At 37.4% G+C, this 72,089-nt stretch overlaps 4 protein-coding genes and 1 long non-coding RNA gene across 16 annotated transcripts in view; 2 read left to right on the top strand and 3 right to left on the bottom strand.

The window, feature by feature from the left end:
* Positions 1-6,686: 6,686 nt before the first annotated feature.
* On the bottom strand, positions 6,687-17,318 carry LOC307006293. The gene is made up of 3 exons (XR_013799433.1): positions 17,263-17,318; positions 8,886-8,970; positions 6,687-6,818 (listed from the first exon to the last, which is right to left on the bottom strand). It is a non-coding gene; the product is annotated as an uncharacterized lncRNA (long non-coding RNA).
* Positions 17,319-17,446: 128 nt separating this feature from the next.
* Positions 17,447-24,159, top strand: LOC307005465 (m-AAA protease-interacting protein 1, mitochondrial). Its single transcript, XM_079625671.1, has 5 exons — positions 17,447-17,916; positions 18,907-18,978; positions 19,053-19,179; positions 20,671-20,815; positions 23,130-24,159. The coding sequence occupies exons 1-5, from the start codon at positions 17,557-17,559 to the stop codon at positions 23,206-23,208; spliced, it is 783 nt and encodes a 260-aa protein (XP_079481797.1). The 5' UTR covers positions 17,447-17,556; the 3' UTR covers positions 23,209-24,159.
* Positions 24,160-27,173: 3,014 nt separating this feature from the next.
* On the bottom strand, positions 27,174-54,615 carry efhb (EF-hand domain family, member B). Of its 2 annotated transcripts, none has more exons than XM_079625668.1 (14): positions 54,385-54,615; positions 37,795-37,865; positions 37,612-37,674; positions 36,686-36,829; positions 36,334-36,514; positions 34,476-34,586; positions 32,701-32,830; positions 32,241-32,324; positions 32,071-32,138; positions 30,793-30,947; positions 30,443-30,650; positions 28,978-29,196; positions 27,513-27,694; positions 27,174-27,411 (listed from the first exon to the last, which is right to left on the bottom strand). In XM_079625668.1, the coding sequence occupies exons 2-14, from the start codon at positions 37,861-37,863 to the stop codon at positions 27,265-27,267; spliced, it is 1,761 nt and encodes a 586-aa protein (XP_079481794.1). In that variant the 5' UTR covers positions 37,864-37,865; positions 54,385-54,615; the 3' UTR covers positions 27,174-27,264. The 2 variants fall into 2 exon arrangements, with proteins under 2 accessions (XP_079481794.1, XP_079481793.1); XM_079625667.1 differs by lacking the exon at positions 54,385-54,615 and adding an exon at positions 37,936-37,981.
* On the top strand, positions 38,244-50,851 carry rab5ab (RAB5A, member RAS oncogene family, b). Of its 2 annotated transcripts, none has more exons than XM_079625672.1 (6): positions 38,244-38,386; positions 40,908-41,136; positions 43,626-43,777; positions 44,160-44,282; positions 44,458-44,551; positions 48,257-50,851. In XM_079625672.1, the coding sequence occupies exons 2-6, from the start codon at positions 40,971-40,973 to the stop codon at positions 48,370-48,372; spliced, it is 651 nt and encodes a 216-aa protein (XP_079481798.1). In that variant the 5' UTR covers positions 38,244-38,386; positions 40,908-40,970; the 3' UTR covers positions 48,373-50,851. The 2 variants fall into 2 exon arrangements, with proteins under 2 accessions (XP_079481798.1, XP_079481799.1); XM_079625673.1 differs by having other exon boundaries at positions 38,334-38,429; positions 48,257-50,850.
* A 10,713-nt stretch (positions 54,616-65,328) lies between the features above and the next one.
* znf385d (zinc finger protein 385D) overlaps positions 65,329-72,089 on the bottom strand; it is a 221,756-nt gene continuing 214,995 nt past the window's right edge. For 7 of the 10 annotated variants that reach the window (XM_079626320.1, XM_079626319.1, XM_079626316.1 and 4 more), the window contains one exon: positions 65,329-67,856. In XM_079626320.1, the coding sequence (XP_079482446.1) occupies positions 67,656-67,856 (201 nt within the window). In that variant the 3' untranslated portion in view covers positions 65,329-67,655. The remainder of the gene's footprint in view (positions 67,857-72,089) is intronic. The other 3 variants (XM_079626323.1, XM_079626325.1, XM_079626317.1) reach the window with 3 other exon arrangements.

The raw sequence follows: 72,089 nt of genomic DNA, 5'->3' as shown, positions 1-72,089 counted from the left end.
GCCGTATTCATCCCCGGCTGCCTGCTCTTCTGCCTCAGTCCATCACAGATATGGCACCGATTCAGCCAGGAATGCAGGAGAGGTGCCATGGATTTCACACGCTCCCTAAATCAGCGGGACCCGAGACGCCGAGGTGTGGTGGTACTCCGGAAAACCACGCTTACGAGAACCGCGTTCACGCTCCCAATAATAATAATAATCCCTGGAATTCCCCAAACGCAGACTCATTCATTCACCTCTTCCTGGGAACGCGGCTCTCGTTTGCGTTCGCTGTTTAGAAACTCGCTTATTTATTGTAAATCGACAAGATCAGGCGAACGCGTGATGCAGACGCTCGATAACGCGAAGAATAGGCTTGAATGTTTCCTAACCCTGGATAAGGAAGGGTCGCTCGGGTTCGGGAAGAGGCTTATGCCGTCACAGACACATCGGGACCCTCGACGTGTTAAGCCCTTAATAATTCCTGCTGTTTGGTTCAAAAGGAGACACACAAAGACCAGACAAAGTGATGAATGCCGTGTCTGTGGTGCTGGTCGGCCCACGCGGACAATGAACAAGTCGAGCTCATAAAAGAGGCCTTGCCGGTGGGAGCGGCTATTAGGACACGTCATTCTTTCAACCAAATTCAGTCCGAAAATCCAGATTAGGTGCAAAACTCGAGTGCGTGCAGGGCCGTCACCGGCATAGACCGCCTTACAGGGATAACCTGAATTATTCATCTTAGGAATCTTTGTTTGGTATACAATATATATTTGTATTTAAACTAAACTCTATTAGTGCCGTCAAAATTAAATATTTAAAAAAATAAAATAATTTATTTTTTGGTTTTGCTTTTTTTCGTCATCCTTTGGCTATAGCGTTACAATATATGATCACGCTCTTATTCATGCAAATGCTTCAAGCACCATTCAAGCACGATAAGACACAAAAGGGAACACAGTGGTGAATCTTCTGCCTGTGTGACACACACACACACACACACACACACTCGTGCGCACAGAAAGACGCTTCACACAGCGCTTCAATGGACAAAAACACACACAATTATGCCAAAATGTCCGTTTTGTCGAGTATCATCGCAAGCACAGTCTTAAATGAGTTAAAGGTACAATATGTAAGATTTTTATAATAAAATATCCAAAAATCACTTGCACAGTGTGATATATTTCCTGCAGTTGTGTACTTACAATATCCCAAAAGTTCCCAAAGATTTTTAATTTCAGAGAAATTCACATTTTAAATAATAATGGCTCGTCTCTGTTCACTGTTGCCGGTCACTGACGTAATATCCGCGTTATCCCTGGTTTCCGCTCGTACTGCCATAGTAACCATGGCGACAGACGTGGACAACTGTGCTACGTCTAGCGGCACGCTCACGCTGTTGTTGTTTCGTTCAAACGTTATGGACCATGGCAAGCAGAATTTGGGACAAAAGGAGAAATAAAACGAGGATCAATATCAGCGTGGCGTTTTCGAGACGCCGAGAGCTAGCGTCCGCGACTAACTTCCACTCGCCGAGAGCTAGCGTCCACGACTAACTTCCACTCGCCGAGAGCTAGCGTCCACGACTAACTTCCACTCGCCGAGAGCTAGCGTCCGCGACTAACTTCCACTCGCCGAGAGCTAGCGTCCACGACTAACTTCCACTCGCCGAGAGCTAGCGTCCACGACTAACTTCCACTCGCCGAGAGCTAGTGTCCACGACTAACTTCCACTCGCCGAGAGCTAGCGTCCGCGACTAACTTCCACTCGCCGAGAGCTAGCGTCCACGACTAACTTCCACTCGCCGAGAGCTAGCGTCCACGACTAACTTCCACTCGCCGAGAGCTAGCGTCCACGACTAACTTCCACTCGCCGAGAGCTAGTGTCCACGACTAACTTCCACTCGCCGAGAGCTAGCGTCCACGACTAACTTCCACTCGCCGAGAGCTAGTGTCCACGACTAACTTCCACTCGCCGAGAGCTAGCGTCCACGACTAACTTCCACTCGCCGAGAGCTAGCGTCCGCGACTAACTTCCACTCGCCGAGAGCTAGCGTCCACGACTAACTTCCACTCGCCGAGAGCTAGTGTCCACGACTAACTTCCACTCGCCGAGAGCTAGTGTCCACGACTAACTTCCACTCGCCGAGAGCTAGTGTCCACGACTAACTTCCACTCGCCGAGAGCTAGTGTCCACGACTAACTTCCACTCGCCGAGAGCTAGTGTCCACGACTAACTTCCACTCGCCGAGAGCTAGCGTCCACGACTAACTTCCACTCGCCGAGAGCTAGCGTCCACGACTAACTTCCACTCGCCGAGAGCTAGTGTCCACGACTAACTTCCACTCGCCGAGAGCTAGCGTCCACGACTAACTTCCACTCGCCGAGAGCTAGCGTCCGCGACTAACTTCCACTCGCCGAGAGCTAGCGTCCGCGACTAACTTCCACTCGACAGAGACGCCGCTCGTACATGTACTTTATTAGACAGGTGAGCAAATGTACATAAAACTAATCAATGTTATGTAGCTCAACATGATAAAAAATGTTAGAATATGATCAGTATGTTATTCTAATGTTGATCTAGCGTACTGCTAGTCTCATACAGACAAACTAACACACAGATAATAACATTATAACTTTAGTGTGATAGTGTAGAGCGAGTGAGACAGCGCTGTTACCTCACAACTTTCATTCGTCTAATAAACTGTCCTGTGTGAGTGTTATTCAGCACTTGCGGGTAAGTTCGTTCGGTAGAATGAAATTTCCTTATTGCTTTATACCCGCGGGACTCGTCGCGTGTGGCGCTGATATCTGTCTCTCATTAGCACTCGCGTCTGCTTCACACCACAGCCATGATAAAAACATCAATGTATTCACTCATCCATAAACATAATTAAATCCTTCGGCATGACGACAAGTTCCATAATTCCACTTAATGCGTCATCAACCTACGCCTTTGCTATTGTAAGAGGTTAGCGCCCCCTAGCGGTGGAATAAATTACATATTGTAGCTTTAAATTAAGTCTTAAAGGGCACCTATTATGGAATTTTGAAATTTACCTTTCATGTAGTGTGTAACATAGATCTAAGTGAACAAAAACATCCTGCAAAGTTTGAAATATGAAAGTGCACCGTATATAAAGTTATTGTCTTTCAAAAGTGAGAGTCGACTCTGAGTCATTTTTATGAATCGTTAGAAGACCGAAGCTTTTTCTCTGACTAGATGACGTCAACTTGTCAAGTTATTTGAATACGACACGCCCACTTATTGCGCTCCAAAAGGCCAGCAGGGAAAACTTGAAAATATCATGGCGACGAGACGCTGTGTTCTGAAGTGCGGCTCAAAAGCAAACTTTTTTCATCTGCCCAAGGAGGAGCATTTGAAGACTAAGTGGCTACAATTCATATATACAACTATACCACAGAAGTGTAGTCCGAGCCTTGTGCTTTGTTCGCGTCATTTTGAAGACGATTGCTTTTTAAATGCAATCAAACTTGGATTCGCGAGCTGGCTGATATTGAAGGAAGGTTCAGTTCCAAGTGTATTTGCATCAGCTTCCTCCTCCGTATCACAACCTGTAAGTGTTATTAATAATTTTTGCTTTTATATTTTATGTAGCATGCTTAATAATTATTTTGTTTATTGTGTAAGCACCGTTTAGCTTCTAGGTCTTCAATGACAATTGTATTGAGATATGTGAAGTGTTTGTCGTTGTTTTCGGAGTTGTCTAAAGAATAGAGTAATAACTGTAACGTAACTGCATTTTTTTTTTTGTAAAAACGTTATGTTTATGCATCGGGCTAACGCAAACAAAGACTGATTGTGCTTTTACAATATGAACTCTGGGCTATGCTCGCTAACATAACATTAAATTCTTTATCTTATTTTTCGTTTTTTACTACAAACTACAAAGCAGTGGACTATAATCATTATTATAACACAATTTAATTGATAAAAGCATCATTGTACTCCGTGTTAAAAATAAGTATTATCTCTGTAAACACTGCTGGGTCATCTGACCAATCGCAGATTAGCGTCGCGCAAAGGAGGGGTTTGAAAAACGAGTCGTTAAACGAATCATTTGGGAGTCGGTGAGCAAATCAGGTAAAAATAAATGCATATTATACGAAAACAAAAGTGTTTTTTGTCATTGCATGCATGTAAAACTGTTGTTGGGGACTCCCTAAACAACATTAGGAACATTTTAAATGTCATAATAGGTGCCCTTTAAATGAATGTAAAGAGAAAATATGATGCATGTCAGATCTGTGTCATGTGCGTGAGGTTAAGAGACAGCAGCCTAATAAACCCACTGCGTAACTGATGGCTGAATAACTTTTGTATCTTTAATTTATATTCTAATTTATAATCTTAAAGCACTTTTTACAAGGTTACATGGGTCAAAAACAACTATAAACAATAACTTTTTGTTATTTTGTTAATAAGCATTTTGACAGGGCAAGTAAAAATCTGAACTGGTCTGACTGGCCAATATAATTTTTTTAGCCCTGATATATTGAAGCGCAGGCAAACGTGACATTTATTATAATAGGTTTATGTGAAGATTGTTATGTTCACTTAAATTAAAAGTTGTTATATTTTTTAAAGCCTAATAAATGTCAATGTTGATAGCTTTAAATTATACTAGAATGCTTAATGCCTATAATGAATGCCTAAAATTAAGACAAAATGTATGGTATTGTTATCAGTGATACTGGCCTTCTTTCATAAAAAGATGCCATTAACATTTAAAACATAAGCTACTGTATTTATGTTTCTACATTAATTTGGAGATTAAATGTGAAATTATTACAATATAAAAATATTTAAAAAATAACCTTTAATGTTAGGTTCGATTAATCGTGATTAATTAAATTTTTTAAGTCAATTTTTTTAATGATTGAGAGGACTATTATACATATTTTTGTCAGTGTCAGATTTTTAAACTTTCTAATTTTTTTGGAGCACCACATTTCCTTCATGTTATAAATGACAAAAAAAATTATAAAAAAAATCTACATCTTCACCTGCTCTGCATGTCATGTGATCATGTTTCACAGTTGTCTGATTTTATTCATTTGCACCTAAGCTCATAAATGTTAAAAAATACATTGGGAAAAACATATTGTTACCAGAAGGCTTTGTCACCAGTTATAACGTGCGGTTTGAACAAATTAACTTACAAAACACAAACAACACAAACGCGGAGCGAATCTACTTTTAAAGTGCAAACTTTTCAACTCTTCCTAATCAAATAAGGGTATTTGCACCCTGCGAGCGCTCTGGCTGTTTGCATGTGGGTTGCAGGTGTACAAAACATGTTGTTAGTAATCAAATTTGTGTACCCAGGCAAAAGCAATGCACTAACCTCTCAGAGTTGTGAAAGTGAAGTGTTGTTTGTGGGCGTTGTGCATTTTGTGGCGTGCATCCGTGAAGGGCTGCCGCTGCTAGCAGTCTTGTGCTGCTTTTTTAAAAACCACTGGTGCAGTATATTAACTATAATTTATATTTATCATCTCTTGTACCCCAGCTGACTTCAACAAACCGTTTAACACTTCAGTCTTGCATGTGGCCCCCTTAATAGCTATTATGCTTGAAGGAGCACTTTAAAGATTTCAAATCATTTCTTTGGGCAAACACTAATGAATTATGTCACCATAACTGCTATCCAAAAGGGCCAGCGAACCAGTGGTAATTACGGGCCGTCAGCAAGTCATTTGTGTATGTGCGTCGCGTGTGCACGTGTAGCGTCTCGCATTTAGCGCTCAGACCGTGATTTACGAGAATGATGGTTCCATGGAAAGCACTAGTTTCTTTTTCAATTCATTTTTGACCGGTATATATTGCTGACAACTGCCATACAAAATCCTGTCCCATTTCTCTGTATATATAATTTCATAAGCAAAATATTACATATGAATCAGCAACTTTATATTTCATATTACACAGAAGTAAAGCACCTACATATTAACCCAGCACTGTAGTAATTTTTAACCCATAATTGGATTAAAATGACAACCCAGCATGCTGGGTCAAACATTAAACCCAACTAGTTGGGTACCCAGCGCTGGGTACGTCCCTTTTTGACCCAACGTTGGGTTGCCAAAATAACCCAAATTGGGTTGTTTTTAACCCAGCATTTTTTAGAGTGGTGTAACAGTACATGTATTTGTCCCGAACCGTTCAGTGCACAATACATTCAGTCACAGGCGATTCACACTGCAATCCAGCAGGGGGCGCGCGGTAATGCAACACTGTTCGCTAACAGTAAAAAGCGCAGAAGAAGAGACGATCAATCGATATGTTTACATCTCTCAACCCATAGATATACATAATAAAGGCTAGATGTCTCGTCCGCGCTGCTGGCCAATGGAGGTCGACGTCCGCACCTGGCGGCCATCTTGTCACAGTCAGCTCGCTCACTCGTAACATTGTGTTTTAACTGTGCATGTACTTTTAAAATAACCATAACTTGCTAAATTTTCAACCGATTTTCAAACGTGTTGGTTTGTTATAAACGTCAGAGATGTAGTTATGACACTGCATACTTATGAATAATTATAATATTATATATTTTAACATGTTCAAGCATCCAGAATTATAGCCATGTTAATAACGCTTGTAAGAATCCAAACCGTTTGTAAATCCGTCTAGATTTCAGCGAGATAAGAGTATGTGTGTTCGTGCCGAATCCGATCACTCACCGTACATCAGGAACCACAGAGCCCGCCAGAAAGCTTGACTGTGACAAGATGGCCGCCGGGTGATGACGTTAGAGACTCCGCCATAAGACATCTAGCCTTTATTATGTATTTCTGTCTCAACCAGTGTTTCAACTGCGGAAAGATATCAATAAAACAGCTTGAGAATAATATAATTACATTTACATTTAGTGTCGACTGCAGGTTAGTTCACAAGAGAAATGAACTCTTTTGTATATGCACTATATTATATTATTATATTCACTTTGGATAAAAGTCTGCTAAATGATTAAATGTAAATGTTTGCCTATTCGTTATATTTACTTAACCTGTTAGTAATGTCTTGATTATGTAATGTATGTTTTTTTAAGTAATGTCTTGATTATGTAATGTATGTCAACAATGCTTTGTTGACATGAAAACAACTTATGACAGCCACTGTGTGAATGATTATTTTTCAAAAATGAATTGGAGTAGAAAATTAACTTTATAATTAGATTTAGAAGTAATGCAAAACCTGCCTTATGTGCAAATTTTTTTGAGTGTTGATTATTATATCTAAAAATAACGCAACTGAATTTAATAATTTGCGCTCTGTAGTTAATTCTAACCTTAAATATTATAGTAATGTGTAATTAAGGGCTCCCCATATACTTTACAGCATTAGCTCAGATTGATTTTTTTTTATCCTTTAGAAAATGTTATAATAATATAATTTATTTAAACACATATACATTTGTTTAAAAAAAACACAGTTCTTTTTTTTTTTTTTTAGAAAATATTTTGTATTTAGTTTTCTCCCCCTGCTGTACCGAACATTGCTTTAATACTGAGATATGAACCGAATCGTCAAAATGTTTGTGTAATGTAACGTTTAAAACACACCTAAGCCGGGTTAGGGATATAAATCCTGCAAAATAAGGATTTTTTAAATTTATTTTTTCACGTACAGATGCACAATGACTTACAGGCATTTGAACTATTAAACTGATTTTGTTGAAAAAAAAAATAATGAGTATTATATTTTGATAATAGGTCTCATTGGATAACATTAGTTAATGCATTAACTAATATAAACTAACAGTGATCAATCTGTACAGCATTTAATGTTAATAATAATGTTCATATTAGTTCACAGTGCATTAACTAATGTTAAACGATACAAACATTGAATTTTAATAATGTATTAGTAAATGTTAAAGTAGAAGTTTAGTTCATGATAATTTATATTAACAACTGAAACCTTGTTGTAAAGTGTAACCGATAATATGTTAAAAGAGCATCTTTAAGTCTTCAAAACATCTTCGGTTACATATAAAAAATAATGATGATAATGAGTAAAAACAGAACTGGAATTAGAGGTGAAGTCGATAAAAATATGATTTCACGAATATGCATCTTCATTCTAATAGGTCATTTTAGGCTAAATTTATACAGCTTTTATATTTCTATTGTCATTGTTAATTATAAGCATATATATCTGCATTGTTGAATTCCTTTCAAATATTTCTAAAAAGTAAACATATCACAAAATCTGTGTGTTAATCTGGATGTGAAGTGTTTGAGAAAGCACCAGGAAAACCCACTCAAAGGAGAGAGTCTGCCTCTGCCCTGCTAAACCATGTGAAGGTGGACTAAATTTAATTACAGCCTCTATAAAATCCATTTGGCAAATATTTCAAGGTACAGCACAAGCCCAGAAATCGCAAACAGGACTGGCAAGCGCACACAGCGGCTGATGGTGAGTGACAGTAATCCATGAAGAGAAGAACCAAATTACTGCGTTTATTCCCAACCCCGTTTCCTATTCCGTGATGGATTTTTTTCTCCTTTTCTTTAAAAAAAAAGAAAAGAGAAAACACATCTGCTGAGTAAATATTTCAAATAATGTCTGTTTCATGTTTGTGTACTTGCATAGAAGCGAAAAGCCGAGAAGCCGAGCCAGAAACACAACTGTCAGTCTTTGTGATTCACTTATTCGGGTGTTAATTCAAACCAACAATCAAAAAAAAAGAGGAAGAGAGAAGAACGAAAAAGATTGTTTTACTCTCTAGAGCGCTTTTTGTTGTTAATTGCCATTTAGCAGTCGCTTCTTCTCCAAAGTCGAACACTACACACAATTGAAATGTAGTGCTTTTGGGACACACTTTGTTATTGTTCAAGCGTTTGATCGGGAACAAAGTCTGAAAAGAAACACGTTACCGTCGGACGAGTCTCCATCCACTTCCACTCATATGGACACGGCTGCTGGGAAGGGAATGTCTTTTTCCTGCACACCGGCGGTGACCTGCGAATTCATATAGCAAAACATATATTGTAACATAGCATTAACGTGAGTTTAAAGCGTCAATACTGCGACGGCTGACTGTTTTCAAACAGGTTTCCCAAACTCACTCAATGCTTCAGCGTCAGGATGCTCAAATATTATCTTTGCATATTAAACTAAGATTAAAGGAACACTCTTCTTTTTCTCTTTTTTTTGGAAATACCCAGTAAACAATTACCGTCTTTCAACGTTGAAATATGGTTGAAAATATGTCGGTCCGCCTTGGACTGGTTTACGACGTGATTTCAACTAAGTAGTTTTGGCCGGACTGTTTGACTACGTGTTTTCAACTGATCATCTAAAATGTTTTCAACTGATAATCTAAGACAGCTAGGATAAGTCTGTTATACATGCTAAAACAACAGAGAAAACAAACTACCAAACCATGTTCATTATTATCTTAAATAAATTTAAAGAGTTTTACATATTCCGTCAAAGTTATAAAAAAAATTTAAACGTTGAAAAGTCGGACAAATTTGACGTCTTTTCAATTTTCATTTTCAACCTTCAGTGGACCGTAATTAGACCGTAAAAATTACGTCTATTCAACGTCTAATAGACGACTTTTTGCTGGCTGGGTAGGCTCATTTTCCAACTTCTCTAGAGTTAAACAGTTTTATCGTCTTCGAATCCATTCAGCCGATCTCCGGGTCTGGCGGTAGCACTCTTAGCTTAGCTTAGCATAGATCATTAGACTGTTAGCATCTCTCTCAAAAAAATGACCAAAGAGTTTACATATTTTTCCTATTTAAAACTTGACTCTTCTGTAGTTACCAGTGATGCGCGGGTTGGTCCAAAATGAGCGGTAACCCGCGGTTACGAGTCATCCAAAAATATTTGTAATGATATTCGGGTCGCGGTCGGTCGGGTCGTTTGAAATAAAGATGCCAATTAAACCTTTGTAAATTATATAGTACTAGACACAATTGTCTATGAAATACATAGGCCTACGCCTTATTGTCTGGATAACTGGCGCGAGGATGACGCACGAGCTCAGTCTGGAGATGATAGTGGGAAATCCTTATTTACCTTTTGAATGTTAAGCGTTATTAACTTTTGAATAAATGCTGACGCGGGACAAAATGCCCGATTTCCCAACACGTTGAACTGAGCAATGCCATTGTGCCATTTTAATAGGCTACTTTTAAACGCATATAGCTCAGTAATGTCAGTTTTATGTATTTTCTGAGGGGGGAGGGGGGGGGGGATTTTTGTTGGGAAAGTCGGGGGGAGACACACACACTACGATTAGACTGGATAAACACACGCAGCATCTTAATTGTTAAGAACGAAATAAATGAATAAATCAAGCCTTTATTACATAACACTAGGCGATATCATACAGCATTCAGAACAATGCTGCGCCCGCACCAGTTCCTACGTCTATGGCCCAATGACGCTACGATGAGCATTTACTCGCTACTTTTAAAAAATGCGGGTCGGGTACAATATTTTCTTCTTTTTTTTTTTGCGGTCCGAGTTGCGGGCGGGTTAGTTGAAAACGCCGGTCGGGTGCGGGTTGTTTATACATTGACCCGCGCATCACTGGTAGTTACATCATGTACTAAGACCGACGGAAAATGAAAAGTTGTGATTTTCTAGGCCAATATGACTAGGAACTATTCTCTCATTCCTGCGTAATAATCAAGGAACTGCTGCAGTACCAGCGCCTGAAAATAGTCCCCAGCTCGGTAACTTCCAACGTTGCCGGCACTAATGGCGCTTTTCCACTGCATGGTACGGTACGGTACGGTTCGGTACGGCACAGCACGCTTTGGCGCTTTTCCACTGCATGGTACGGTACGGCTCGGTTCGGTACGGCTCACTTATGGCGCATTTCCACTGCATGGTACGGTACGGTACGGCTCGCTTCGGCTCGCTTTAAATGGTACCACCACTGTTGAAGTTCCAAGCGTACCGTACCGATACTAAATGTGACGTGAAAACACTGCAGATCACTGATTGGTCAGACAGAATCGTCACTTCAGCGTCATTGTATTTGCGACACGAGACACTAAACCCGCTAGATTTAAATAGCCAGACAACAGCCAACACGGTAGCACCTGTTTTTAGAGTATTTACTTGACAAAAAAAAGTAAAAAACAAACAAACAAGAAATGGCTGAATCGTGGTCAGTGGACGAGGTGCAGACGTTCCTCTCGTTGGTTGCCGAGGAGCGGAAGTAGCACAGCTCTTAGCCGCACACGGCTACCACCGGACATACAACTTAACGATCAGTCCCACCCACTTTGAAGCGGTACTAACTGCAGTGGAAAAGCAACCGAGCTAAAGCGAACCGAACCGTGCCGTACCGAGTCAAGTCGTACCACGCAGTGGAAAAGCAAAGCGAGCCGAACCGTTCCGCGCTGAATCGAACCGTACCGAGCCGAACCGAGCCGTACCATGCAGTGGAAAAGCGCCATTAGTGTGTAATATCATTGCGCTGCTGGTACGGCAGCAGTTCCTTGATTATTACGCAGGATTTTACATAGTTCCTAGTCATATCGGTCTAGAAAATCGGCCTTAGTACACGATATAACTACAGAAGAGTCAAGTTTTAAAAAGGAAAAATATTGAAACTCTTTCGTAATTTTTTTGAGAGAGATGCTAACAGTCTAATCAGAATCAATGATCTATGCTAAGCTAAGCTAAAAGTGCTAACGCCAGACCCGAAGATCGGCTGAATGGATTCGAAGCCGGTCAAACTCAACTATTTAACTCTAGAGGAGCTGGAAAATGAGCCTATTTCCAAAAAAAAAGTGGATCTTATCTGAAATATAACTCGTTATGAGGCTCGTTAGCAAGCCACATTTTCCACATTATGCAACATAATTTCTGAAGGCACGTGCCGACTAGACACCGCGTATGCATTGCTCGTTCCCTGATATCACAGGTGAGGTTCCTTCACCCTGAAACACATCAGAGCGTGGCCTAGTTTCTGCAAGCCGTCGATGTAATCTTCACACGGGCTGCGTTCGACTGGCATTCTGCGAGTGCACCGAGAGAGAAAGACCACACAGACGACCCGGGCTGAACATTTACGCTTCCAACACGAGATTACATCGGCCTCACCCACGCTCCCCCACTGCGAACTCGCGTGCCCGAAGCCCGAGCCGAGGGACGCATTAAAAGCGCTTTGGCTGAGATTCAGGTAGCAGCATTATTCTGCATCTTGGAAGCTGGGGTGCTATTATTAAACTGCCACATGCAGGAAACACACCGTGCGTCGCCCTATATCACCGAACACAATGCTGATGCCACAAACCCAGTTCAAGTTCCTGCCGTGCATCTTTTGTTGCACCTTACCTCAATCCCCATATTTCTGACAAGCCATCTCTGAACACCTGACTTGAAAATGAGATCATCACTGCAGCTTTGTTTAGAGATGCTGGCCTACAAATGCATTTCGTTAGCAAAGGAAATCCAAGATGTGTAGAACGGAGGCGAGAAGGTCATCATCGGTAACTCATGAAAACACACATTTTCTAAAACCTCAAGCCAGAATAATACACTTAAATGCAAAGCATGATAAAAGAACATGTAGATATTACGCGCACACACGCACACACACGCGCACACACACACACACACACACACACACACACACACACACACACACACACACACACACACACACACACACACACACACACACACACACACACACACACGCGCACACACACACACACACACACACACACACACACACACACACACACACACACACACACACACACACACACACACACACACACACACACACACACACACACACACACACACACACACATTTCTGTAGAAAAGATCTAAAGAAACTACAATGAAACATTATGATGTTTTTTTTGTATTCTCCAAATAAACAGAGAGTTTTTTTAAAAAGCTGCTGGCCTGGGTTTGTTCTCGACCAACTAATATTTCCACTGGTCTCAAAAAATTATGCAAATTTATGGTTTTTAGTGACATATTCTATTCTATATGCTATGAAAGCTTGTTTCCGCCACCTCAAAATATAAAAAAAATAATTTTTTCTCACAATTCTGACTTTTTTTTCTGACTTGCAATTGCGAATTATATAAACAGAGATATAAAGTCAATCCTTAGAAATAAAGTTACAATTCTGATATTTTTTCTCAGAAATGCAAGCTGACTTTTTTCTCTCTCTTCGAATTGCGAGTTAATATTTCATAATTTGAACTTTATAACTCACAATTGTGAGAAAAGAAAGTCAGAAATATGAGATAAAAAAGTCACAATCAATTTTTTTTGTTCTGTGGTGGAAACAAGCTATAAGTTTCCATAATGAAATTTCCTTTACCGAAAAACAATTTCAGACGAAAATTCTCCAAAGATCCATATAGAGCTCAACAATAATGATTTTTGCAGCTGGCCTGGATTTGTACTTGCCCTGCCTTTTTTCCTCCACCAAACAACATTATGCTTTTTTTGCTACACACACACACATATATATATATATATATATATATGCATTATACTTTTTTGAACTAAAACATAAAGTAACAGCTTGAAACGAAAGCAATGGAAACATGGCATAAGGTGTAAATGTTCAATGCAACCTCATCTTTAACTAATTAGATCATGTCAACTTGATGAAATCAACAGAATACGCCTGATTTTTACACTTGCAATCACAATCAAGATGTAAAGCAGATGGGAAAGTTGCGGAGGGGATTGGGATTTTTTGGGAACTTTCCTCCTCTTGAGCACTCGCACCTTCACTTCTGAGTGAAGCATTATGTCTATACACACACTTTCCTCAATCAATCAATCACCTGCGGATGAGAACAGGCCCTCGAGGACGGGAGCGTTCAGTGGGCCGCCCGTGCCGTGTGCCATGCGCTAATGGGCCAAACCCAGAGCGGGACGCCTCTAATCAGCCGGGCTGGGAGGGATCAAGACTGATTTTTTGCCACAGGGCATTTAGCGTTCCTGAAGAGGCACGGATGGGCTGGTGGGAGGGGGGTATTGTCTGCCACGGCTGTGCGTTATAGGATTGAGCTCAAGTTTCCTTTGTGCGTGGATTTTTGTTGAGGGATTATGTTCTTTGAGAGAGTTGTGCGGGCAGGGGGACGGAGCGGAGGCGGAGGAGAAACCCGCGTCTTTGTTCGGAGCGCTGATCGGGAAGAGGAGAGGGAGAGAGGATATACAGGGAGAAAAGAAAGGCATAGCTCAATGAAGCGAGCATCTGTGTTATAATGTCATTGGGCTAGATGTCAAGCAAGTCATGTAACCAGCCATGTAACAATTCAAAATCAATTTACCTCCCAAGAAGGAGCTGATCTCGAAGGCACTCGAGAAGCGCAACGCTAATCGCCCTGGAAAGTTTCGGAATTATTTCTCTTTCTAGGCTTTGTCACTCGGACCTTGATGCTTCGTGAGATTTTAGGAGAATGTCTTGTCACTGCTTCATTTTAAAATGGTCCTTCGGGACTGTTTAGAAAGTCCAAATATCCCATGTAGGATCCCAAATTAATGTGAGGTCATAAAAGATGCATGCATAATTAAAATAATCTGCTGTTTAAAATAGCGTCAGCTGAAGAACAGCAGGACATGTCAACTTTCCAAAAGTATTTCATCTCCGCTACCCGTCTACATTAAAAGTGTTCCACAGATACCATGCATTAAATACTGGGTTAATGCAGTGTTTTTTTGGTGCAATCGCACATTGCCGTTCCCAACTTGTTAAAGCATCACATTTGCATCGGATAACCAACATATAGCGCATCATTTGCATGCCTGAAAGTACACTTGAGTAACCGTAATTACACGTGACACCAATTACTCTGTTACTTTGTATTACATTATAATGGAAAATTCCACTAGAGAATTGGAGCCTAATTGCATCTTAATTTGCATAATTTTGCATATTAATCACATCTCAGATGAATAATAAATTTCAGCAGATTTTTTTAATTTATGCATGGATGCAAAAACAAGAAAAAAATAATCCGTTGAGAGAAAAAAATCAGAAACTATTATTTTGACATTTGCACTGATTTTCTCATTATCCAGCGTCAAAGTTACAGTTCAGCTGTGTCACTCGTATACCATGGTAACATCTTCATGCATGCACTGCCAGCTTATATTCAACAAAAATAACAGCACGACAATACCTTATCTTGAGTTATAATGCAAAATTAACCATGCTGAGTGTTAAACTGATGCCAGCATTGTCATATAGTGTAAAATGTAGGATATGGATTTTTTCATTTATTATTTGTTCTTTGTTCACTGCCATCGACACATTATTTTTGTCTCACAAGTCCAAAATAAAATCCAGATAATAAGTGTGGCATGAACTCACAAAAATAGGAGAAAAAAAAGCATGCAAATGTTATGAGTGAATAAAACTTCATCTTTGTTATTTATGACTGGGGGCTCTCAGAGTTTCTTTCCGCTATAAAATCACGACCTAAAGTTTTTGTAATCACTCTGGCGAAGTAATTAATTGAAATCGGAACTGCTGCAAGATTTTTATTATTCTGTTCATTCAAGCCACAGATGTAAAAGCATTTCAGACTGACAGAGATAATTACTATAATACATCTTAGAAAGGTTTCCATATCTGAGCGCAAATTCAATAATGATGAGCTGCAATAGCAATTATTTATCAATAAAAATAGTCACGGATTTGGAGGGGCGGGTAATTCGTGCAGGTGTCTGTAGTCTTGGTTTTTATGCCTCAACCCTGAATGAATAATCATCATTTTCAAAAGAAAACACAGATAGCAGGCAAATACAAAAGCTTATGACCTGTAATCAGTGGAAACAGCAGGAATTTAATGATGTTTTGCTCTGCTGATCACATTTAAGCTTGTGAAACAATGATGTTGTGCACCTGTGAGGTGTGTTTGGGTGACGCCGCTAGCTTCCGAGAGCGTTTTAAAGCGGTTCGCCCACCTGTGTCACTCATTTGCATGATATGATTCAACAGGAACACTGCTCAAATCTCTCTTTATTCACTAATACATTCATCATATAGTTCTGTACATGCATTATATATGCATATGCATGTAGATTAAAAGTTTGCAAGGTTAAATGACCGGGGCAATGTCCAGTTATACAAATACTTGTTTCACAAGCAGACAGTCTAGGTCAAAAGTGTGAATCCATATTTTTGTAATAGCTTTTGTTAAAGGGATAGTTCACCCAAAAATGTATTTAGCCACAAGTTCAATAAAACCTGAATATGCATTTCTTCTGCTGGATGCAAAGGTATTTTGAAGAATGTCAGTAAACAAACTGTTTCTGGTCCCCATTGACTTCCATAGTATTTTTTCCAACATACTATGCAAGTCAAATGTCAAAATATCTTCCTGTGTTCAGTAACAGTTTAATTCAATTTATTGTCATTGATCAAAGTATGAATACAAAGCCAATGCAATGCAAAAAATACATATGCATAGACACGTATTCACGTATGCATACTCACACATGTTACAGAAGAAATAAATGTATACAGGTTTGGAACAACTTGAGGTTTAGTAAATTATGACAAAACTTTAATTTTGGGGTGAACTATCACTTTAATAAAATAAAACCACACCGGCAGACTGAACTGTTTTTTTTTTTTTAGCATGTTTGAAATGCTAGAAATTAATGCATTTAAAAAACTAAATAGTTGATAGTAGTTTTGTTTTACTATTTCAGTTTGAGTAAAAAGCCTATAATGGGTTGTTTAATTGTAGGTTGCATTGTGACAACTTACCCCATACTATTTGTGACAACATGCCCCATCATCAACATGTGTACTTTGCGATAACGGTAGAAATGTTCAGTCGTCGTTTTTTGCATTTATTAAGGATTTAAAGTAACATACTTTGTGTCTATGCAGAAAATAACGCGTAGTAGTAATATTAACTGTGTGACAATTAGCCCCGGTGTCGATGTTGCTTCTGAATGAACAGAAAAAGTGTTATTTTCTGGTTGTCGAATTTGAGGTAAACTGATTTCACACATGCACTAAAAACAGCAGCAGCAAAACGAGACAAACATGCAGGAAAAGTCAGTGAAGAAAACAGATAGTTGCGCACAAATATAGTCAAATGATCTAATGCAAGGACTTTTTAAACGTTAAAATAACGTTATATGCGTTAGATTGAGACGATTTAGGGGAATAAAAGTATGAGACATTTTGACCAACAAGTGTGGGAATTCACATTTAACGCATCCTAATAAAGAAACCTTGCAATGTATATTTATATTTACATCTTATCATAAAAAAATGGCACTTACATTGTGAGGAGTTTAAGAATGCCATCCATCATCATCATCATCATCATCAGATCATCACCATGCGCATGCAGCGTCTGTGCGTCACGTGTGACACATGGGAAACACGGGTCTGTGCCTCCATCTACTGGAGATATGACACAAGTGCTGAGAAACCAAAAGCATTATGGGTACACCGTGGGTTAGTTTCATAAGTGTGCCGGAAGAGACACTGAGGTGGACGGTGAGTCTGTCATTCACGAGCTCTACAATGAATACATTTGCATTGCGCAATTTCAAAAGAAATGCGCGTCGGTGATGCTACGATTCGCGGGTCTGGCTGCACGTCCCCTGGCCTGTTCCTGGAAGAGGAATCCTCTGTCTACTAAACAACACGAGACCCATTGCAAACCCTGGTGGCATCAGCGCGCGCGCCCCCATGCCAGCTGCGCAGTTTCTCCAGAGCGCGCATGGCATCACCTGCGCAGACCGTCTGCGCAACACAGACACTATAGTAAAGATGCAGACAGGGACCCTGAGGACAGAGAGCATCCTGGCATCACAGTGGTGGGGAGCCCGGATCCCATCACGTGGATCAGGAACAAGTGCATCTTGTTTTTAATTGAACTTTATTTTGGCTTGAAGTTCAGTGTGGAGTTTGAGAGCGGTGTCAAACAGGTTGGTCAAAAGTGAGGGAAAAATCCTTAAAATCTTACCCCTGGATTCACTGACTAATGTAAGATAGTCTCAGACTAAAATGCATGTGTGAGCTGTGAAAGCAACTTGCACTGATGTTATAATATGTCAGTGCCAGTGTTTTGTCTCAAGATTCACACAGTAATGTTTTTTTTTTCTAAGGCAAGTTTATAAAAGCTACTTAATTGTCCTAATTGAATTGAACTAAGGCATAATCCTGTCTTAATCTAAGTCCTGTCTGTGAAACCATGCCAAAAAGTCTAATGTCTAATGCAAGGTTATTATAGTTAAAGTTAACTAACTCTAAAAACGCACAAAAAAGTCACTTGACATAAAAAAAACATTAACTAAAATAAAATAAAAAATAGGCCTAGTTTAACTTAATGTACTAAAATAACTCAAACAAACATTTTTACAAAAATACAACAAAATTATTTAAACTTTAACTAAAATAAAAAAAATAGAAAAATAAAACTATTTTATTTCAGCTATTTGCCAAGGCAATATTTCTCATATTTATTTAGTTTAACTTTTAAAAACAATTTTAAATTAAATGTACACTTTATTTTACAGTGTCCTTGTTACATATATTACATGTAATTACCATAGTAATAACAGTAAATGATGCATAATTACATGCAACTAACCCTCAACCAAACCCTAATCCTACATGTAGTTCATTAATATTACTCAGTACTTAAATATATAATAACACTAACAAAGACACCTGAAAATAAAGTGTAACTCTTTATTTCAATGTGTCCATGTTACAGTGTAATTATACATGTACGTTCTGAGTAATTATAATCAACTACATGTACTTACTATAAGGTTATGGTTGAAGTTGCATGTAATTATGCATAATTTACAGTAACTAACTACATGTAACAATGACGCTGTAAAATGAAGTGTTGCGATATGATGCATGTGTTTATGAATAAGTCAGTATACAGTGATGACCGGTCTCCACAGGCGGTGGTCCACGTGTCTTCTCTGCTGTCCACTGGCCGGTTTGAGGAGCTGAGGAGTGTGATGTCCAGACAGGTTCGGTCATTACTCTCTGAATAAGAGTAAGTCATCACGTAAGGCCTATAAAAGCATGTGTGTCGTGTTTACAGGCTATTGAACGTGTCAGGAAGAAGTGTACAAGTCTGCCAGAAGCCCAAAAAAGACATCTTGCAATCTCCCTTGATGATATGATATTTCTGCTGCCTGAGGATGTTTCCATATTCTTCGACCAAACAGGCGAGTCTCACTCTCTTCTTTCTTCTCGTTAAAAATTATGAATATGCATGTGTTGTAACTTTCTATAAACGAGTCTAGCAGGCTTTCAGAAATATGCACTGGGTAAAGAAAATAATAGTAGTAGTAGTTTATTTTGAACATGTAAAAAAAAAAAACATGATTTTTATTGATACAAAAAAGAACATGTTTTTTTTTTACATGTTCAAAATAAACTATATATGTAAAATAAAAATATATATATACAGAAATGCATACATATACAAAATTAAAATAGCAGCACACTCTTCCAAAATTATTGTAAGTAATTCAAGAAAGTAGTTAAAGAAAATGAACAGGATGGAATTATAGATTTAAACTGAACCGTTTGAGAATATACAAGTTCACTTTTTTTATTATTATTATTTTGGTGCTTGAAGTATTTGATGCGATATTGATATATATATATATTTATTTATTTTTATTTATTTTTTTGTAATTCTGTGAGACAGGATGGAGTGACACAAACCAACTGATATAAATATAAAATCCATTGATAATACTGAAGTTTGTGCTGTTGCTTTCCCTCCAAAGTGATGTCACTTCCTGGAGGATGATGATGTCATTAAGAACTGGCTTTTGTTAAAGAGAGATTATAAAAAATGAACATGAGGGAAAGTGATATTGGGTAACAAATAAAAAAAGAATTGATCAGAGTCACAGATTAAAACAATATTCACAATAACACCTTTTGTTTGAAATATTTGATTAGAAAAAACTGATTGTGTTTTTTCACATTATTTTACTACTAACATCTAGTTAATTATGATACTGTGTTTCCCAATATATTAATATATATATATGGACATGAAACTGCAAAGCAAGGCTGTAACCATGTCTTGAGCATTGAGGAAAAATAATTTTTACAAATATAATAATATTTACAATAATATTATTTACAAATGGTGGTGGTTGAGGAGAGATCCCCTGATATGATCGTAAAGCACTTTAGGTGTACAGTATTCATATGAAGCGTTATATAAATGCCTCATTCATTCATATACAAATGATATTTTATTTAAAAATATGCACAAATTCACTCTTATTCGTATATCTAATATGTAATAAAGACAAAACGCTTCTCATCACATTCAGTTGTGAATTACATGAATCATGTAAATAAATGTCGTAAAACAGCGGTCAAATATTAAATGTTAAGCTTTCTTTCACTAGTACTCGCACTCGTCTTCTCTGAACAGCAAGCCCGCCTTGCTTTGCATTTTCATGTCCATATATACAGTATGCTAATTTCTTTGATCTGATTGGCCATCTCAGTCATTTTGACATTGACGAGCGCTGTCAGACCAGCCTATAATGTAAAGTTATAAAACTTTTTGTCCTCCTAACTTCAAAGTGCATTAAATATTGGGAGAGACTCCCGGTGAATGACGCTGACCCAGTCCTGATCCTGATGGACGAGCAGTGTGGAGTTGACCATCTCTGCTTCTCCTATAGGCAGTAAGTTTGTGTACATCACGATGAGGCTCTGGTACCTGTCCGGCGCCGACGTCCCCGAGGACCCCGAGAGCACACGGATCTTCAGGATGGATTTAACAGGAGAAGATGGCCCTCAAAAGAAGATCATCACAGCGGTGTACGAGTGAGTGTGCGTCTAAGAGCTGCATGTTGAGCATATTCAATTATATTTCATAAACATGTTTTTATCAAATATTCAATTATATAATATTGTTATATTACTAAAAATTATATATATTTTACTATTTATTTTTTATTTTATCATATATTTTACCATGTTGGTCTAATAAATAGGCTTTATTTTCCTTGTGATTAAAAAAAAAAAAAAATTTTTTTAAAAACTAATATTTAACTAAAATATTAACTAATATTTAACTAACTAACTAATATTTCTTTCTTTCTGATTTTGCGCTGAAATGTGACCTGGCCTTGTTTTTATAAGATTCACTCTATGTAGATTTCGGATGTCCTTATGTTTACTCTAGTAAAAAACAAAAACTATACCAAAATCTATTTAAAATACATTTATGTCATGCTAAGTATACTTCAAATCATTAACATTTCACTTAAGAATTATAATTAAACTTTATTTGGAGTGTTTCTTTATTGCACACGGCACACTTCTTAATATTGTCCCTAAAATGTGTTTTAATATCATCACTATTAATTAAGGATGTATGATCTCTGTATAATATCAGTCTTTAAATGCAAGATATTTAAAGTGTACGTTAATAGTTCCACTTTAGCACAATCAAATACACGCAAGTATATCTTTAGTTGAACTTAATGCACTTTAGTTATCCAGAAATAGTGCTGAAGTAAAAAAATTGTAGTTCCAGTTTAGCAGACTTTAAGTATACCAAAAGTACAATTGCAGGGTATTTTATTAAGCACATAAATATGTATTTGTGACCCTGGACTACAAAACCAGTCACATGGGTACATTTTTTAAATTGAGATGTATACATCATCTGAAAGCTGAATAAATACGCTTTCCATTGATGTGTGGTTTGTTAGGATAGGACAATATTTGGCCGAGACACAACTATTGAAAATCTGGAATCTGAGGAGCAAAAAAATCGAAACATTGAGAAAATCTCCTTTAAAGTTGTGCATTTATGTTCACGATTGTGCTGCATTCACTCACAAAAATACATGTTTTATATATTTACGGTAGGAAATTTACTAAATATCTTCAGGGAACATTATCTTAATATCCTCATGATTTTTGGCATAAAAGAAAAATGGATAATTTTGACCCATATAATGTATAGTTGGCTATCGCCACAGATATACCCGTGCGACTCCAGACTGGGTTTGTGCTCCAGGGTCACATATGTAGTATACTTAGCACAAATAAATGTACTTCAAATACATTTTAGTGTATATTTTTTTCACGGCATAATTGCCAGTTTTCAGTCCATATGCGCATATATGGAGCGGCTCTATGTTTGGCACTCTAGGGTAGATTTCATACACTAGTCTTTGAAAGAGTCACACTCAAAACATAATTAGAAGTCAAGCGCTCTTGTAAACTTGCACCTCGCGTGACAGATTCTCCCCACAGACACAGATTTGGCTGATCGTTGCCGTAAATGCACATAACCATAAGTCTGACTGATGAATGCCAGCACAGCTTCAAATGATCTTAAATGTACTTAATGGATTTCTCCCTCATGACAGACATTTGTTTTCCGCAGTGCTTTGATGGATATATAGATGCTAATAGGTTCGCTCTCAGCTGTTTGCACACTCCTCTTTTTCTCTCGTGTTTCTAAACATCTTTCCATCTGTCACATTAGCACGTTTTACTCGGCTGTCGCTCAGCGAGTGCGGTTTCTAAGTTAACTTTGTGAAAGTGTCATACTTCAGATCGCCCAAGTGTGGATCTGATGTGACACGTTTTTTTTTTTTTTTGCACCAAAGATGTTTCCCATTTGTGTGATTTTTCCTTTTTTTTTTATTTTTTTTTTTATGATATATCAAGTTTCTCACATTTTACAATGAATTAATGCAGGGATGCAATATCAAAATTATAAATCTATACTTGCCATTTTTCACCACATGATCTTATCAGGTGCAACAACATTTAGCATTTAAACAGCATTTATTAAATGTAGATCAACAAAATATCCGGTTTTTAGTCGCTTGTTATAATAGTAATGCACATTTCTATACAGAACATATATTTTTGTAGTTATGCTCTGCTTTAACATATTTCATATGCTAGATATTGCTTGTGTACTGTAAAATCTTCCCACATGCCATAGATAGAGAGGTCTGATTCGTAAGTGAATCATTCTTCGTGAGTCGTTTCAGTCAAAAGTGTTCAACAAAGATTCTGGTTCTTAATTTGAATGATTTTCAAATAATTTCAAAAGCATTAAAAAAAGTCTCTAAAGAAATGTTAACGGCTTATAATGACGTGTTTGTTGAAGGTTTCATCTGGAGTTGAATGCTGGAGCTGATCCAGATTGGACGGTGACGCGGATATGGCACTGGAAGCAACTGGAGTAAAAAAAGCGAGACATCATCATTGACTTCACCGGACTACAGCAAAGACCTTATTTACACCTTATGTTAACATCCATCTCAGTGTTCAGGTGAGACACATCAATGTTTACACCTGGAAGTAACATGTCTCAGATGATCTCTGATGAACACTTATGATTGGATTTTAAAAACCCCAGAGTTTAAACCCCTTAAAGGGATATTTCACCGCTGGAAAGATGAATGTGTATTTAAATTGGGTCATTTATGTAGTAGAAATGTGAAATTATTTTAGAAGTTGGTGCCTTCTAGACTGAGAAAAGCTAGAAAATTATTATTTTTTGGCTCATGTGGATGAAAGACAACAACTCCCAGAATGCACTTGCTTCGCTGCCCTACGAGGCCACGCCCAAGCCACGCCTACCGGTTACAGAGGCCAGTATCGGGAGAAATTATACAACTAGGCTACTAGTCGACTCGAAACTGAAAAGACGCCCCTATGGGTGTGTTGAAAACATGCGGCACGAGCTCCTACTACTGGCTGTAGTCTCGAGTCTCTGGACAGAAAAGCCTCCGATGTTGACACTAAATGACGATTTTTGCGTCATCTGAGGATTTTTTCCAGACAAAAAATACAGAAATCTCAGGGGGACATGAGGGAGGGAAGCACGGCCATTCGAAAATACTACCGGGTTTCTGATACAAAGCTTAATGCTAATTGGTGAAGTATCCCTTTAATGTAGTGCACTGATTGATTGACAGGTGAGTGAAATCACCGTTCAAATGTGACTCGGGTGATTGGATCGCAACCTGTCCTTATGTACTGTAGCACTGACCACTTGCGACCGAATCATCTGAGACTGATCTTAACACCAGGTGTAAATAAGGTCAAAGAATCACTCAACATGTCCGACAGGAGAAGACTTGTTCTCATGTAGCATCAGTATATTCAATAAAAGAACCCATTATAACCTTTTATTCTGCCGTATTTTTTTTTTTTTTATGGGATTTGTTTGGTTTGAAAAAGTCACTGAAATTAGAACGGCATTGAAATTGTATTGCATAGCATAGATAATGAAACCTATAAAGATGTTCTGCATTTTCTTAACAAATAAGCAAGTTTCACAACCAAATTGACTGTAATGTGGACAGCATCGAGTTATCACTGGAATGCAATGATAATGATCTGTCTGGATGCAATGATTCTACTTCTCAATTAAAAATCAGCGTAAATTAAACTCGTACAGTGGGAATGAGAGGAGATGTGCTTTATTGTCATAAATGACACAATTCAAAACAGGCTTAATGTACTTAATGCAAAACATATTTTTCCTTTTGATTGTGATAGCATGCATTTGCAAGTTTCCATGAGATTCACCTGCATAACATGTTATTTACAATTCAATTATACAATTTAAAATCCAGAAAGAAAAAAATCAAGCAACTGTTTTGAATGATTTTTAGCCGATATTGTGAGCTTAATTAGGGACAAAGTTTGTTACAGTGAGTTTATAAACTATTTCTGTCTCAAATCTTGGTCTAATGTACTTGCATTATAAGCAGAGATTATAAAACAGTGTGAAAAGTCACTTTCAGATCAAGCACAGACAGACAGACAGACAGACAGACAGACAGATAGACAGATAGACAGATAGATAGATAGATAGATAGATAGATAGACAGATAGACAGATAGATAGATAGATAGATAGATAGATAGATAGATAGATATCCACCGTAGATGCTTACATAACACAAACACACATAACATGTTAAATGATCAACATATCATAATATGATCAAAAATAGTTGCTGACATCACAAAAAAATAAATAAACATGACATAATGATATAATGGCCGATTATAGGCATTTAGAGCTCGTATAGATATAGGATCAAAACTCTTACTATACCTGGCCTTTCTACACATCCGTAACCTAAGCATGCCACAAATGAAGATTTCCGACAAGATAAACAGCCCCAATTAATTATGATATTTGATATGTTCAGATCACACAGAACCACAGATGGTTGTTGAGACTAATTATCACCTAATTTAGATATTAAAATAAATCCTTTGTTAAACTGACAGAAAGATGTTCTCACCCATGCGTGGATGTCATCCTATTTCTCTTTTATGGCATGTCATTGTTTATGCATTCATGGCTTTACAGGGAGTCATCGAATTATCATTGACTGAAATTCATTAAATCATTTAGAAATATGGCTTTGGGATTATTATAATTTTTGTAGGCAGAAATGGATTGTTCTGTTCAACTTGCGTGGGTGTTTTGTCACATGTGTGCAAACAAGTCATAATATGATTAACAGTGGATATCATACCTCCTGTTTCAATTGAAATAAATATGTTAATACCATATTAGGCAATTAATCACGCTGGCTTCAACTACAAGTGAACTGAACAAAAGAAAATAAAAGCATTAATGTGCTTTACAAAGCTATTTTGCACTCCTCTAGGCTTTTATCATGGATTAGGGACTCTGTGCTGGTATTATTAATCAGTTTGTTGTACTGAACATTAACTCATATTTCTGATGCATGTGTTATATTGATGTTGCCAAATAAGGCTGATGAATTCATCTCTCTACTGTACATTTGCTTGTGCAATTAAAGTCGACATTTAACGCATTTTGCTTCTGCAATCTGATGCATTTCCATGTGATATTCAACATGTCCGGACCTGATTTTACAGAATGCATTGGATCGTGTAAAGGAGCAGGACATGTATTAATTAGTAAAGAGCTTCCAGTTGACTCTAACATTGAGATTGAGATTTACTAGTCCAAGAGATGAAGAGGTGAATACTGATATGTAGGTGGAAAATAACCATCATTATTCATAACAGATAACAACACATTATCCAAACCCCCCGTTATCAGCTGTGTGTGTGATGAAGTCCTTTAGGAGAAAATGCTAATTGACAGCAATCTAAATGCAGCGTATGTCCTCTAAGTAAACTCAATGTTATCCTGGGAGGCAAAAATTCATTACTAAGCGGAGCTATTATTACGCCACATCGAGAGCACTTCTTATTGCAGTCAGGCCCGTTGCAGCACTTTGCTTCATTTGACAAGAGACTAAATTAAACAAATAACATGGCTGAAATTACCGCTGACCCAATAATGGATCTGAACTAATAAAACACTGCAGTTGTGGAAGTCACGAGGGTCTGAACCCACTTCAAATTAAACACTGGAGTAGTAATTATTACTAGTTTAGTGTGTCCACACTGATTAATGTTCAAACTTTTCCTGTTGCAGTTTCTGCATTCATCACAATACTGAATGATCTCTTGAAAGGCACCTGAAGCTTTCTGCTTTTACTTGTCATTTTTTCAATGCTACTTTCTCCTAAATGGTCTGAACAAAGGCACATTTTGGATAATAGTGTCACAAAGCCTTGCTCATTTGTTTAACGCAATTCATTTGCACTGTGAAATTGAACCAAGTTAAAGAGGCCATATGCCTTTTTACAAAGTCTTGCTTTTCTGTTTGGTCTCTACTAGAAACGTTTTCATGCTTGAATGTTGATTATTTGTCTCATATTCTCCATTGTTGCGGCTCCTCTCTTCCCAGTCTGTCAGTAACGCTCTGTTTACTTCCTGTCTCTATGAAGCCCCGCCTTCTGAAAAGCACACTGTGCTCTGATTGGTCGGCTGGATCAGTGTGTTGTGATTGGTCGAGCGCTTCGAGTGTGTTTGGGAAATGTCCTGCCCCTTACCATAACCGCCAGTTTAACACACTACTAACTAACTTAATCAACCAGGCCCCGCCCCTTTATTCTGCGTATGAATTATTATAATGAGGAATATTGTGACGTGTTCGTTCCCGGAAGAAACTCAAGACTACAATGGAGGCGTTTCAGGAGTTCAGAAACACTGATATAGAGATTAACTCAGAGCTTTTTCATGCTCAGACAGCAACATTACACACTGAAGAGAGCTGAACATGTAAAAAAGCCTAATAGGTGCTCTTTAAGGATAATTTATTTGAATGCAAGTCTTTATTGAACAGTGCATTATAAATAAATAAACAAACCCCTGCTCAAGGACACTTGACGTACTTTAATTAGCCTGCAGTTCACTGAGAACATTTCGAAAGCTCTCCACACAAACGTCACCGACAGGATCTCTCATGGACGCCAACCTCCAGGCTTCCTCAAATGTCTCCTCAGCAACGTTGAGACCAACTTTTTGGAAAATCTGTGCGATCTATATGATATGCAATGAATGTGTTGATTGTAACCTGTTTGTAATCATTGTTTGGCACCCCTTTAAATCATAAGTTAACATGACAGTGGTCTAAAACTCACCTCGTCTTTAGTGCGCGGGCTTAAAAACTCTTCCTCATGGACTCCGTGGAGGGAATGCAGTGGGGGGTGCAGCAGATCTCGTGCTGTCGATTCGTCTCCGTAGTTCGTCCGGTCACCGATGCGTTTGATGCGAGGAGCGGGTAGATCGGTCCGTACTGATGGTACTCCGTATATGTGATAATCTATTCATGAGAAGCAATCAGAAGAAAACTAGTACAAGACTACGCTAACTTTCCTTTTATAGTTGTGCCATTTTAACCCTGTAAAGCCCGACATATCAAATAATAGCCAGAAACACCTCATTTTAATTTAAATCGAAGAGTTAATTGAGCCTTTAGGCAAAATATGTTTTTAAATTTAATTTTGAGCATCATATTTGATACATCAGGCTTTTATGGTTATGATATAATGAGAATATGGAGCTCATACTCGAGGAGGAACAAAAAGATGTAATTTGGTGCAGATGCTGATATTTATATGGCCAAAAATAAGATGAATCAATGAGATCTTTTTAACAGATCTTTAATAGCAGACTACTGACATAAAATGCATATAAATATCAGTCACTCTATATCTGCCAATAATATTTCTTAGTAAGATTATATTTAAATGCTTAGTTAGTTTTATGACCAAAGTCTTTAGTTTTAAAACATATATACAATGCAATACAATGATAATTGAGAGATAAAGAAATAAACGCTCATCAAAAGCCTGATGGATCATTTTTGATGAATATGATTTGATGTATAGTCAAGTAAACCTTAGTTGCTTCAGTCCAGTGTGTTCATCTTTAAATATTACTAACAACATAAAACTTATTCTTGGATTTCACTGCAAACTGACACGAAGATGGATGTTTTTACAATTATACTAAAAGTGATCATTTAGGGCCTTAGAAATGTAGGCTTTGTGGGATTAACTAAAATAATCTTGATTATGCTCTGAAAAAAAAAGCCTGGAGGTTATATGTGACCCTGGATCACAAACCCAGTCTGGAGCCGCACGGGTTTATCTGTGGCAATAGCCAACTATACATTGTATGGGTCAAAATTATCCTTTTTTTTTTTTTAATGCCAAAAATCATTAGGATATTAAGTAAAGATCATGTTCCATGAAGATATTTAGTAAATTTCCTACCGTAAATATATAAAACATGTATTTTTGTGAGTGAATGCAGCACAATCGTGAACATAAATGCACAACTTTAAAGGAGATTTTCTCAATGTTTAGATTTTTTTGCATCCTCAGATTCCAGATTTTCAATAGTTGTATCTCGACCAAATATTGTCCTATCCTAACACACCACACATCAATGGAAAGATGATTTATTCAGCTTTCAGATGATGTATACATTAAAAAATGGACCCGTGTGTCTGATTTTGAGATCCAGGGTCACATATAGTCTTTGTGTAGTTTGAATACTTGAGCAGTTTAAAGACATTGGAAGGTTTAGTGTGAGACTTACTGGCAGGGGAAGAACCGCCTACGACAGCATTGATGAGAGAGGACGAGGTGATGAAGCTGTCCTGCACACTTCTGGGTCTGGACAGGGTTTTTGGAGTCTTCCTGGTGTTTCCCAGCTCCACAGCTTCCAGATCCTCAGGTCTGATCAAAGGCTTGATGGCGCTGGCGTTCTGGAGGTCGGCTCGCTGCATGTTGGCCGGGGCTGACCAGGTCAAGCGCTCTGAAATATACAAGCCTTAAATTAATATCTGACGCATGCTTTTTTAAATCAGTTTTACACGGAACAAGTTTGTCCATTCCTACGTTTCCATTTTTTTTTCAATGTAAACAGACGGACGTCTTGCTTTTGCGTCTCGCACATGACATGGGATTATAAAAACATGACACTCAAGTTAAAACAAGTTCCTTTTTTTTATTTTTTTTATGCATCTCTACACCATTTTTAACAGCAAAAACGTGTTGTGTGTGTGTGAACCAGCCCTCAGTTTCAACAGTTTCGTTGTCTCCTTTAAATATTTAAACAAATTACCTCAGAGATGAATCACATCACAACATTATAAACAAGCAAATCATAAAAACACACAAAAAAAATGCAAGATTGTGTACTTGAAGTGGAGGGCAAGTTACTCTAAAAAGAGTTTGCATCTATTACATCTTCAATTGTGTAATTAGATTATACTGTATACTCTCTTTAAAAGGTATCGCATTACTTATTACTTTCTAAATTCCATATCAACATCTACCAGTTAAACAATACAAGGATAAACATGAAACTGCTCTCTTAATTCTTTCAATGAAATAATATAAAACTAAATAAATTATTCTTGAGTTGACCAAAGTATTAAGGTTACATTAAAAAACATAAATCTTAAAGCTCCCCCTGTGGTGAAAATCCAGCTTTTAATGTTGTTTATGTGTCTATGTGGTGTTTTTAATATGCTTTAAGACAAACCATGTGTAAATTCATAAGTCGACAGTATTTTCTGCTTAAAACTGCAGTGAACCAAAGACACGGTTTGAAATCGCTGGTGTTTCTGACGTCACAAACTACCTTGTAACCAATCAGATCAACGTGTGATCGTCAACCAGTGGATCTCTGAGTGAGTGGAGGCGGGGTTCATTTGCATATTCATAAAACTGCGTATACTAAACGAGGCAAGGGTGTCGAGTTACATTCAAGATTTTTTAAGGAATGAATAATTTTTTTTCAATGGAAAAAAAAGTTTAAATATGTGATCAAAGATGAGTTTTAATACAAATTGACTACAGGGGGATTTTAACGTTAGATGGTAAATTTTGATGTTAAATCCACTATTGTTTTATACTGAATTGTTCTCTAGTCTAGTCAATAGAGTATTTAGTGCAATTACATCAGAAGTAACTGTCCTTTACCTTGTAATTACTTAGTAATCATGCATTATTACGCCTTAACACTGGTCATGATGAGCAAGAGCGCTTAAATTCACCTCCTGTGAGAATTTTCTGCTCCACCCTGTTGATCGGCATTTTGTCTTTCCAGTTTAGAAAATTGGAGAACTCCATGAAATCGATCAGTCCGTCTTTATCAGCATCACAGTAATCCATGAGCTCATCGAGCACCGGGTCACTGATGATCATGTTAAACTGCAGGCAAACATCCTTCAGATCCTCCTTATCGATCTTCCCTTGACCCTTCTGCAGCACGAGACAAAGAAAACTGCTAACATGAATACCTTTATAATGCATTATACACAGAGGCTTCAAGTGATGTGCTTTTCAACACGCTTTTCTTAAGAAATGAATGGTTAATAACTGCATCAATACAGCAGCTTCTGACCTTGTCGTAGTATCTGAATGCTTTAAGTAATGAGCTGAAGTTCTGGTAGTTGGACTTCTTGAGATGCTGGCGTACAGCGCTGACCAGCGTTCGCTGTCGGTCTTTACCTTTCAAGAACTTTCCAGGTGGAGTTTGATGCAGAAGGTCACCTACACCTGAGGACACACCAGAAGAACACCTGTATAGATGGAGGAATCTCTCGAAACTGGTCAAGGACCAAAAATTATTCAGACACCAGATATTATTTTTGATATTTTTTTACTAGTGTGTACAGGACACTATAGTTAATTTAAGTGAGGATATCAAAATAAAGTAAATTGTGACATATTATACCCAAAGTCTTCATAGTGACTACCAGTAAAATGTATACAAAATTAATTCAGACACCTTCAACATTTCTCACATTATCACAGTTTATTCGCTATAGTTTAGAAAATGGTAATAAAATATGACAAGAACTCAGTTGATATTTCACAGGTTTTGTCCGTCCTTCTGTTAGACTGTCTCACACATGAATTATGTTGAATATCTGTCAGCTGGTAAATTTAACTACACAATTAGATAATACCAGTTTAGCTCAACCAGTGACCAAGCAATGCTTCATTGTGTTCAGTGTGTGTGTAAAAAGAGCATTACCAATTAAAGAAAAAACACAGGATTGGTTCAAAGTGTCTACCAGTAAAATGTATAAAAAATTGGGACCAAAAATTATTAAGACACTTTGATCTGATCATGTGTTTTTTCTTTAATTGCTAATGCTCTTTTTACACACAGACTGAACAAAATGAAGCATTGCTTGGTCACTGGTTGAGCTAAACTGGTATTATCTTTAACTAATTGTGTAGTTAAATTTAACAGCTGACAGATATTCATCATAATTCATGTGTGAGACAGTCTAACAGAAGGATGGACAAAACCAGTCAAATATCAACTTGTCATATTTTATTACCATTTTCTAAACTATAGCGAATAAACTGTGATAATGTGAGAAATGTTGAAGGTGTCTGAATACATTTTGGTTCGACTGACTGTACCCGGATCATGTGTAAGCCTCTCAAATGTCCTAAATATAGGCTTCATCTTCTTTACATAAAACACCATGAATGTTTTTGAGAGATTCATAAAGCGCTCTCTGTTTCGTACCGATTACAGGAATGTCCAAGTTGAAATTCCACAATGATGTATTTCACACACCAAGAAAGAATAAATCATAAATTCTCCACAATACTGGCTTGCTAATTTATTTCTGACATAAATGTGACAGACGATTCAAATTACCAAAGCTGTCAGGTTTCATCAAGACTCCGAATGTGTGATCACTGGGAACGTTTAATGTCTCCGCAATTCTATAAATTAATGCACAGACAGAAAAGATGATTTACACAGTGGCAGAAACTGTGAAAATGTCATTAGTATATTTAACAAAAATGCTCTTAATCATGACTTACGGATCATGAACTTTGCCTGTTTGTGGCTGAGTCTTCTCTCTGAAGTCGTCGCAGCGTTTCGAAGCTAATTTTGCGCTGTTGTGCCTTAAGACATGAAGATTAATTAATTGTTCATTTCTGATAATGTTGTCATATTAGTTTGTCATTTAGAAAATTTCAAATGAAATATGAATTGCCATTATAATCTGAATATTCATTCATTCATAATAGCTGTCACAATAGTAAAACTGTCAACCCTGTTACCTTTCTGAAGGCATAGTTATATCCCAAAATACAGTAGTCAACATTTAAAGTCCTTTCATCAAAGTTATACATGAATTTTGAACAATACCCGTTCTTGTCTTAGGACAACTTTGATGAAATTCAAATGTTGATATTGATTTAGCTAATGGAAATGATTTTCTTTACTTCGATCTCTCTGTTTATGTGCATGTGTATGTACAGTACAATATAAGTTTACATTAGCGAGTCACTGGGCCAGTGCAGAGATTTGGAGATGTTTCTCCCATCATTGTGATGAGGCGTCGGGACACCAAACCTACTTTCTGTCCCATAGCGACTCCAATTGTACTTTCTGTCCAAACGCTCACCTGCAAAAAAATTCAATCTATCATCGTTTTCTGAAGCAATGGGAAAATGAGCTCAAGACTTCATCTTGAAACCAACTAAAAATGTTCATTTATAGACCTTAGTCAGGGAGGGTATAGCACCATATTTAATTTGTGAAGGCTGAAGTACAGGGTGGTCAATGGTTTGGACTGTTTTATAACAACATACACTGTTCAGTTGCCGAGACATCAACTTTCCGTAGACAAAAACAGTGGTGAGTTGTAAAAATGACATGATCTAGGACCTTTATATACAGTGTGTGCCACTGTAAGTCTATTACTAGACGTTTTCATCCGCGTTAGGTTACACTTTATTTTGATGGTTCCCTAAAAAAATTCTGTTGACTATAAGTTACTTTGCACCTACATGTCAACTAGTGCTCAGTAGAGTATTAGTAGACTGTAGGTTCAGGTTAGAATAAGTTGACATGTAGTTGTAAAGTCACCGTGATTTTGCCAAGTAAGACCAAATGTTGATCCTGGAATAACATTCCTGTCCCAAAATGTAGTCATTACCCTATCCCTACCCCTAAACTAACCCTACCCATAACTTTCCCCTAAAATGAGAGGCGAATAACACTGATGTAGAAGCACCTCACCCTGATTCTAAGCCTAAACTTGACAAACTGTAAACTTGTCCCTCAAATCTGATTGGTTGATTGGAAAGATGTTGATCCAGGAACATGTGGTACTTGGTGAAATCACGTTCATCTAAGTGACTGATAGTCAGAAAATCTGTTGAGGAGCATCAAAATAAAGTCTTAAGCAGACTCTATACTAATACTCTAATGACTGATAGTTGGCATGGAGTTCCTTATATTCAACAGAATGTCTAAAGGGGACCATCAAAATAATGTGTTACGGTCCTTGCACACCGAGTCTGAACTTTTCTTATGTGTTTTTCGTATTCTTGATTCGGTGGCTCTGAATTGTCACAACACCATTCAAAATGCTTGCTAGGATGCGAAAAACGCAGAAAATCGAACCAGATCCGAATTTTTTTATGACGGATGAAAGTTTCGGAAGCGTGATTGACATAACGTGAGGTCATATTTATTTTTTAACGTGTGAAAATTTCGGACTCAGTGTGCAAGAGCCTTTAAACTGCATTAAATTAAATACGGCGTCTAACCTGTGTAATGGAAAAAAAAAAATTTTCATTGATCTTTAGATATTACAAAGAAGTGTGAGTCACAGGTTTCTATTGTTCATGTTGTGTGTGAACGGGAAAATATATGCATGTTTGGGGAACCTGGGGAAGTGGCTGAGTGTGACACTTTAGGAGCATATGGGACAGGACCTTTGACCCTATATTGACTTTTGGTGGTCTTAAGTGACAACTAGTGATAAACAGGGACTTATATAACAATGGGTCTCTAATAGAGGGCATGGAGAAAGACCTTGAATATGGTATAAAGGCCTATCTAATGTCTCACTCACCCTGCAGCGTAACAACGGTGTGGCGACTGAACCTTCTTGCAAGAATAAATACTTCTCTTTTTATAAATTTGACTCCGAGTGTCTCTTACGCAGGGAGTTTTTTTTTTTTGCCACAAGCCCACAACACCTGAATAAGGTCCATAAACAAAAAGACTGAGACCCCTAAATGGGGTGCAATGTAACTGACCTGCTAAGTATGAGCCGTGTGATCGAACGTAGAGCCGACGTCCCTCATCCGCTTCCTTCTCCACCTGCGCTGCGGATTTAGGTGGATTGATGACCTCACCACCATTACAAACTGCATTTAAAAGAATTCACACATTTTCTTACAGGGGGGGTTGAGTATGATTGCAATTTTCTAACTGTAGTTAGTGTGTAATGTTGCGGTTTGATCATAAACAACATCTGCAAAGTTACAACGCTCAAAGTTCAGAGCAAAGGGAGATATTTGCTTTTAAAGAAATCGCTTTTTAAGGACTACAACAAGCGGCTGGTAGGAACTACACGACATTCCTCCCGGGTTAGTGACATCACCAACCCTAAAATTTACATAAACCCCGCCCCCGGAACACGCAGTCCATGTTGAGAAGAGGAAGAGTTGTTGTAGTCACATTTGTGAGTCTGTTCAATCCGTCTTCTCACATGCAATACAGTACGCAACACAAATGTAATATCATGTAACTCTGTAGGCATCTTACAACAGTTCCCACACAAGCGATTTATAGATTAGCATGACAGAATATGCTAATTGAAGATAGTTAACTCCACATCAGCAACATAAATTAATCAACAAACCATTCAGAATCGTCCTGTTGCTTCTACATATTGTCACTTCTTCTTGAGTCTCTCCATCATTGTCCGACTCCAGTTTTAACATTATAGGCAGAACGGTTTCTGATATTTTAGTGCTTGTCTGCGTGAGGTAATCGGAGCTGCTAACACACATGGTGATGTAGCTCCGCCCCCTGTGCCGGGAGCAGCAGCTCATTTGCATTTAAAGAGACACACGAAACTACACGTTTTTACTGACCCTCAAAAAGGGACAATTTTAACATGCTATATAAAAATATCTGTGGGTTATTTTGAGCTAAAACTTCACATACACACACACTCTGGGGACATCAGCGACGAATTATACATATTGTAAAAAGGGGCATTATACCACCCCTTTAAAAAATATTTATATATTATTGAAGTTTCACTATAGTTGTGTCCCAAATCGTCATTTGGGACACAACTATAGTGAAACTTCAGTAGCATGCTTATGAATTTATACACTTATACACTCAACTGTGCAGTGTATGAATTTTATAAGGTTATTTTGTCATTCATCGTTATACGTAATTAAAGCATGGACAGCTGAGTGCATGAAGTGTCCAACGTTCCAGACTTTTCGTTTGCTTGATTGACAGGTGATCTGACCAATCATACTTCGCCATCCGCCATTTTGTCTGACAAAGCAGTCAGGAGAGTTAGTAGATTAACATGGAGGATTTGAGCTTCAGAAGCGGAGTGTACTGACGTCTTTCCGCGGTTAAAACAACATTCCTTCTGATGTTCATTCATGTTTATTTGATGCTATAAATGAACTAGAAGGAAGAGATGATCGGTTCACGAGCGGCTTTAACTGAGGTGACACAGCGATCTGTCACGACACATTAAAGAGCCACAAAACACTATTTATTGTTTAAATTTCTTTTTAAAAAAATTACCAAATTTGAAAGGTGAGACTTTGTTTAATATATTTAATATCAAAAGTAACCTGGTCTGTGTCTGTCAGTGTGTTGTCAGTGTCCTCTCTGCTCCGCGATGTGTTTTTCTCTACGTGAGAACATGGTGTGTGTGAGAGCGGCGTGGCTTGTCGGACATAGCGACAGTAACTAAGGGGGGCGGGTCTTTGCGAACGGTCAATTAAGTGCATCATCCCGTTATTTAAAGTGTTCTAATTCTATTTGGAGTTTTCAGTGAACACAGTACTTGCACTATTTATACTACACAGAACGGTACATAAGTATGCGCATTGGGACGCACAGTATTAGTCTTACACTGGAGCGTTGTGACACCAAAAGCCGTTTTCTCGGGGTCAAGCCAGCTTGGTAAACCAGGGCCTTGAACTTGTGACCTTCCAAGAGGAGCTTTCTGATTGGTGGCATACGCGATTTCTTGAAACTGACGCAGCCTCTCCTGGAAGCGTGTTTTTGGTGCGGGGTTAATCACTGATCCGGCCTAAAAATACAAAACACAAAGAATCTGTTACACCTGCAATAAAGACTGAAATTGTTGATGCAAAAAAAAAATGCTTTGCATTTCTCTAAACGTAGAGAAATAGAGAGTTTAAACATCAAGCAATAAGAACAAATACAGTCACTAGAATATTTTTTATTTGAGATGTCTTACATTAATGGATGATTTGGTGTTCACACCGTGGACGAGAGCGCTGGCGATGTCAGGGTCATCGGCTTTTCCATGGAAGACCCGAACTGTGCCGACGGGTGGCCGAGCAGAACTGGCAAACTTCCTCACCACAGGTGGAGTTACAGGCTATATAAAAATACAGTTTTGTTATGTATATATACACACATAAATATACATACACACACACACACACATATATATATATATAATATATATATATATATATATATATATATATATATATATATATAAAAATATAAACACACATACATACATACATACATACATACACACGTATACACACACATATATACAGACACACACATCCACAAACATATATATATATATATATATATGTATATAAACATGCATACATACATACACACACACACGTATATACACACAAATACACATACAGACACACACACCCACAAACATATATACACACACATATTTATATATATTTATATATATATATATATATATATATATATATATATATATATATATATATATATATATATGTATATGTATATATATATAAACACGCATACATACATACACACACACACATATATATATATATATATATATATATACAGACACACACACCCACAAACATATATACACACATATTTATATATATATATAAACACACATACACACGTATACACACACACACACACACACACACAAATATATATACAGACACACACACCCACAAACATATACATTTTATTTATATACATACATACATACATAATATACATATAAAGACACACAAACATGTATACATTTTATTTATTTATATACATACATACATACATACATACATAACAAAGACACACACACACACACACACAACATACTGTATATGTTTCACTTTTAATCTTATATGAATGACCCACCCTTGGTGTAATTTCCTGCAGACAATACTTAGTTCTGTCTCCTACTGGAATGAGCTTCCCTGCCTTTAAATGGAAATGAGCATTTCGAAATATGTGTAGTAACAGTTAGCATAATAATAATAACACAGTAGTAAATGTAAAAGATCAAAACTTATTCTGAGAAACAGTTAACGTTAGTCATACCGCGCGGATGGTGGGAAACGTGTCTCTGCGTCTCCGGGTGGACATATTCCGCTCGACGAGACTCATCATGCCTACAAACTCACAGCTTTATTTACAACCAATTAACCATTCAAACAAAAAACAACAGCAGTGTTTGTTTACCTTCCGTTACCTGACGACGCGGGAGGAAATTCAACGTCAACCTGACAATGACGGGCACCTCTCTCTAAATTAAGCTTTTTTCTTTGCTATTTTTAAATTAGCCTGTATCTTTCATATACTTACAACACATACTAAAGTTGCCAGTGCGCTTTTAATCAGAATAAGCTCCTGAATAAATAAAGTATTGTTTTGAAGTAAGTTAAATTATAAAGTTTAAAGTAACAAGTATTTAAAAACTAATAATAATAATAACAAAAACAAATAATTTTTTTTTACTTTTATATTTATAAATTAGAACCCATTGTGTTACGGGAATAACATTTTTTGTCAGAAGCGCTGTTGTGATTGGCCGAATTCTCTCCGATGCGACTGACGTCAGATCCAGTCATCCGATCCGTCACCAACATCAGTTTTGATGCGAAAGGGGAAGTTGGGAGGAACCGAGAGGAAGGTACGAGTCTTTGGGCTTTAAACATTTGTACTGTTATAATAATGTAAGTCTTTTGAGCTTTGTATTTGACGTAAACGATACAGTTGTTCCGGTCTGTCTGCTTTTTAACGGTTTATTTGTGAGAGGTCTCGCTCAGCGTTGTGTATATACGCGCAGAGCGCTCGGCCTGTTTTTCTCTTAGCATTAGCACCATTAGCTTTCGGGAACCATTTGAACCGGGGCGTCTAAGAAACTGACAGACCCGATAAAGTACGGCTGAGACGGTCGGAACACGGTTGTCAGTGAGCTTAGTGGCTGTTTACATGTGTGTAATACAGAGAAAGAGAGAGATACAATATAATTAGCATAGTTAGCATCACAAGCTAACAGGCAGCTCGAGCTTCATATTATGACACTAAATACATTTTCCATTTGAATAATTCAGTTATTTTATTTGATCATTCCTCTGAAATTTAAGTTACTTACTGACTTGTACAGTAAACTCAATATTTGCTGATCAAAGCTTGCTGCGTTTGTTTTGATGAGCCAGATTTTGCTACACGTCAAACAAGTCAATATTATCATCAAATGTTTTCTTTTGAATATCAAATATAACGTTCAATGGCTATAACTGGCTATTTATCATCGTTTTTTAAGTTAAAAGTGTTTAGAAGCAATTTCAAGTGCTGTCTGATCATGATAGACCTGTGTTTTGCAATGTCACTGTCTCATGCTTTCTATAATATATTACATAATATACAAACAAAGTTATAAGTATATATATATAGCCTAGAATATTAAGAGTTAGTTAAACAGAGAGGCAAAGGGACGTGGGTTGTGTTTGAATAGCATATTATCATACTTTCCATACAGTTTCTGCAGTATACATGCACATTATGGACGTCTTCTGTATGCACAGAATACCTGAATTTACTATTTTTCGTACTTTATTATGGAAAACACCTGAAAAGTATGCCGCAAAAAAGAATGAAAAAAAAAACATGCTTTGCTGAATCACAAATATTAGATTTTAAGAAATCATAACTATGAGATAAAACGTCTAAAGTATGGCATAATTATGTATTTTTATCTCAATGCATGATTTTTGTTTTCTAATGTGGTGGAATGGGCTTCCATACCATATTCAATAATGTAGTAAGCTTGTATTTCATTCCCAGCGTGACGTTGGTTTTGTTTGGGGAATGTTTAAAGGACACACAAGGCTGGGTTTTGGGGTCAAAGCACAATGGATATTTAAGGCTTAACAAGAGTGGCAGTTCCTGAACAATGTCTGTCATCCATCGTTTACTCATCATGTGACCGCATTGGAATGGATGTAATTAATGGCATGACAAACTATACAATAGATGTTCTTTCTATATCAGTGTTAACCAGGCAGTCTCATATATTAGGAGGGGCTCAGTCCTGCTCCTGAAGATCTGGGTCTCAACTTAGCTTTTTTTGAGCAATCCCAATTAAAGTCCTAAACAGATTTTAGCTTGTTCGTACAAGGTACTTGAAGTACTTAAGTTTTTGAAATTGAAGTCCTGCAAAAACCCTTGAAAACAGACATATTTACGAAAAGGTACTTGAAAAGTGCTTGACTTATTTAAATACCACTCATTACCAATTCATAAAAATAAAAAAAACACACAAATACAATCTTTTTGATTGTCGTTTGATGGTCAGACCTTTTCTCGATACCAAGTACACCAACATTATAATATAAAATATTATTTATTGAACAATAATAGCCATTATAAACTGGGGCTGTAAACGATTAATCGAATCCAAAATAAAAGTTTGTGTTTACATAATATGTGTGTGTACTGTGTATAATTATTTTGTATATATAAATACACACACATGCATGTATATATTTGAGAAATATTTGCATTTATATACTGCATATATTTGTATATGGTTTATATTATATATAAATAGAACTGTTTTATATATAAATAACATTTTTCTTAAATATATACATGCATGTGTGTGTATTTATATATACAAAATAATTATACACAATACGTGGGATTCGATTAATCGCGATTAATCATTTACAGCCCTATTATAAACCTTGTATTTAATATGTATATTAAATATAGATATTAATAAATGCGTTGTAAGTTGTATTTTGGATACCTTATATCTGTAATTTGAGTTTAATAAATCCTTTAAAAATCCTAAAGATATTGTTTGATTAGTGCGATCTCGGATTGTGGTCCTTGAAAACCAAAAAAGTAGTGCTTGAAAAGTTCTGGAATTTCTTTTTACAGTGTCTGACTCTGTACGAACCCTAATCAGAATAAGGAAAATGTTAAAGTTACTTATCGTCCACCAATGCACCTCTTGTTATCCTCGGGATGTATTTGGTGAACCAAGTAACCCACGTTTGAAAAGCACGAGCCGACTTTACTGTACGCCCCAGCCCTGCATCTCCACGAGCAGGAATAGAGACACCTCTGATTGATATACTGCATTACTTAATGGTGTTGTGAATTGAGAAGTGATACTAGATTATTAATGTTTGTTTCCGCAGATCTGGGAGTGAGCGTTTGAGAAGCACCTCTTGACTTCAGTACAGGAGATTGGGCTTAGGGTCATGGCAGGAAGAGGAGGAGCAACGAGACCTAATGGGCCGAACGGCGGCAACAAAATCTGTCAATTCAAACTAGTGCTTTTGGGAGAATCTGCTGTGGGGAAGTCGAGTCTAGTCCTTCGCTTTGTAAAAGGACAGTTTCACGAGTTTCAGGAAAGCACAATAGGAGGTAAGACTTCCATTTCGGTGTATAATAATAACCCATGTCGGAAGTGATGCTAATCAGTGTTAATTCTGTCAGCTATTCTTACATTTAGTGTTAGTCTTACACCCGTGTCCTAGCTACAACGCTGGAACAACAAACACAAAGTGTGGCAATGATAATCTCAGGCGCTGTTTATGTGCTTTATTTAATGTTAAAAGCGTGTCATGTGACTTTGAATCTCATTAGTGCTCCAGCTTTGGAGCTGTAAAAGCCACACTGGATAATTCCCCTCAGATCTTGAAATGAAACAAATGGAAACAAGAACGTTCAAACTGTGAAGAAACAAGTGTATTCTTTGACAAAGACTGTTTTAGTAACTCAGTCGCCTATGTATTTTAATAATGTTTAAATGGTGTAATATTTGTGAATTTGATTATGTAGCTACTTATTAATTTTCTTGCGAGTGCCGTCAAGATTACACATGCCGTGCACTCGCCGTGAGACTCCGCCCCCACACGCTGTTCTGATTAGCTGTGCGCTCGCCGCGAGACTCCGCCCACACGCTGTTCTGATTGGCTGTGCACTTGCCGCGAGACTCCGCCCCCACACGCTGTTCTGATTAGCTGTGCGCTCGCCGCGAGACTCCGCCCACACGCTGTTCTGATTGGCTGTGCACTTGCCGCGAGACTCCGCCCACACGCTGTTCTGATTGGCTGTGCACTTGCCGCGAGACTCCGCCCACACGCTGTTCTGATTGGCTGTGCACTCGCTGTTTTTCTTATAGGCTATTTAACACTAAGTTAACATTTTCTACATTATGAAAACATGACATTTCTCAAATGAAGGCGGTAAAATTCCTCAGAGTAATTCCAATAATTACATGTTTTTCTGTTAAAAAAACAGCAAAAATTACTATTTATCATCACACAGAGCTGCGCAAGTGCGTTTATTCATATAGTTGAGAGATTCATGTTTGGTTTGATCACAGATAGTCACAGAAACCAGCGCAAGCAGCTCGTGAAGGAACACAGACTGGCTGAGTGACACTTTCATTGAAACAGAATATCTCAATTGGAGATCGCTGAACTCTGGCTTACTTGTTTGTCGGGGTTTCCAAATCAGCGGCGGCGCCTCCCCAGTGAAGAGACAACACATGGTTGCCAGATTGCAAATATTAAGTAAAACACAGATCAAAAAGTATCCTTTTAAAAGAAAAGCTTTGATTGGGGGATTTAAAATCTTGACATCTGGCAACCGCAAGCATGAAAGCTTGTTGAGACTTGTCAAAAACAGTCCAATATTTGATCTCCTCCCTGCAGGTGAAACTGGTGCAAAAGTTCAACTTAAAAGGTGAAACTATTAATAACTAATATATTATATAGACTCATTACATGCAAAGTGAGATATTTCAAGCCTTTATTTGTTATAATTTTGATGATTATGGCTTACAGCTTATGAAAGAATAGAATATTGTGAAAAGGTTTTCATAAGCTGTAAGCCATAATCATATCAAAATTATAACAAATAAAGGCTTGAAATATCTCACTTTGCATGTAATGAGTCTATATAATATATTAGTTTCACCTTTTAAGTTGAATTACTGAAATAAATGAACTTTTGCACCATATTAAAATGTTCCGAGTTTCACCGGTATGGTCTCATTTTAGTCAGAGAAAAAGGTTGTCAACAAACATTTTTCTTCATAGATTTCGTCAACAAAGTTAACACTAATGTTAATGCACTTACGGATGTGCAGTATGATTAAAATCTTATATTACGGTATACACACACACACCCATGGTATAGCAAAATGCCACCCAGCCCTAATTACAATCAGTCACTAGATGGCAAGATGGAGAGATAGTTGAGAGAGTAGAGCATTTCATATCTTGGCATTATTTTGGATCAAAACCTCGATTTCAACCAGCACACTTTAGGGGTTTACAAACGCTGTCAACAAAGACTGATAGCTATTCGTAAATTTAGGCATTTGTCTGTTCAGCCACGTCGTCTTCTGTATCGCAGTATTATTGAGCCAGTCCTTACTTATGGTGCCATTTGTTTTTTTTCATATGCTTAGTTACCAACAAGAACAAATTCTTAAAGACAACTCATTTAGCAAGTAAAATTATTGGTATCCCTACCCCCAATTTATCGGATAGTGTCTCGACATTTACGTTGCGAAAGGCACAAAACATCTTAAAAGACTCAGAACACACACTTTACAAGTATTTTATCCTTCTGCCTTCTGGCCGTAGGTATAGGTTGCCGATGTGTAGAAAGGCCAAGTTTAGTACGAGTTTTGTTCCTTCGAGCTCTAAATACATAGGAAATCGGCCATTGATACGTCAGGTATGCTCTCTTGTTTTTTTGTATATGTTTATATAGTCATGTTCTTAATATGCTATGTGTGTTTGTATTATGTACGCATCTATGGTGGAAACAAATTTCCTCTCGAGGACAAATAAAAATCTATCGATCTATCTGACACGTCTCTGTCCTCTCTCCACTAGCTGCCTTCTTGACTCAGACGGTATGTTTGGATGACACAACAGTGAAGTTTGAGATCTGGGATACAGCTGGCCAGGAGCGCTACCACAGTCTGGCCCCGATGTATTACAGAGGAGCACAGGCGGCCATAGTGGTGTATGACATTACGAACGAGGTGAGTCCTAACATCCTCGGTTTACTCTGCAGTTTAAACAAGGGCCTCTTGAGATCGTACTAGATCTCAACACTTCCTCCCATGTCCAAAAAGAGCATTTATTGAAACCAAGCTGCCAAAAGCCAGCATGTGAATGCAGTTACTCATTTCACATGCAGAAAGAGTGTTTACATGGATACAAACAACATCCCATTTAACGCTACAGGTCAGCGAGAGGATGGAAAATCGTTATGAAAAACTAAATTATCACTTGCATAATAAGTGAACCAGTCAGGGAAGAAATTAAATATGAAAAAAAAAAAATTAATATGACTTGATGCACAAATGAGAGAGCTCTGAATCCAAAAAATGCTTCACAGAAATGCATGTTTATTTTTTTCAGGAATCATTTACACGTGCGAAAAACTGGGTGAAAGAGCTTCAAAGACAAGCCAGTCCAAATATTGTAATAGCTTTGGCTGGAAACAAGGCAGACCTTGCCAACAAGAGAGCGTTGGACTTTCAGGTTTGTGATGTTTGAACAGCCACAGAGGAGCAGACGCTTCCTGTTGGCTTTACAAATGAGATCTGGAACTGTTGATAAACAAACAAACATGCCGTGCAGACTTCCAGACGCGTACAACTGTCCGTTTAGAGCCTGAAACCATGACTTTTCTTCTTCTTCTTCTTCTTCTTCACAGGATGCACAGTCATATGCAGAGGACAACAGTTTGCTCTTTATGGAAACATCGGCAAAGACTTCAATGAACGTGAATGAGATTTTCATGGCCATTGGTAAGTTATCAACTACTACTTTTTTGTCTAATACGTGTAGCTGTTCAAAAGTTTGGGGTCGGTAAGATTTTCATGTTTCTGCTCACCAAGGCTGCATTTATTTGATCAAAAATACAGTAAAAACAGTGAAATATTATTGTAGTTTAAAATAACTGTTTTCCATGTGAATATATAGTAAAGTGTAATTTATTCCTGTGATCAAAGCTGAATTACTCCAGGCTTCAGTGTCACATGATCCTTCAGAAATCAGTATAATATGATGATTTGATGCTCAAGAAACATTTATTATTATTATCAATGCTGAAAACAGTTGTGCTGCTGCTTCATATTTTTGTGGAAAATTTTCTCAGTATTTTTTGATGAATAGAAAGTTCAAAAGAACAGCATTTATTTGAAATATAATCTTTTGTAACATTATAAATGTGTTTACTTTCACTTTTGATCTGTTTAATACGCATGTACTTGCTGAATAAAACTATTAAAAGTGCAAAAAAAATACTGACCCCAAACTTTTGACTGGTAGTTTAACTATGAGTTCTGATATCTATGAAATATTATTTATTTCCATTATAACATTGTTGTTTAGTTTTCAATGTTTGATTGTGAAAGTCTGCTGTATGTGGAACATTAATAATGTTACAGACTACATTTTTAACTGTGCCATTAAAAGTTAGAGGTACAAAAATGTCAACATGAGCCTCATATTTAGGGGTGTGAACATGTAAAATCGATGTGCATAAGATAACAAACCGGCGTGCATCTAATAAATGATTCATTTAAAAAAATGTTGTTCAAGTTTACTGCAACAATAGCGCCGCAAACTTCACATACTTTTAAAAATCGAGTGTTTAGTTGATCCTGGTGGGCGCACTTGTAAACATGACAGCTTTCCTCTTCCATGAGGGGGTTTGGCCTCACGACGGCTTTGTTTCCAGACCATTAAAGAGAACGCGACACGAGTCTCCAGGAAAACTTGTAGAATCCAACCAATCAGATGACGACTTTGAAACTCCCGAAGTGTTTCCCATTTTGTGTTCCTGAAGCCTTGGCTCTCGCCGTTGTACTATTCTTTGAAATTACAGGGGGCGACTACGAGTAATTGTCCTCTAAACCATTTGGAATCAGCAGTGAGAAGTAGTAAGGTACACACATGTATGTTTATTTTAGTACACTTCTTCACCAAAACCACACTACAAAAGAATCGTGTAAAGCAGTAAACCTTGAGATTATTACTTGTGACATTAGAACAAAATAAAATAGATATTAATGCGCACCTGAGCACTATCGTTTAACGTCTGTAGAGAGAACGGTGTCATCTTAGCGGTCTTAATTTAATAACTAATGATCCTTGCGATGAAAGTTAATCAATCAAAACTAACTTTAGCTGGAAAATATCTTTATTAAAGAACCGCTATAAAGCCAAACCAATCTCAGTTACCTTAAATTATCTGTTTATTACTGTAAAGCCGCTTTGAAACAATCTACATTGTTAAAAGCGCTATATAAATGCAGAGGTACTATACAGTTATCTGGACCACACGATGGCCTACCCCTGACCCCGCCCCTAAACCTACCCGTCACTGGGGTTAAGACCAATCAGGGATGACTATACGGGACTAAAAGACACACGTGTGGTCCGGATAACCGTATAGTACCAATGAAGATGACTTGACGTAGCCTATACAACTAAATTAACGATATCTTACATATTTTTTTTATAAAACATGGGCCTTCATTTTGTACATGTAAGCAGCTAATTTAGACGCACAAACTGGGTGCCGGTGCGGTGAGATGTACAGATTCAGCTCGAAGTCTTGCATATTCGGATGCGGAGCCACACGCGGTTACAAAAAAAGCCGTGCACACCGCCACATGAAATGGGCCCTTGCGCACCTTCGCACTCGTGCGGACGCGGAGAGTATAAACTTAGCTTTGTGCATCAGGCGTTCAGACAACAGGCTGAGGCCTCATCCACACTACTGCGTTTTACTTTAGAAACGGAGAATTAAAACGAATACGATCTCCGTCCACACCAGCGTTTAGCTGCGTATTAGAATTAATCTCCGTTCACATTAAAACGACTGAAAACGTGGATCACGTGACCATTCACCAACACTGGGCATGAGCGTGCTGTAAACAGGCGCATTTAGGCAGTGATAAGATTGTAAAATGCATTATTTACTTACACAACAGCTGCTAGCAAACACATCAACGTCAGCAACGCTTGTAATTCGTTATCCATGTTGCAGTCACTAACGTTACGTAGTCCAGGCTGTTTTTGTAGGTTTTCTTCCCGGGGACGGGTCATGTGATGGGTGTCTGACGAATCAGGAAAGGATACGCCATGACTGATGACACCCAATCATAGAGCCGAGCGTGAGCCTCTGCGTCTTCGTTTCTAAAGTCCTCCGTTTAGACCGTCTTCACTAAAACGCCCTCCGGAGATTCAAAACGCAAAACGGGGTCGGCAGCGTTTCTAAACTTCTCCGTTTTAGGTAGGGGTGTGCAAAAAAATAGATTCACAGAAGAATCTAGATTCTCATTTGCAACGATTCAGAATCGATCTGAAATGTCCAAGAATCGATTTAATAAATAAATAAAATCAGCTGGCTGTTCGCCTCCATTTTTGTAACTAGCCTATACGGGACGTCACAACGCAGCCGGTTTTTGAACGTGAGCGGCAAATTACTAAAACAAAGAGGAAGCAAATATGGATGAGAGGGGAGATCTTTCGTTCCTACCAAAACATTAGTTCCGAGAAAAATAATTAATTACACAGTTTAACCATCATAGAGTGAAAGTGTATCATTTGCATGTGTTTTTAAGTCCTGTCAGTTTAACAGGGCGCGCTTGACAGGGCATAAGAACGAGCAGAGAGAGAGAGAGCCCCGGCCGCGCGCGCGCACTCACCCAAAAAAAAAAAAAAAACTCGGTCTATCGCTGCTTCATCGCCAGGTAGCTTAGGGGTACTATTTTTCATTTTGAAAGAAGCACTTTATTTGTTATTTGTTATTCTTTAAGTTACTGAGTCTGACTGTGAAATATAGATGTTTTTTTGTCTTCACCGGTTGTGTTCTACATGATATTTGTGGTAAACTGCAACTTTCCTGGGAAATGCATCTATTTTCAACCATATTGTATTATGAAGAAGCACTTTATTTTTGTTCCAACTTATTTTATAGCTAGCTACTAATGAGTAGCAATTGAGAACCAGACAATGTTTTTTTTATAAAAGGCACTTCCTTGAGAATTGAACTTAATAAATGTGAAAAAGACACTTTAATGTCTCCGTTTGTCATTCTGTATAGCAAAGCAGATGAGAGTAGATCATGATCAGAAACCCGATTAAAAATCATTATGGATAAAATCGAATCTTTTTTAATCGAAAATCTTTTTGAATCGAAAATCGATTTTGAATCGAATCGTGGCCTCAAGAATCGTAATCGAATTGAATCGTGAGATGGTAAAAGATTCCCACCCCTAGTTTTATGTCTTAGTTTTTGCCGTTGTAGTCTGGACGGGAGGTGCAAACGTAGCAAAAGGTCTCCGTTTCTAAATGAAAACGCAGTAGTGTGGATGGGGCCTGAGACTAGCATGAGCCCTGCAGGGCCTACCCTAAAATTTGTACTGAGGAAAAAAAGTCTTATTTTAGACTTTTTGTTATGCATTTCCATAATATTTCCATTTTCTGTCTTTGCACCTTAGCAAAGAAACTGCCCAAGAACGAGCCCCAGCCTGCAGGTGCCAACACGGGCCGCAACAGAGGTGTGGATCTAACAGAAACGGCACAGCCCACGAAAGGCCCCTGCTGTAGCACCTAAACGCCGGCGCTCCTCACCTCCTAACCAACCGCATCACATCTGGACACGGGGCTCCTCCTTCCAAACCTCGCTCCGTGCATTAGCTAAAGACTCTGTATAGCTGGGTTTCTAATACTTTTTTTTACTTTTTATTTTTAAGAAAATATATGTAAATCTGCAGTCTACTTGGATGCATGTATCACTACAAAAAGCTAAAATACACATTTTAACTTAAAAGTCAGCAGGAGAACAAACACGGTTGCGCACGCGAGCGAGAGATATTGAGTGTTTGTATGCGTTTAGTATATGAAACTGATCAGGCCCAGGAACAATCTGCAGATGTAAACGGATTTAAACTTGTTAAATGAAGCTATTGTTATCTGTAAGCGTAATCAAATTAGCCAGCATATTTAATAAACCCCATGAATGCATTACAATTCAGTGGATATCATCATGCAGATTGTGTGTGGGCCTGCTTATGACTCAACGTTGAATCGGATTAAGAGAGTTTTAAAACTGCTCGTGAAAAACTAGATCCTCCATCAGCAGCCGGTCTTAAGTTGGTTGTGGGTTTTTAGTTTGGATGCAGTTGCTTGTTCTAGTTAAGCATTCCTCAATGCATCTGTGTGTGCCTCGAACGAGAATAATGGGGGATCTCACCAACGAGTTGCTGAATTGAGATCGTCTTTATGGGATGAAGAACAAATCAAGGAAGGCAGTCAGTAAAACATGTTCAGCCTGCTGTATAGATTATGATTATTGTTATTAATCGGGACTGTATTCTCATCTCTCTGTTATGCTTAATAACCGTAATGTCAGGCCCATGTGGAATCTGTGCATTTTCTGAGCAGAATCTATTGAGTTGAGAGGATTTGAACGTGTTAAATGGACGACATGATAAACTAACCAAAGTATTTAATGGGGGAATTAACTCTTTCCTCGCCAGCATTTTTTATCTTTCATGGTCCCCGGGAATATTTAGTTGTATGAATATCTGAACAACATACAATATAACAAAAGAAAGAACAGCCTCTGCTTTTATTCTAACTTAATGCATTGTTTTTATTTTATTTTATTTTTTATTAACACTTGAATGTGGGTATGTTTCATAAAAAAAGCATAATTTTTAACAAAAATCGTGTTTTTGTCGGACTTCGTCCAGATGGGATTTAAAGGAGCGATGATCAAAACACAGATGTAGTAGATCAAGTCCATCAACACCCTAAAGTTTCAGTCGTTTTCTCTTCATGGGTCGACATTTCATTCAGTAACGTTTGGCTGTTTTGATTTATATGCTGTTTTATGATCGACTGAGTCGTTCATGAACGATCCGTTCAGTCACGTGACAAATGAAAGAAAGACTCGGAAGGTAAAGTAATTATTTGTTTCCTGTAAATTATTTTTGACTGCATTATAATGCATTTATTAATTCAGAATATGATCAAGATTGCGTAGGTGGATGTGTTCGGGCGGGGAAAGTACTAAATTTAAAGCCCCTTAAATGAACTTAATGACTCTGATAAAAAGATTCGTTCGTTTTGATGAGTCATTTAAATGATCCGAACTTCCCATCGTTTCTGCTGCTGCTTCTTCGCCTGTGTTTTGATCAGGAGATTCTGCACTCTTTCAGAAGATGCACAACAGCGCCCTCTACTGTATAACACTGAAAACATGAATCGCAGGGAAAGACTTGGTGTAAAATTATGTGTGCAATTTAATTCTGTGCGAATTCCATGTGGGCCTGACAATGATCAACTAAAAACACACACAAAAAAGTGTTTTGAGCATTTCCCTGCAGTTTTTTATTGTAATCTTACAGGTAGTCATGAGCAGCAACAACAACAACAAAATGTCGCACATGTACTCTGAGGACTAAATGCAAATGTAAATGATATGTGCCGTCGAACAAGACATAAAAGACTCTGAGGGCCTTTGTTTCAAAACATGACTTTCTTTAAATGTTTCATTACACATGATTTAGATTTGGACAGTAATTTGCACACTGTACCTACAGCCTCCCATAAATCCTACTTCCGGTTTCTTTTCACAGAGAATCATGTTTAAAATGGTGGTCTTTTTAAATGTATGTAGTGTTATTAACAAATGAACTTGACATTTAGTCAGTGGTCTGTCTTGTATACCTTCTCTCGAAATGCTCAATGTTTTTATTTCTAAGAACCTATTGAATTGCACAATTTTGCGTTTTTTTTTTTTTTTTCTAGTTATAAAATTGTGTCTGCCTGTCGTTTCCAAAACGAGTTCATCATGGACTACAGAGGACTTCCTAACACTCCTGAAGTACCACACTGCAAACTAACGGGCAGACGTTCAGTAATTCAACATTAACACTGAGAGACTGATCGGTTTTTAATGTCCAGGTACTAGTACATTTCCAATAAAGGGGGTGACATGTATACATACATGCTGTGAATGCTCCAGTTCTGTAAGTGTTTGATTCATACTTGCAAATGGGATATAAAGGCTGTATGCGGGAACAGGGATTTAATGCTAGAATTTTTTTTTTGAGGTAAAATTATCCAGTTTGGGAGACCAGGGACAGTAACACCTTGGAGCCAGTGGCTCATGAAAAAGCAATAACACATGAACTGAACATGGATGAGTTTGTAACAGAATTCTCTAAAATGAGTAGAAAGCTAATGCTGCAAATAGTGATATAAGGAGATATTTTTCAAGACCTGCCCTGTTTTCCTCAAATCTAAAGTTACTAAACTGATACAAGATCTGTTGTGAGGTAAAAAAAAAAACTTAAGAATGTAAAAACAAAAATGTAAAAAATAACTGGCCAAAAATCTGTAATGTTATATATTAACAGACGTGAGAATAATTCTTAAGAAAAAAAGCATTTCAGATAAAATTACCATTTTTAGTTTGTAAGAGCTAAACAAAAAGCTGATGTTGTAAATGGTATAGTAGTGATGTAAATAGTTATTTTAAAAGAGCTGCACCTTTTTATCAAATCTAAAGTTACTTAACACGATCTTGTTAATGGGTAAAAAAAATATATTATAAATGTAAAAAGAGAGAATGTAAAAAATATGTTAATAATTAAACATATAAAAATATTAACAATTAAATATTAATGTTATTAATGTTAAATATTAAATAAAATGAAGAAAACACAAAGAAACAACCCAAAAAATTGCCTTAAATTTATTTTATTAAAACTATATCAATAGGCATGCGAGACCACACCACCCCCTCTCAAATCCCCCCGGCCCACCTGGAATATGTACACCAATTTTATGAATACCTGTACACTGGGACGGTTGTAACAGTGGAGAGACTGTATTAAAATCAATTTTGCAACCTGTACATATTTCATAAAACCACTTAAATATATTGTTTCAGCAGTTGACAGATTGAATTTTATAATATAATAAATTGGTTATTCCAGTATAAATGGTTTTTGATGTATTGCTAAAAATTGCTAAAAGTGTTACAACTGCTGGTCTCCCCTACATGAAGTTCCCTCAAAGTATCTTTAGTTGAGCTATGAGTATTGTGATGAAATATCCACCATCAGCTTTTCCAATGTATGTTTCTTCACAATTTCTGTGGTATTCAGTAATTCTGAATCCTGCTAGGGGTGCAAAAATGGAGAAATGTCACATTTTAAGTGTTTTAATCCTGTAAAGCCTGACATATGAAAACATAATAATAATATATATAGGAATATTTTATTGAACCTTTAGACAAAAAAAAAAAAAGACATAAAAAAAAAAGTTAGTATACATGTTTTATAGGCTATCATTGATTCATCAGGCTTTTATGACTCCTAGTGAGGAGCAATTTTAAAAATATGCGAATTATTGCAATGTTTGAATACAATGAGGCATTTATATAACGCTTTCATATATACTACTGTACACACCCAAAGCGCTTTATAATGCGCTACAAATATGCAGAGGCGGACAGAGTACACAGCTTCATTACTTGAGTAAAAGTACAGATACCCCTAGCTAAATTTTACTCAAGTACAAGTAAAAGTACTACAGTCAGATGTCTACTCAAGTAAAAGTACTGAAGTACTTGTTTTTAAAAGTACTTGAGTATCAAGAGTACAAGAGTACATTTTCTAAATATTGCATTACTACTGCCACAGTGCTTACATTTATGTACAGAAACGTCCTACATGGAGTTATGAAAAATGTTAATGTGAATACCTTGGAGAATGTAAAAGGAATTGAAAGTAAAATCAAGTAATTTTCATCTTTTTACCACGTTGCTTTATTTAACATTTCGCACTTGCCCACAAGGCAATAGCACAATAGCAACGATCTCTGACAAACCTCTGCTAGAGTTTTAATGGATTTTTGCACCCACATTTGAACTAACAATTGTGTGTACATGTGAGTTTCTCTGTTTTTTCATCAATCAAATCAATAAACCTAAACCAGCAAAGAAGGCAATATAGCAATGTTCTGACACAGCTCTGAAAGCTGATAGGCTGTCCCAATCAGTGGCGCCTGCACAATCCAGTCACGTTTGAGAGGGAAACAACAAATTGAGGGTTTCCGAGATTTTTTTTTTTTTTTTTTTGTAGAAGTAACGGGTACTCAGTACTCACGGTTATGGATAGAAATGTAGTGGAGTAAAGAGTACAATATTTGCCTCTCAAATGTACTTGAGTAAAGTCATGAGTACTCCCCAAAAATGATACTCGAGTAAAGTACCGATCCCTCAAAATTGTACTTAAGTACTGTACTCAAGTAAATGTACTCCGTTACTGTCCGGCTCTGCAAATATGTTGATATTTATATGGCCAAAAAGTAAGATGAAATTCTGATTCTTGTAATGTAAATCTTAATAACAGAGACAAATAAAATGCATTGTCGGCTGCCACTCTATATCTCCTAATAATATGCTTTGATCAGAGGTGTCAAAAGTATTCACATTCATTACTCAGGTAGAAGTATAGATACTATAGGGTTTAAAAAGACTTCTGTAGAAGTTGAAGTATCAATTCAAGCTTTTTACTCAAAAGAATAAAAGTACTGGTTTCAAAACTGCTTAAAGTATAAAAGTAAAGTAAGGATTTTTTTTTGCAATTAAGGATAAAAGTTTAGGCCGCGCCACAGGGGCCTATAGTGCACGATCCCACCTCCTCAGAAAACAAATCTTTCTAAAGGCCATAATGACAATAATGTTATATTAAAATGTTAATGTTGAAAAATTTGGGATGCACTAGTTCAGCCGTATATATGCCCAGAAAATTAATACATAATGTTCAAAACATAATGCAATACAATGATGATTGAGAGATGAACAAATAAATGTTCCTCAAAAGCCTGATGGATCATATTTGATACTCACATTTTAACCATAGACTGTAAAAAAATAACATGATTTTTCTCAAAAAAATTGCTCCAGTAAGTGTTCACCTTGAAGTATAGCTAGCTAGTATCATGACCTTTGCAATGGCACTAAATTAGCTTTTATTTATTTTCATAACTATCCAAGTATTAATGTATCTGCAGAGTGTGTAGGCCTACACTAGAGCTTTTCCAGTTTTTAATATGTTGATTAGAAGCTTTTAAAATTTGCGAATCAAATATGATGTCTAGATAATTGATGTCTGGCCAAAACGTGAGATTAAACCCTGAAAGTCTCCAATAAACAGTCCAAATGTTGAGTTTCTGCAGGATTTGCTGTAATTAAGGTAGCGTCACATGATCTCTTATTTTATATATACACATTTTTTAAGTCACTGTTATTGTGGGGTTTTTTTTCCATTCATATTTTCTGAATATAAATCTGTTTATCTACTGCTTGATAATCATTAAACAAGTTGTATGTATAAGTATACTAGGCACTTGTATATCAGGAAGGCCTGCTTTTTAAGTGCGCCTTCAAAGAAAATCACGTGTTTATCTGCCTCCGATTCAACATAGCCAACTCCTTTAACGTGGACAGTAATAGCTGTGTGTGTGCAGATTGTTTACTGACCACATTGTGACACACTTTTCAAGAAAAACTTCATTTGTTTTTCGGTGTTAAAAGCTTTTTCCTTACCTGCACGTGCTCCTCCTATCCAGCAGAGGGCAGCAGGACTCTTCTCCAGATGTGCGCGATGTGGAAGATGTTTTTAAAACTTTAAACTTTCAGTGTTTAAATTAAACACTGCTTTAAAAGTTTTCCGATGTGAGTCTCTCTGGGCTTTTCCAAAGCGCTCCACTGCCCTCCCAGTCAGATTGAATCAGGGCAATTTGGTGTCCAGGTGATGCAAATTACCCAGAGGCCATTGTGGTTTGTGTGAATCAAAATCAATATGCATGCAAATTGGACATGGCCCAATTCATCTTCGTCGATCCGCACATTCTGACAAGTAGCCAATCACTGATTCAGAAAACACTGCACAAAACAGAATGAAAATTAAACAAATAAAAGTTTAATAGCATCGCAATTAATGTGGATTAGTGTGTTTGCAGGCATTCACCTGCTGTGCAACATCATGGTTCTTGATTTTATCACAATTTCATGTCAACTAGGCTATTTAATAATAAACATCTGATAAATGTAGCATTTACTTCAATGAATAAATTAATGAACTGGATGACCATCACCTCCATCTAAGAATATCATACTTGACATCACATACATTTGGGAGCCATTTTAGGTGTTGTATAATTGAAACTACTTAAAATGAGGAAAATTATCTCAAAAATCCCAAACAATATGAACAAGGACAGGTGAGTGTAACGAGAATATGGTGCAAAAGTTCATTTATTTCAGTAATTCAACTTAAAAGGTGCAACTAATATATTATAGGCATATAGACTAGATATTTCAAGCCTTTATTTGTTATAATTTTGATGATTATGGCTTACAGCTTATATGAAAACCCCAAAATTAGAATATTGTGAAGAGGTTTTCATAAGCTGTACGCCATAATCATCAAAATTATAACAAATAAAGGCGTGAAATATCTCACTTTGCATGTAATGAGTCTATATAATATATTAGTTTCACCTTTTAAGTTGAATTACTGAAATAAATGAACTTTTGCACCATATTAGAATTTTTAATTTTCACTTGTATAAAAATGAAAGCTTTTTCAAGCTGGTCTTCTAGTGATCATCTCTGATTATGTTTTTAGAGTATAAATGCTGCTATTTTCTAAGCTAACGACAGATGGAATTGTGGGACATGTTTTGTCCCGTGTCTGAAGATCCAGCAATATTCGAGGAGCTAATTTATTGTTCCTGTGAAGGTTTGGACATTGAAACAACAAGGTGACATTGTGGACATGCGAGTTGTTTTCTGGCACGATATGCATCTCCTGTCAGCGGCGGCCCTGAGACGACACCGTTCTGACAGTCCTATTAAGATGATAACTCTCCGGCTGCATATATTACTGTCACCGTTTCATCCGCTTTCACTGAGAGAACAGGTGAGTGTGTCCGACGGAGAGATCACAGATAAACCTGTAGATCTCTGAAGTCTCAATAGTGATGATGGGAGGAACAGTTAGATGGATTTATTTCATCGAAATGAGAGAAAAATGGTTTCCATATATATGTAATTTTTAGTTTCTTCCTGGTATTTAAAACGTATGTGTGACCCTGGATCACACACACAGTCTGGAGCCGCACGGGTATATCTGTGGCAATAGCCAACTATACACTGTATGGGTCAAAATTATCCATTTTTCTTTTATGCCAAAAATCATGAGGATATTAAGATCATGTTCCATGAAGATATTTAGTAAATCTCCTACCGTAAATATATAAAACATGTATTTTTGTGAGTGAATGCAGCACAATCGTGAACATAAATGCACAACTTTAAAGGAGATTTTCTCAATGTTTACATTTTTTTGCTTCCTCAGATTCCAGATTTTCAATAGTTGTGTCTCGACCAAATATTGTCCTATCCTAACAAACCACACATCAATGGAAAGATTATTTATTCAGCTTTCATATGTAAATCTCAATTTAATAATTTTTTTACCCATTTGACTGGTTTTGTGGTCCAGGGTCACATAAAAATATTTTTTTAAATGTTGCCTTGGCAACTAACTGAAATGAGTTGAAGCACTAAAATTAATAACTGGAAATAAAAATAAATATAATAATAGTAATAATTACAAAAGCACATAACAAAATGACGAAAACTTTAGATAAAATTAAAATAGCTATTAAAATTATAAAAAATATATGATTAAAAACTATAATAAGTGTATAAATAAAACAAAACGAGGCTGCTTCCGGTGACTCTTCTGTTTTATTCAGTTTATTTGGACTTCAAATAACAAAATAAATAACAACAAACATTTTTTACTCTAGACTTTATACGTGTAAATTTACAGTTAGGCCCAAAACAGAATATTGCATATGAATGCATACACACACAGTTTTCATGCATCTCTGCGATGAGTCGTTAATGAACAGTTTGTTCATTGCGTTGGTCATAATTAATCTTTGGCTGCATTATAATGGCTTCCTAATTCATAATATTATCAAAGATTGCGTTTGTGGATGTGTTCTGAGGAATTAGCCATTGAAAAAATGATATTTTATCTCATGCTCAAGTGAATGAAATGACTTAAAGATGAATTCAATTTGCTGAATGAAATCCCTGTGTTCCATCCTGTTCTGATTTCATGCATTGTTCCATTCTGGAATTTTGGGAATTAATATTGACTGATTAATTCCAAAATGGAACCGTGCATGAAATCAGAACAAACTGGGAAAGTTCCCGATAAACTGAGACATCTGGTCACCCTAAATATGTAATAATAAACGTGCAAATAATTATATGTTCTTGTTAAACAATTCTGTGTGTGTTACTCCGAATAAAAAAAGTTGTTTTAAGTCTTTATCAAAAATGCAATGATGTACATACAGTACAGGTGAAACTGGAAAAATGTGAATATAGTGCAAAAGTTCATTTATTTCAGTAATTGAACTTAAAAGGTGAAACTAATATATTATATAGACTCATTACATGCAAAGTGAGATATTTCAAGCCTTTATGTTATAATTCTGATGATGCTTACAGCTTATGAAAAACTTTTCACAATAAGCCATAATCATCAAAATTATAACAAATAAAGGCTTGAAATATCTCACTTTGCATGTAATGAGTCTATAATATATTAGTTTCACCTTTTAAGTTGAATTACTGAAATAAATTAACTTTTGCACCAATTTTTCGAGTTGCACATGTAATAATTCATCCCTTTTTTGCTTATGTCACCAAGCAATCTTACTTTTCCTAACTTCTCCCGACCAACTTCTCGACTGCATTCTGGAACATAATAACCTTTTCCCCCTCCAGTCGATCCTGATGTCTAAAATCAAGATCTATTCTGCTTTTTTCTCTCTGAACGTCCTCTTTCAATCAGAAATGCAAGGATGATGTGCTGAGGATGTCAGAAGCAGCGCACAGGACTGCCTTCAGTGAGATGTCATGCATGTAATCCTATACGTGATAAATTGCCAATCTAATCATGCATGCATTTGTCATTTCCCAAAATAGGTCCTTGCTTGGAAACTGCAGTCCTGTGAACCGAAAACGCTGTTGCCGTCATGAATAAAGCCCTAGCAACAGTTGCCCTGTAACATGCAGACAGTGTGAATCACTCACATCACGCCTGTAAAAACACACTTTATCTCCTATGGGAGTGAACTTGGAAACATCTGAAGCCATTTGGGCTTTTCTTTCCTAGACCCGAGAGATGTCCAACTAACGATCGATTTTATGTTTTTTCCGCCACTCTCCATATTCCTAAATCCACCCTTAAGGCAAACATTATAAAGTTTTAATGGAAAACATTAAGTTTGTTCCCCCACTGAAGGCCTTAAAGAAACAGCTCACTCTCAACTGCGTATTATTTCATGCTTTTACAGTGAAACACAAAAGAAAGTAAGTTCTACGGGTTTGGAACGAGATCATTTGGAGTGAACTACACTCGCTCTTCCAGGGCTCTGAGTTTGGGTTATTTAGCAAATGCATTTTTGATGACCTTCCCCGTGTAATGTAATGACACTGAAAGCTGCCAGTGAGAACTCTGGAGGATAACCATAGCTAAACACAACACGGTATCATTTCTGTCACAGCTTCAGTGCTGGCGGTAAACCCTCGCTGAGTTACTCTTAACTTTAGGACAGATTTTATAGTATTCAAACCCATTATCTGCGCCGTATAACTCTTAAGGGTGCGCTGTATATCAGTGATCGTGCATAATGCATCCAGACTAGAAAGAATATTAAAATAGGTATGTGCAAATGGACATTAAAGCAACAATATGTAATTGTTTTCACCGCTAGGGGGCGCTAACCTCTTACAATAACAAAGGCGTAAGTTGATGACGCAGTGATAAGCAGAATTATGGAACTTGTCATCAAGCGGATGATCTAATAATGTTTATGGATGAGTGAATACATTGATGTTTTTATCATGACTGTGGTGTGAAGCAGACGCGAGTGCTAATGAGAGACAGATATCAGCGCCACACGATATCAACTAACGTACCCGCAAGTGCTGAATAACACTCACACAGGACAGTTTATTAGACGAATGAAGCTTGTGAGGTAACAGCGCTGTTCACTCGCTCTACACTATCACACTAAAGTTATAATGTTATTCTGTGTGTTAGTTTGTCTGTATGAGACTAGCAGTAAGCTAGATCAACATTAGAATAACATACTGATCATATTCTAACATTTTTCATCATGTTGAGCTATATAACATTGATTAGTTTTATGTACATTTGCTCACCTGTCTAATAAAGTACATGTACGAGCGGCGTCTCTGTCGAGTGGAAGTTAGTCGCGGACGCTAGCTCTCGGCGTCTCGAAAACGCCACGCTGATATTGATCCTCGTTTTATTTCTCCTTTTGTCCCAAAGTCTGCTTGCCATGATCCATAATGTTTGAACGAAACAACAACAGCGTGAGTGCGCCGCTAGACGTAACGCAGTTGTCCACGTCTGTCGCCATGGTTACTATGGCAGTACGAGCGGAAACAGGGATAACGCGTATATTACGTCAGTGACAGACGACGAGTGAACAGGAACGAGCCATTATTTAAAATTGAATTTCTCTGAAATTAAAAATCTTTGGGAACTTTTGGGATATTGTAAGTACACAACTGCAGGAAATATATCACACTGTGCAAGTGATTTCTGGATATTTTATTAGAAAAATCGTACATATTGTAGCTTTAATACAATTAGCAGCAAACGGCACCAACATTGCTAATTAATCTAGAATCTTTTCTAGAAGTTCAGAGTGGTTGCCAGGTTGTCGCTATTTTTTTTAATCTAGAATATTTATACAGAAGATGGTTGGCAGTATATATTCTTGAAGTTTCGTATATATTCTTTGAATGGTTGTTTCTATTTATTTATTTACTTTTCATTTGATTTTTTAAGGGTTTTCATGCATTGTTCCATTCTGAATTAATGACAGTGCATGAAATCGGAAAAATCTTGTAAATTTGGGAAAGTTTCAGAATTTAGAAATGAATCAGTCAAGATTAATTCCAAAATTCCAGAATGGAAACAATGCATGAAAACGGAGCAAAATAAAACAATGCATGAAATTGGAACAGACCTTGAGAAACTGGGAAAGTTCCTGATAAACTGAGACATCCTAAATATCAATAAAAAAATCATCCAGATCCCTAATCGACCTCCAATCAGTTGCCAGGGCGTTTTTCACTGGAAAATAGTGTGTGTGATTGGTTAGAAAAGTAAAGACACACCTCTCCTCCTCAACGACAACAACACGATATAGAGCTGGTAAGTCCCGCCCCCTCCGTAAAACCCCGCTGGACCTCAAAGTTGAAAAACCGTCAATGCAAGTGAATGGGAGAAAATAATTATTTTGAATTGTGCCATGAATGTGAACATATGTTGTCTGTGAATTTTTTATATAATCTTTCATGTTACAAGTTTGACAGTATATGGTATGATTCGTCGGCTAGCAGTTGTGGAAAAGACATAACGAGAAAGACTACATTACCAGCTCTATGAGATATCATTCCCGTTCATAGAAATACACATTTGAGCACAAGTCACAGGTCTAAATGCAATCCTTAGGACTATAGGCTTGTTCAAATCCCAAAGTATGTGAGCAACAGTAATGGTGATACTTGACCACGGAATAATAGGAGTGACCCTCTTCAAGCTCACAGCCGCTGCTCCACATGTGAACTGACCCTTCTAGAGTCTCTGTCATAAATGACTCTATTTGTCTAGCTTAAAAGCATACTTCAGCTCTGTTATTAACACCTGTAATTGGGCAATCCAGGTGCACCACTGATGTTATCCATCATCTCCAGTGCTTCAATGTTTCAAACAACGGCTAAAATAAGATCCCTGTTGATATGAGCCGGCAGAAGATGTGTTTTTGGGCTTTGCATCATGCATGCTTCGCTCTTTCTCCGCACGGCTACAGGGATGAAGACAGGCCCGGCGTACTTAGCAGGATCCGCTATAAACCTGCAGGAATAAAGACAACTTGCTCCTCTTGGACTTGAATGCTAATTACTGCATTTGTCATGATCAGGAATCAAAGCGACGCACAGGCGACCGGAGCGCTCGAGTTTCCTCGTCGTCCTCCGAGGATCGTCATGTTGCATTAGTCTTCTTTAGATCTCCCCGCAGGCACTTCAAGAGAAGAGCGAGGCTTCGAGTGCTGAGTAAAGTGTTATACGGTGTGCTGATGGGACGGTATGAAAAATGGATTTCCGGAAATAAATCCAGCACATGAATGACGTTCCACACACACACACAACGCCTTCTCTAAACATCTCGTCATTCACATACATTATGAACACTTTCAACATTTAAATTGACATTTGAAATGAACATGGATCGAAATCTTTTCACAACCATTTTTTAAACCTTTCCAGAGAGTCTGACAGCGTTATTAAAGGGATAGTTCACCAAGAAATTAACATTTACTCATCCTTTATGAACCTCTTTGATATTTTGTGGGACACAAATGTAAGTCTCAAAACCCTACATAGGCAACTCATAACCGGAATTAAACACATTTTTAACCTACATATGTGACCCTGGATCTCAAACCCAGTCTGGAGCCGCACGGGTATATCTGTGGCAATAGCCAACTATACATTGTATGGGTCAAAATTATCAATTTTTCTTTTATGCCAAAAATCATGAGTGAATGCAGCACAATCGTGAACATAAATGCACAACTTTAAAGGAGATTTTCTCAATCTTTACATTTTTTTGCATCCTCAGATTCCAGATTTTCAATAGTTGTGTCTCGACCAAATATTGTCCGATCCTAACAAACCACACATCAATGGAGAGATTATTTAATCAGCTTTCAGATGATATATAAATCCCAATTTCCAAAAATTGACCCATGTGACTGATTTTGTGGTCCAGGGTCACATATGCATCATACAAATCGTGAAGTGCATGGGAGACCCAACTCACATTTGAGGGGAAATCATCAGTAGATAACTTAAAGCAGGGCTATGTAGTTTCGGGAATTTCTTCGCTGTATTCTCGCTTTTTGCTCGCAGGTTTCTCTATAGCTCCCCCTACAGCTTCGGAATAGATATTTGACAACACTGTCTTAAAACTCATTGTCGACTCTCAGATACCAGAGGCTTGTAGATCAACGTCATCACAGCAGACGGGACATTCTTTACAACAGGGTTCCTCAAACTCGGTCTTGGAGGGCCACTGTCCTTCACAGTTTAGCTCCAACCCTGATCAAACACACCTGTGAGTTTCTAGTGATCCTGAAGACATTGATTAGCTTGTTCAGGTGTGTGTTTGATCAGTGTTGGAGCTAAACTCTGCAGGACAGTGGCCCTCCAGGACCGAGTTTGAGGAACCCTGCTTTAAAACGTCGTCTTCATTCGGGTTCGAACAGCGTGAGGGAGCACAATAATGACAGAATTTTGATATTTTGACCTGATATCACGCGATACTTCCTGACGCCGTGTCCGGCTCAAAGTTGCAAGGGTGTTTTTTCCGCTCACAGGCGATAGGGGGGTGCGAGACGACCACCATTCAACCCGAAAAAGTTATATAACCATTCCAATGATTTCAAAGCTGTTCGGTTAAGGTAAAAAACCTGCATAGATCACCTTTAAATTTCAGTCTTTTCCTCACACAAAACCATAGCATGGCTTTAGAAGACTTTAACGTCATATGGACTGCTATGTGACCCTGGACCACAAAATCAGTCACATGGGCCAATTTTTGGACATTGAGATGTATACATCACATGAAAGCTGAATAAATAATCTTTCCATTGATGTGTGGTTTTTTAGGATAGGGCAATATTTGGTCGAGACACAACTATTGAAAATCTGGAATCTGAGGATGCAAAAAAATTTAAACATTGAGAAAATCTGCTTTAAAGTTGTGCATTTATGTTCACGATTGTGCTGCACTCACTCACAAAAATACATGTTTATATATTTACGGTAGGACATTTACTAAATATCTTCATGGAACATGATCTTAATATCCTCATGATTTTTGGCATAAAAGAAAAATGGATAATTTTGACCCATACAGTGTATAGTTATACAGATATACCCGTGCGGCTCCAGACTGGGTTTGTGCTCCAGGGTCACGTATAAATGTTCACTGCTTGCCATGCATCAGCTTTCAATATAAGTAAAAGAGCAGTTTGGAATGACAAGTTGGATTATGTTAAATTATGACAGAATTGTAAATCAGGAGAACGGATGCAACGGATGCACATGTGAAGAAGTCAAAGCCTGAATATTCAATCCGTTTTTTTTTTTTTTTTAGCGTCGATGCTCTAAAAAACACAACAAAATAAAAAAGCTGGATGATTGTAATCTGATTTGGCTCCATGTTCGGATAAAATACAACCTGTCTCCTGTCAGGGAACTGACCTTCCTCTGAATCAGAACACATCGACTCCTACATGCAGATGTTCACCATTATCGTTTGAGAGACAGCGAGACAAAGCCAAGCTTTTCACTCTCCGCGAGCATTTCTGTTTGTTCATCAGACCGCTGGACCGCCACACCTGCCGCTTTTCAGCGCGGATCAAGCCACAGCACGGATTTATGGAAGAAAGTTCACGAGAAAGTCCACGTCTGCTGACTTATGAGCTTTTGACAAAAAATGTGACTCATACAGGAATGTCAGAAAGTGAAATTAATGGCAGCGGCATTTCATAACGCACACAGAACCTCCTGGAAACCAGCGCTTGTTTAAAAACACCGTTTATATTGGCTTTTTATAGGCACTTTTGTTTTGTTTTTAAAAGAGGTAAATTGTAGATTTGGTGATTAGTGACTGCAAGTATGACTCACTTTTACCGTCTCGTGGACCAAAACAAGCAAAGTCGAGATAATTGGTGTGCATGCATTTTTTTCTCTCTCAACACAATCCATTAAAGCAATCACCCTCCAAATGATCAATTTCTCATATATACTCACTCTCAGGGCTTTGAAATGTCTGAGCTTTGTTTCTTCATTCCATCACTGTTGTTGACGTTTAACGGCAAACGTCATTGGCTCTCAAGTGTCACATGATTGCAAATTGGATAAAACTTCGAATGTTCTACTTTTATGATACCTTTAAAGGTTTAGTTCACCCAAAAATGTAAACTCTGTCAGGAATTCGCAAAAACGTCCGCAAAGACCCGCCCCCCTTAGTTACTGTCGCTATGTCCGACAAGCTACACCGCTCTCACACACACACACCATGTTCTCACGCAGTGAAAAACACATCGCGGAGCAGAGAGACACTGACAGACACAGACCAGCTTACTTTTCGGTTACTTTTGATATTAAACATATTAAACAAAGTCTCACCTTTCAAATTTGGTCATTTTTTAAAAGAAATGTAAACAATAAATAGCGTTTTGTGTCTCTTTAATGTGTGTGTCAGATCGCTGTAGAGCATCAGTTAAAGCCGCTCGTGAACCGATCATCTCTTCCTTCTAGTTCATTTATAGCATCAAATAAACATGAATGAACATCAGAAGGAATGTTGTTTTAACCGCGGAAAGACGTCAGTACACTCCGCTTCTCAAGCTCAAATCCTCCCATGTTCATCTACTAACTCTCCTGACTGCTTTGTTGGACAAAATGGCGGATGGCGAAGTATGATTGGTCAGATCACCTGTCAATCAAGCTCCCTGCGAAGGGTCAATTACTCTCCCTCATGTTGTTTCAACCCCGTAAGAGTTTTGTTCGAACACAAATGAAGATATTAGTGATTAAATCTGATCGCTGTCTCACTCCTCCATAGGCTTCTATTGTAATTGAAACTTGCCAGCCCAGAAAGTTAGTAAAGACAATGTTTACAATAGTCCGAGTGACTACAGCGGCTCAACCTTAAGTTTATCAAGCGACGAGAATACTTTTTGTGCGTGTGTGTGTGTCTCTGAGTGAGTTCACATAGTGTAACAGCGCAGCGCTTCGGGGTTGTACATCAGAACGGAGGCTCACTATTGGCTGACGCTGGTCATGTGTGTGATGATGCGTGTGATGCTGGCCAATAGTGAGCCGGCGTTCTGATGTACAACCCAGAAGCGCTGCGCTGTTACACTATGTGAACTCACTCAGAGACACAGAAGAACATCAAGAGTTCAATAAAGTCGTTAACAATAAAAATATGAAGGAAAGTCTGACGGGGAACAACATGAGGGAGAGTAATTACTGACAGAATTGACATTTTTGGGTGAACTATCCCTTTAAGTTTGTTTGTTTGTTTGGCCATTTAACCTTGGTTTACCTCCTTCATATTTTTGTCGAAACTGTCGTAAAACATTTTCAATCATGAGAAGAAAGTTCAAAAGAACAGCATTTATTTGAAACAGAATATTTTGTAGCATTGTAAATGTCTTTACTGTCAGTTTTGATTAATGTAATGCATCCTTGCTGAATAAAAGTATTAATTTAAATGTGAAAAAGTTTGAAAGTTAGTTTGTGTGTTGGTGTGTGTGCACATGTATACACATGTCTGTTCTTAAGTGAATTCATTTTTTTCAAACAAGCAAGTTAAGAAAGCAGGATTGTTTATTTGAAACTGTTCATCGTTTTTTTTTTCACATTGCAAGAAGAGACAGACAAGCTTTGTGGCCCCAGTAGCTCATGTAATATTCATGAGATGTTTCCAGGGACGACTTCAGGTGAAAAGCCCGTTAACTCACCCCCACATACACACACACACACACACGCAAACACACTCCTACAAATTTACATATTCATCTGTTTTGCAAACATCTCACTATATGTCTTAACCTTGCTTTGACATGAATCAGCAGCATTTTACTTCGGAAATCACCAGCTTATTATTCCCCTACACTATACTGTACACACACACACACACACACACACACACACACACACACACACACACACACACACACACACACGCACGCACGCACGCACGCACACACACACACACACACACACACAGGCACACACACACACACACACACACACACACACACACAGGCACACACACGCACACACACACACACACACACACACACACAGGCACAACAGGGCTTAATTTGCATTGGAAAAACTGGATCTGGATAATCTGGGATTGGACTGTGATATATTTGAGTACAAGTGACCATTTTTATGGACTTTTTAATTTTTCTGTTTTTGACGTCAGCAGCCAATCAGAATAAACATAACATTGTTTTCCTGCTCTAGCATGACCAGTCACATGATTATTTACAGCTCAGGTGATTGGCTAAAACTTCTAAAGTCCAAAACCTGCTAAATCCAGTTTCTTATTCTGTGATTTCTTAATAGACCCTTTTCGGTTTCTTTAATACATTTTTAAACAATTTAAAGGGACAATGTGTAGTTTTTTAGTATTTTATTAACTAAAATCAATGTCTTCATTCATAAATATGTCCTCAATGGTGTACAATTACCTCTCCCAATGATCCGACTTATCCTCGTACGCGAATAATTTCTTATCTTTATTTACATGGGACGGGTAAGTCCACGGAGGCTTCCATGTCGTTCCTCCATCTTGAAAAACTATAATAGCAGAGAGCGACAAAAAGCACTAGCCTAGCTCAACGCGTGTTCGTCCAGAGCCGGCGTCACGTGACTGACACTGAAGCGGACGAGGAGAGAGTAATGCGTGTCACTGCCCCGGCACATTTGAAAGGTTGCACTGCACGGTACTTCATAATTCAGGATCTTATGCCGAGCCACAGGAGAAATGCCAAAATTGAATTTAAAAGGAAACGTGACCGGCGAATTCAAAAACTACGGGTTAATAACGGGATAGCTTTACCCAGGTGGAAAGGAGAATGAAGGAGAAAGACTTTGAAAGGGACTCTGAAGTTTCCTGCTTTCTTCTCGACGGGTAAGTCAATGTTACGGTCTACATTACAAGCTTTTTTTTCATTGCTTGGTTGTGTAACTCATTATATAGGCAGCTCAACAGTAGAACATGTGACGTATAGTTAAACTCGACGAAGGGCTATTGTTGTCATCGCTTCTTGGTACATAACGGCTACCGTAGTTGCAACACGCGTTTGAAAAAGTGAGGCGCTAGAGAGCACTATCCGCTTGAATGCAAAATACAATTTCACCGCTAGATGGGAGTAATTCCTACACACTGTCCCTTTAATGTACATTTATAACACTATACTTCGTTATATTACCTTGGTATGGCATTAAATGACTGGTTAGTAGTTATCAGTGTTTCTAACTCAACTTGATGGCAAATTTGACTTCTTTCTTTCTTCTGACCAACGTAATCAAACTCTTGCTTTTCTTTCCCCCTCTTTTTTAGTCACAGATACACTATCAACGATTTTTTTCCTTTGCTATTGGAGCAAATAAGAACATCGAAAATATATAATCCTGGAAATGTGAAGTGGGTCCATTGACAAATGAAGCCCTGCTGACCCGGTTACAGTAACACAACAGCTGGAACAGGGAAACATCTGCTCATTAAAAGCACTGAAATCAACAACAGAAAGGCTTAAAGTGCAAAACAGCAGAGAAATACAATTTTCATTCCCCCCTATAATAAACATCTATGCGTTCCCAAACTCACCTTAAATTTACAAATCAGTCTTGTACTTGCAAGCGATGATGATGATGATGCGATGATGATGAATTATCATCAAAAAATCAAATCTTCACCGGTACATTTATAGCTTAACGTCAGTGTGTCATATGTAAATGACGATGCATAGTTACCTGGTTTGTTTTGTTTTTAAATTATTGCGATACTGCGCATTAGATCCGGGCTAACCCAGTGTGAGGTCATGGGGGGGAGGGGTTAATGATCAGATCCGCCAGAGGTCAGAGGTCAAAGGTCAATAAGGGGCAAACAGCACAGATGTGTGCGCAGTCCTGATTGGCCCCGGAGCAGGGCGGAGCAGCTGAGTCTGAAAGAGGGCGGGGTTAAGGGAAGGGAAGGCGGAGCTTATGGCGGCGGCAACGGTTGCCAGGTGAGACGGCATTAACCTGGTGCTCAGCGGCGGGCAGAGATCTTTACCGACTGACATCTTCACCTGCTGGAGAGAGAATCTGCGATTAGATATTATACACTACCGTATACATGTCAAATCCATTATAATCAATTATTATTGGTGCTCAATTATTCATCAATTATTCAATCACATTTATTTGTGCTTTACGCAATACATATTGTTTCAACACAGCTTTACAGAAAACGCATGAGTCTACATTACAATTATTAACACATTAACGCCCCTTATTAACCCTTTAGAAGCGAATGTGTCGTCGCCGACACAGATCAGCGAGCTGTATTCATCGTACCGTAACTCTTCAACCGTTTGCACAATCAAAACTATTCAAATAACCCTTGACAGTAGACATGCGCTTTTCGGCAATATACGGCTTATTACGGTAATTTCATGCTTTCCGTCAGCAAATGACAGCTTTCTGGCAGAGCGGGAAGGAAGGATTTGAACCGAGAGATACGAAGCGCGGCGGGTTAGTGTTTTGGATTGCATAAAATAATAAAATAAACGAACAAATACATGGAGAAAGAAGTGGTAGACAGCAGAAGAGGGGATTGGGGTGATTTTTAATGAAACTTTGGAGGCGGATGGCCGTTACTTTTTCACGTATCTTAGCATGTGGTGTGTGTATGTGTATGTGTGTGTGCCTAATATGAATGGACGCATTTGTATGTGTGCGTGTATGAAAAAAGTGTCCTAAATTAAAACTGTGCAACCCAATGTCACAAAAAAAGACTTGTATAGATGTATTATACTTCATATTTCAACTTTAAAGTGTTAGTTTCTTTCGTTCGTGATTTTTCTGGGGGTTTTTTCTAAATAAAAATCGGAAAATGTATTCTCGTTTTTAAAAAAAAAAAATTATTTTTTTATTTACAAACTCACCAGTCACCACACACAATAATGGTCAATAACTGTAATTTGTTGAAAGCTAATCTTTTTCTGAAAAAGATGACACCTTGCACATGAAGATAGCGCATTGTTTTAAAATTGTACAGTCAAAAAATCTAAATAAGTGAAAAACACCCATTTTAGCTTCAGGTTTTAAAGGGTTAACACATTATTACTCTGGATACACAAGACCATGTGCTTTGCCTGTCCAACGTGTTTTTTCTTGATTTTTTTGGTTTCTACCTTACAGTCTATGGTTTCTATAGGATATTTATAGGATATATTGGTGTGCAATACAATTGGGAGTCTGCACAGGGTGTTTATTTTTGAAATTGACAGTGTTTTTTTACTTTTATTTTGTATTTACGGTGCGGCTTGGACTCGGCGTCTATCTTTAGCGAAGCGGCCTCCGCCTCCTTAATGATATCTGCATACATTCATGTTGGTTCTGTTCTGTTTACCCTAAGGGGGGTTATTGCTGCTCTTATCCATGCTAGGCTAGTTCTTGCCCAGAACAGAACCATACCGCCAATCCATATATCATAATTTCCGGACTATAAGTTGCACTTTTTTTCATAGTTTGGCTGGTCCTGCGACTTATAGTCGGGTGCGACTTATATATCAAACTTAATTCATACTGACTGAGATAAACCAAGAGAAAACATTACCGTCTACAGCCGCGAGAGGGCGCTCTAGTTAGCGGAGTTGTTCAGAAGCGACACCGAGGAAGAACTCAATGGATTCAGTGTTGAGGAGTGAGATCGGGAGCTTGGTGAACTTGCTGACCGGTAACTTGCTGGACTCGCTGGCTAATGTTAGTTTAGCCTATTCAGCCTCCCAGGAATATGTTCTTTATGCTATTGTGTCGCTGAATAACTGTTAATGTGTTACGCTAACACACCGGACACTATTCAGCTGCTGTTCTGTGTGCTGTTGTGGAGCTGAATAACTCGCCTTTCCAGATTAAATGTCTGTTCTTGGTCTTGGATTTTGTTAAATAAATGTCTAAATAAATGCGACTTATAGTCCAGTGCAACTTATATGTTTTTTTCCTCTTCATGACGCATTTTTTGACTTATACTCAGTATGCGGAAAATACGGTATGCTAATTGTCAATCGTATTTGAACACTATAATTAATTTAATTGTAATATTTTTTTCTCTGTTCTGAATAGGCCTACCATTAAATTTAAAAGATTTGGAGTGAGAGGAAGTTAACTATGTGCTTACAGTGTTTAGAGTTTGTTAATGTTTTATTTTATTTACCAATATTTTACATTATTTCTGAATCTAATAATAAAATGCGACTTATCTGTGTGGGGGTTTTTCTCTCTCAACAACGCAAGCTTGACCAAGTTCGACAAATTTTGGGGAAAATACTTAGTTGAGAGTAAATCCATTAGCTACTCTCAACCACATTAACTTCACTGCAAAAATGCTTTTCTTACTTAGTATTGTCAGTCCAAATACCAAACATTTCTTAAATCAAGATGCATTTACTAAAGTAGTAAAATTACATAAGATATTAAGTCTTGTTTTTTGGCGGGAAATAAATACAAATTAAGTGACTTTTTTGCTTAAAACAAGCCAATGGGGTCAGAAAAATAATCTTGTTTCTGTTTGAATTAAAATGATTTTTCTCACCCCATTGGCAGATAATTTTGCTTTTTTAAAGCATCAACTCACATAATTTTGATTAATTCCCCAGGAAAACATGGACATAATATCTTGTATATGTCATTTTACTCATCTAGTAAATGCATAAATATTTAGACTGGAAACAAAACAAAAATACTAAGAAAAGCATTTGTTTTTTGCAGTGTGGAAAATGTCCCCGAATCCCAAAACCTCTGATCTAAGCGATAGTTCACTATGTTGATGTTGTTCCAAACTCATATGCGGTTGTTCTTTTCAGTGGAACACAATACAACAGATCACAGTGACCACAACAGTAGTAGAGTAATGCACAAGCCATGTGACAGATCTGTGTGTGCAATCTCTGAAATATCATTTGTTCACATTGAGCTTCACAGATGCTGCGGATGCATTGAACAAACTGGGAAAACATAACAGCATATGGGTTTGGAACGACATGACGGCGAGTAAACAATGACACAATCTTCACTTTTGGGTGAACTATAACTTTAATAAATGGCCTTGATGTGTACAATTCATCAGGACGTGTTATTCGCAAGGAAAAAATTGTTTTGATAATCGTTCATCAAAATGTAAATGACTTCCTCTGGCTCTGAAATGTCTAATTCTGCTGACGCACTCCAGTCAAAAGACAATATTATTCATAACGTTCAGCAAAATTCAGAATAAATATTAAACTGTTGTCTTGAGCAGCAAATTTAGCATTTTATGCTGATTTCTGAAGGATCATGTGACACTGAAGACTGGAGTAATTATCTTTTTTACATTTTAAATATATATTTAATAAGAAACCGTTTTTTTTTTTATTGTATTTCACAATATTACTGCTTTTATTTGATCAAATAAAAAAATGCTTTGGTGAGCAGAAGTGACTCGTTTCAAAAACATTAAAAAAACCTTACCGACCCCAAACTTGTGTTTATTATTATTGCAATATATATTTTAAAATGATTTATTATACTAAATAATATTAACCACCATCCAAACGTCTTCATTATTTCGCACTGAACAATTTCCCACCGTTTCACTCAGAAATGTGCCACACGTTAAATGCGTTTCGTCTTTATTAAACATGACATCAATCCATCATGCAACATCTGATTTTGAAACATCTGGACTGACACTATTAAAGCTGAAGTAATATTTGCATCACCGGCCACTGCCATTGAGATGAATGAGAATGCTATAACAAATATTAAAGATATTAGCAACTTTTACTCTCTATACTTGATTGCATTTTTGAATAATTATATGTACTGTTTACTCCAATATATTTGTGATGAGTAATGATTGTTATAATTTGCACGGCACCTGATTTTTCATCTACAGTGCATTAAAGCTACTATATCTTGTGTGTTTTGCCCTTACTCACCCAGATCTACTTTCTGAAAATATAAATGCATTAGCAGGTTGTTAACCGCAGGTGTTTATATATGAGGTAGAAACCAGCACGTCCTGTGCAAGTTACATTTTAACATTATTTTATGGCAGTGGCTATTTGCATATAGCAGTGAAAATAGCAACACTATTCTATTCACACTATATAAAATAGGAGTTTTTTTTCCAATAGGCTAAATAGTTGTTAGATGCTATTCATACTGATAAATAGTGGCAGATACTATTCGTGTTGTTGTACATTAAATGGTGTGCAATTATAACATTGAGTGTAAATTATTAGGCTATATGTATTAAAATTATAAAATGGATGCCACCGTAT

This window comes from Phoxinus phoxinus (genome assembly GCF_949152265.1).
Source record: "Phoxinus phoxinus genome assembly, chromosome: 10".
Taxonomy (NCBI): Eukaryota; Metazoa; Chordata; class Actinopteri; order Cypriniformes; family Leuciscidae; genus Phoxinus; species Phoxinus phoxinus.
Note: the sequence above shows the minus strand (reverse complement) of the source record. Positions and strands in the feature narration are given on the sequence as shown.

Coding starts and splice junctions, on each gene's coding strand:
- LOC307005465 (XM_079625671.1), top strand. CDS start 17,557: ATGCTACGATTCGCGGGTCTGGCTGCACGTCCCCTGGCCTGTTCCTGG. Junction 17,917..18,906: donor TTGAGAGCGGTGTCAAACAG/GTTGGTCAAAAG, acceptor CGGTCTCCACAG/GCGGTGGTCCACGTGTCTTC. Junction 18,979..19,052: donor GGAGTGTGATGTCCAGACAG/GTTCGGTCATTA, acceptor TCGTGTTTACAG/GCTATTGAACGTGTCAGGAA.
- efhb (XM_079625668.1), bottom strand. CDS start 37,863: ATGATGAGTCTCGTCGAGCGGAATATGTCCACCCGGAGACGCAGAGAC. Junction 36,830..37,611: donor TGCAGGAAATTACACCAAGG/GTGGGTCATTCA, acceptor ATTTTTATATAG/CCTGTAACTCCACCTGTGGT. Junction 32,325..32,700: donor TGGCCCAGTGACTCGCTAAT/GTAAACTTATAT, acceptor TCATGTCTTAAG/GCACAACAGCGCAAAATTAG.
- rab5ab (XM_079625672.1), top strand. CDS start 40,971: ATGGCAGGAAGAGGAGGAGCAACGAGACCTAATGGGCCGAACGGCGGC. Junction 43,778..44,159: donor TGTATGACATTACGAACGAG/GTGAGTCCTAAC, acceptor TATTTTTTTCAG/GAATCATTTACACGTGCGAA. Junction 44,552..48,256: donor TGAGATTTTCATGGCCATTG/GTAAGTTATCAA, acceptor TTTGCACCTTAG/CAAAGAAACTGCCCAAGAAC.